At 39.2% G+C, this 72,089-nt stretch overlaps 1 pseudogene; it reads right to left on the bottom strand.

The window, feature by feature from the left end:
• Positions 1-64,076: 64,076 nt before the first annotated feature.
• LOC123001655 (centromere protein K-like) lies at positions 64,077-66,001 on the bottom strand (annotated as a pseudogene).
• Between the last annotated feature and the right edge of the window lie 6,088 nt (positions 66,002-72,089).

Genomic DNA, 72,089 nt, shown 5'->3' with positions numbered 1-72,089 from the left:
ATTTAAGCCAATAATCTGAGAAAACTGTCATTTTAATGGAGAAAAAAGAAATTCCAATCTTATACAAGTGTACTTCTGATCTTAAAACCCATTCATTCCAACAAGATATATATATCTATATGTAGATATATATATTATGCAGTCTCTCCTTATCCCCTCCCTGTTATGTCCCATGTTGATATATACTTACTGAAATGAGCACCAGGTGTTATATGGAAGTGTTGAATCACTATACTGTACACCTGAAACTAGTATTACACGGTATGTTAACTAATTGGAATTTAAATAAAAACTTTAAAAAATACTGAGGCAAGGATATCCAGGTCACTGCATGGATAGGAGTTCCTATGGTGGATGACACAATGTGCTGATTATAATCTCCATCGAAATAAAGGACTCTCAGCTGAAGGAATGTTACCAAGAGTTCTCAACTCTCAGACACCATCAGGGATTATCTTGACTGAAGACAGCTGCTTTGCCAAGGTCATGCCCTTTTCCCACATTGAGTGACTGTCAGAAAAGTCCAGGCATTTGCCTCAATTTAAAATGCTCCCAAAGGGTAACCAACTTTTAGAATTCCTCAGAGAATCAGCTAAGCCTTCTGTTGATATTGTATCACTGCACAACTTCTGCCTGATCTTGCTCTCTTATTCTCCCATCTCTTCCCCAGATGTTGATTGCCCCCTAATAAACTTTACACACTAATCTCCATAATCTTAGTCACAACCACGTACAAAATTCCTTTTCAAATATTCTTTTCTTACAAAACTTCTACAACTTTCCTTTCTACATTTATTCTGATTTTTCCTACATTTTCCCTCTTAATTAATTAATTAATTAATTTAGATTTATTCATTTGAGAGAGAGCGAGAGAGTGCACAGGTGGAGGGGCAGAGGGAGGGGGAGAGAGAGAATCTCAAACAGACTCCCTGCTGAGCATGGAGCTGATGGGAGGCTTGATCATAACCCTGAACTCATGACATGAGCAGAAATCAAGAGTTGGACACTTAACCTACTGCACCACTGTTGCTCCATTTTCCCTCTTTAAGTAACTGATATCAATTCCCTTGCACACAGAAATGTTTCCCCTATAATTTACAGTAGTCTTAATTACAATTATTAAAATTTAAATTTCTTTATTTGTTCTTACATTACCAATAAAACTTCATGAGACCTTAAAGTTCTTATGCTTTATTTTTCCTTTTTTCTGAAAAATTTTACAATGGAGAGGACATGAACTTTTTGCCTTTCAGTAAACACAAGCAGAATAAAAGTTTTACATTTAATGCTATTAATTCTAAAGACAAATCTACTTAATTAAACCAACAACCCTAAATTAGCTTTAGTATTGAATATTTTCCAAGATCATGTAAACTTGTAAAACATTTGGATTTCTATTTGAGCTTTAGAATGTCCAATTCTTATAAGAACTTACCTTTAAACCAACTAAATAGAGCTCTTTTATGAATTAATTTTAGCAATACCATCTGGAGTTGGAGAAAATATACAAACATTTACAATGTACATGGACACACATTCAAATACACAAACAAGGGGGGAGGAGTTAAGATGGCGGAGGAGTAGGAGACACCTTTTTCAGCCGGTCCCCCCAGTCGAGCTGGATAGGTACCAGAACAGCCTAAACAACCACGAAACCAGCCTGAGACGCAGGAAGATACATCTGGATCTCTACAAATGAACATCTCCAGCGCTGAGTATTGAGGTACGAAGCGGGGAGCCATGAAACCGTGCACAGATATCGGAAGATAAACGGAAGGGGGAGGGAGCCACCATGTTCGGGCGCCGAGAAGCGGTAGCCACCTGCACGGGGGAGCCGGCGGGCTCGTGGACAGCACCCACGAGAGAGCGGACTGAGACCGGTGAGCCGGGAGCACGCGCCACCAGGCATCTTGTGGAACACCAGAATCCCGGTGTGCTCACGGGATCCAGACTGAGACCGGGAGCTCCTGGAGCACTCGGGGCAGCTGGCGGGCCACCTGCACGGGGGAGCGGGCGGACTCGGGGTCGGCACCCGTGAAACAGCAGCCTGAGACCCTGAACCAGGTGTGCACCACCAGGCTTCTCACAGAACTCCGGAATCCCGGTGTGCTCACCGGGCATAGACTGAGACCTGGAGATCCGGGAGCGTGCGCGCGGGGCGGCAGGCGGCTGGCAGCATTAGAAACACAAAGGACGAAGACCCGCCGGCCATGGAAGTGAGGGCTGGGACGCCGGGTGGGGGCGCACATCCCGGGACATTGCAGGGTTGAGCAGCACCAACAGTAACAGAGTTAAAGTGGCCAGAATATTAATAGAGAATGAGCCGCAATCCCTCCGTTCTGTGACAGAGGCTGAAATTCTGCCGCTGCTGCTCTGACTCTCAGAAGAGGCACAGCAAACCGCAAGGGAAAGCCGCCAGAGAACAAAAGCCTGGAAATACCGGCTCAGAGAGTGCCCATCCATATCCCCCCTCGCAGGGGACACTGAGACTCTACCCAAACAGGGTTGCCTGAGTATCGGCACGGCAGGCCCCTCCCCCAGAACACAGAAGGCAGGCTGAAAAATCAAGAAGCCCACAACCCAGGCGCCTGGGTGGCACAGTCATTGAGCGCCTGTCTTCGGCTTAGGGCGTGATCCCAGCGTTCCGGAAAGGAGTCCCTCACTGGGCTCCTCCACTGGGAGCCTGCTTCTTCCTCTCCCACTGCCCTGCTTCTGTTCCCTCTCTCGCTGGTTGGCTGCCACATAAATAAATAAATAAAATCTTTAAAGAAGAAGCCCACATCCCTAAGATCCCTATAAAACAAGGGGCACGGCCTGGGACCCAGTCAATAATTTGGGCTCTGGACAACCCCGCAACCTCTCCTCATCAGAATGACAAGAAGGAGAAGCCCCCCACCGACCCCAGCAAAGAAAAGACAGTGAGTCTGTGGCCTCTGCCACAGAAATAATGGATATGGATGTAACCAAAGTATCAGAAATGGAATTCAGAGTAACGATGGTCAAAATGAGGAGTAGAATTGAAAAAAAACTATTAATGAAAGGGTTACTGAGAATATAGAATCCCTAAGGACAGAAATGAGAGTGAATCTGACAGAAATTAAAAATTCTATGAGCCAAAAGCAGGCAAAACTAGAGGCTCTGACGGCCAGGGTCACCGAAGCAGAGGAGCGGGTTAATGAATTGGAAGATGGGTTAATAGAGGAAAAAACGAAAATAGAAGCTGGTCTTAAAAAAATCCAAGCCCACGAATGTAGGTTACGTGAGATTACTGACTCAATGAAACGATCCAATGTTAGAATCATCAGCATCCCCAAGGGGGTGGAGAAAAACGGAGGTCTAGAAGAGATATTTGAACAAATTGTAGCTGAAAACTTCCCTAATCTAGCAAGGGAAACAAACATCCGTGTCAAAGAGGCGGAGAGAACCCCTCCCAAGCTCAACCACGACAAACCTACGCCACGTCACGTCATAGTGCATTTTGCAAATATTAGATCCAAGGATACAGTATTGAAAGCGGCCAGGGCAAAGAAATTTCTCACGTACCAAGGCAAAGGCATCAGAATTACGTCAGACCTGTTTACACAGACCTGGAATGAGAGAAAGGGTTGGGGGGCATTCTTAAAGCTCTTTCAGAGAAAAACATGCAGCCAAGGATCCTTTATCCAGCAAGGCTGTCATTCAGAATTGATGGAGAAATAAAGACATTCCAGAATCGCCAGTCATTAACCAATTTCGTAACCACGAAACCAGCCCTACAGGAGATATTAAGGGGGGTTCTATAAAGGTAAAAAGGCCCCAAGAGTGATACAGAACAGAAAGTCACAACCGATACAAACAAAGACTTTACTGGCAACATGGCATCATTAATATTCTATCTCTCAGTTCTTAGTGTCAATGTAAATGGTTTAAACGCTCCCATAAACACCACAGGGTTGCAGATTGGATCAAAAGAAATGACCCATCCATTTGCTGTCTACAAGAGACTCATTTTGAACCCAAAGATGCATTCAGACTGAGAGTAAGGGGATGGAGTACCATCTTTCATGCAAATGGACCTCAAAAGAAAGCTGGGGTAGCAATTCTCATATCAGATAGATTGGATTTTAAATTAGAGACTATAGTTAGAGATGCAGAAGGACACTATATTTTTCTTAAGGGAAGTATTCAACAAGTGGATATGACAATTATAAATATATATGCCCCTAACAGGGCAGCAGCAAGATACACAAGCCAACTCTTAACCAGAATAAAGAGACATATAGATAAAAATACATTAATAGTAGGGGACCTCAACACTCCACTCTCAGAAATAGACAGAACACCTTGGCAAAGACTAAGCAAAGAATCAAAGGCTATGAATGCCATACTCGACGAGCTGGACCTCATAGATATATATAGAACACTACACCTCAGAACCAAAGAAGACTCATTCTATTCTAATGCCCATGGAACATTCTCAAGAACAGACCATGTTCTGGGACACAAAACAGGTCTCAACCGATACCAAAAGATTGAAATTATCCCCTGCATATTCTCAGACCACAACGCTCTCAAATTGGAACTCAACCACAAGGAAAAATTTGGAAGAAACTCAAACACTTGGAGACTAAGAGCCATCCTGCTCAGGAATGACTAGATAAACCAGGAAATCAAAAATCAACTTAAACAATTTATGGAGACCAACGAGAATGAAAACACAACGGTCCAACACCTATGGGATACTGCAAAGGCAGTCCTAAGGGGGAAATACATAGCCATCCAAGCTTCACTCAAAAGAATAGAAAAATCTGAAATGCAGTTTTTATATCCTCACCTCAAGAAGCTGGAACAGCAACAGAGGGACAGGCCTAATCCACTCACGAGGAAGCAGTTGACCAAGATGAGAGTAGAAATCAATGAATTAGAAACCAGAAGCACAGTAGAGCAAATCAACAGGACTAGAAGCTGGTTCTTTGAGAGAATCAATAAAATTGACAGACCACTGGCAAAACTTATCCAAGAGAAAAGAGAAAGGACCCAGATTATTAAAATTATGAGTGAAGAAGGAGAGGTCATGACCTACACTAATGAAATTGGAAGGATTATTAGAAACTATTATCAACAGCTATGTGCCAAAAAACTAAGCAATCTGAAAGAGATGGAGGCCTTCCTGGAAACCTATAAACTACCAAGACTGAAACAGGAAGAAATTGATTTCTTAAACAGGCCAATTAATTATGAAGAGATTGAGTCAGTGATAAACAACCTTCCAAATAACAAAACTCCAGGCGCGGATGGTTTTCCTGGGGAATTCTACCAAACATTCAAAGAAGAAATAATACCTATTCTCCTAAAGCTATTTCAAAATATAGAAACAGAAGGAAAGCTACCTAACTCATTCTATGAGGCCCATATTACCTTGATCCCCAAGCCAGGCAAAGACCCCATCAAAAAGGAGAATTACAGACCAATTTCCCCAATGAATATGATGCCAAAATCCTCAACAAGATCCTTGTTAATAGAATCCAACAGTACATTAAAAGGATTATCCATCATGACCAAGTGGGATTCATACCTGGGATGCAGGGGTGGTTCAACATTCGCAAATCGATCAGCGTGATACATCATATCTACAAGAAAAGACTCAGGAACCATATGATCCTCTCAATTGATGCAGAAAAAGCATTTGACAAAATACAGCATCCTTTCCTGATTAAAACCCTTCAGAGTGTAGGAATAGAGGGTACATTTCTCAAGATTATAAAAGCCATCTATGAAAAGCCTACAGCAAATATTATTCTCAATGGGGAAAAGCTGGAAGCCTTTCCCTTAAGATCAGGAGCACGACAAGGATGCCCACTCTCACCACTATTATTCAACATAGTACTAGAAGTCCTTGAAACAGCAATCAGACAACAAAAAGGGATCAAAGGTACCCAAATCAGCAGAGAAGAAGTCAAAATGTCTCTCTTCGCAGATGACATGATACTCTATATGGAAAACCCAAAAGAATCCACTCCCAAACTATTAGAAGTTATACAGCAATTCAGTAATATGGCAGGATACAAAATCAATACTCAGAAATCAGTTGCATTTCTATACACGAATAACGAGACTGAAGAAAGAGAAATTACGGAATCCATCCCATTTACAATAGCACCAAAAACCATACGTTACCTTGGAATTAACTTAACCAGAGACGTAAAGGACCTATATTCTAGAAACTATAAATCACTCTTGAAAGACATTGAGGAAGACATAAAAAGATGGAAAAATATTCCATGCTCATGGATCGGAAGAATTAACATAGTTAAAATGTCCATGCTACCCAGAGCAATCTACACTTTCAATGCTATCCCGATCAAAATACCTATGACATTTTTCAAAGAACTGGAACAAATAGTCCTTAAATTTGTATGGAAACAGAAAAGGCCCCGAATCTCCAAGGAACTGTTGAAAAGGAAAAACAAAACTGGGGGCATCACAATGCCGGATTTCGAGCTGTACTACAAAGCTATGATCACAAAGACAGCATGGTACTGGCAAAAAAAAAGACACATAGACCAATGGAACAGAATAGAGAACCCAGAAATGGACCCTCAGCTCTTTGGGCAACTAATATTTCATAAAGCAGGAAAAAAACATCCTGTGGGAAAAAGACAGTCTTTTCAATAAATGGTGCTGGGAAAGTTGGACAGCTACATGCAAAAGAATGAAACTTGACGACTCTCTCACACCATACACAAAAATAAACTCCAAATGGATGAAAGACCTCGATGTGAGACAGGAATCCATCAAAATTCTAGAGGAGAGCATAGGCAGCAACCTCTATGACATCGGCCACAGCAAACTTTTTCATGACACGTCCCCAAAGGCAAGAGAAACAAAAGATAAAATGAACTTATGGGACTTCATCAAGATAAAAAGCTTCTGCACAGCCAAGGAAATAGTCAAAAAAACTAAGAGGAAGCCCACAGAATGGGAGAATATATTTGCAAATGACACTACAGATAAAGGACTGGTATCCAAGATCTACAAAGAACTTCTCAAACTCAATACACGAGAAACAAATAAACAAATCATAAAATGGGCAGAAGATATGAACAGACACTTTTCCAATGAAGACATACAAATGGCTAACGGACACATGAAAAAATGTTCAAAATCATTAGCCATCAGGGAAATTCAAATCAAAACCACACTGAGATACCACCTTATGCCAGTTAGAATGGCAAAAATAGACAAGGCAAGAAACAACGATTGTTGGAGAGGATGTGGAGAAAGGGGATCCCTCCTACATTGTTGGTGGGAATGCAAGTTGGTATAGCCACTCTGGAAAACAGTGTGGAGGTCCCTTAAAAAGTTAAAAATTGAGCTACCCTATGATCCAGCCATTGCACTACTGGGTGTTTACTCCAAAGATACAGATGTAGTGAAGAGAAGGGCCATATGCACCCCAATGTTCATAGCAGCAATGTCCACAATAGCTAAATCTTGGAAGGAGCTGAGATACCCTTCAACAGATGACTGGATTAAGGAGTTGTGGTCCATATATACAATGGAATATTACTCAGCTATCAGAAAGAATGAATTCTCAACATTTGCTGCAACATGGACGGCACTGGAGGAGATAATGCTAAGTGAAATAAGTCAAGCAGAGAAAGACAACTATCATATGATTTCTCTCATCTATGGAACATAAGAACTAGGAAGATCGGTAGGGGAAGAAAGGGATAAAGAAAGGGTTGGTAATCAGAAGGGGGAATGAAACATGAGAGACTATGGACTATGAGAAACAAACTGAGGGCCTCAGAGGGGAGGGGGTGGGGGAATGGGATAGACCGGTGATGAGTAGTAAGAGGGCACGTATTGCATGGTGCACTGGGTGTTATACACAACTAATGAATCATCGAGCTTTACCTTGGAAACCGGGGATGTACTGTATGGTGACTAACGTAATGTAATAAAAAATCATTAATTAAAAAAAAATACACAAACAAGATGGAAATAAAATCTCAAAGGCTCAATTTCCAAATATCTCCATTTTACAAAACAAATCTAATTGCAAGATGGTATTATAATTTATCGATCGATTAATTGGCCATATTTTCTCAGGAGTCTAATGTATTTTTTGCAGTGTTGCAGAAAAAAGATTGCCCAGTTTTGGAGACTATAGCCCAAAGGGTTGCATGCAGTGATAAATTGTCATTTCTGATTTTCAATTATAACAGGGCTATTTTATTCAAATCTACCAAATACTGCAACAACAAACCAAATGAATCCCGTAGTACATCTGTGAGCATTGGTTCCTCCCCCAAAAGTTGACGTTTCGCCAACTGAACCAAATGGCTTCCTAGTTTCTAGTTTCTCACTAAAAGTCAAAATTTCACTGACTAAACCAAATGGCTTCCCGGTGTGCCTTTTCTTAAACAAGAAAAGGAGGCTAAGAGAGGCAACCAAATGGGCAGAAGAAATCTAAGCCAAACCAAATGGGAGAGAGATATAAGCTCACACCATCACACATGAAATACCAAGAGACATCTATCCAAACCAAAACAACAAAAACAAAAAAAAAAACACATTTATTTGCCACAAGAGTTAAGCAGCAAAGGCTGGCAACACATGCTTGCTATGCAAAAAGAAAATCTGTTTATTTTAAAAAATGATAAAAATGAAATCTTGCCATTTACAACTATGTGGATGGAGCTAGAGAGTATATGCTAAGCGAAATAAGTCAGTCAGAAAAAGACAAATACCATATGATTTCACTCATGTGTGGAATTTAAGAAACAAAACAAGGGGCACCTGGGTGGCTCCGTTGGCTAAGCAGCTGACTTTGGCTCAGGTCATAATCTCAGGGTCCTGGAATCAAGCCCCGTGTCAGGGCTCTGTGCTCAACTAGGAGTCTGCTGGTCCCTCTCCCTTTGCCTCCCCCCCTACTCATGCTGTCCCTCTTTCTCTCTCTCTCTCTCAAATAAATAAGTATAATTTTTTAAAAAGAAATAAAGAGAGGCGCTTGTGTGACTCAGTCTGTTGGGCATCTGCCTTTGGCTCAGGTCATGATCCCAGAGTCCTGGGATCGAGCCCTGCATTGGGCTCCTTGTTCAGTGGGGAGCCTGCTTCTCCCTTTCCTGTTCCCCGTGCTTGGCTCTGTCTTTCTCTCTCTGTCAAATAAATAAATAAAATTTAAAAAAAAGAAAAAAAGAGAAACAAAATAAGCATAGGGGATAAAAAGAGAGAGGCAAACCAAGAATCAATTCTTAACCATAGAGAACAAACAAATGGTTACCAGAGGGGAGATGGATGGGGGGTTCGATTAAGTAGGTGAGGGGGATTCAGGAGTGCAATTGTTGTGATGAGCACCTGGTGTCGTATATAAGTGTTGAATCACTAAATTGTGCAACTGAAACTAATCTTACACTATGTTAACTAACAGGAATTTAAATTTTAAAAAATGGTCATTTAATCTTTATCAGGACAACATGAAATCCTTTAGAGAGGCAGACGAGGGCTGGAATGGTAGATCAACCATGCCAACAAGGACCCAAACTCCATCTAGGTTCCATTTTCTCCATACTTAATGTGTAGCCCTTCATCCTGGTATTGTTTCATGGGTAGTAAATTGGACTTGGCTTTCATGCTGTCAGGGATAAGTACAATGCATTAAGACAATACAGCAAATGACATTTTATTCAGCTTTGCCATTTTCTATGCAAAAGCTTCCTAAGGAGTGTCTGCTTTCTTTTTCACATTTACACAACTGGAATTGGTTCTTCACTTAAAAGGAACTGGGCATTTTCTGAGCACATCATTCAGGGAGATAAATTCTGTTTCTCTTTTTTTTTTTCAATTATGCTTTGTTGTGTGAAACATAACATCTATCTGAGTTATCGTTTTTTTTAAAGATTTTATTTATGTATTCGACAGAGATAGAGACAGCCAGCGAGAGAGGGAACACAAGCAGGGGGAGTGGGAGAGGAAGAAGCAGGCTCATAGCGGAGGAGCCTGATGTGGGGCTCGATCCCATAACGCCAGGATCACGCCCTGAGCCGAAGGCAGAGGCTTAACCGCTGTGCCACCCAGGCGCCCCCTATCTGAGTTATCTTAACATGGAGTGGATTCATCAGTCACATGCAACAAGCAATCCTAGGAGAAACAGGAAAGGACTGAAATGGTGGCTCAGCAATAGTATCAAGGACTCATTGTCAGATTCCATTCCTTCAGTCTCAATGTCTAGTTCTTCATACTTGGTCTTCTTGAGTCACATTGTAAGATGGTAGTGGTAAGTAGAGACCTCCATACTTTTGCACTCTGGAACAAAATGACAGTGCAAAGGACAAACAACAAAAACTTTCTCCCTATGCAGTTTTACCTTCTTCTGGAAGGAAAACCTTCCAAAGAGACTTTCATCTACTTCCAAAATCTCATTGGAACAATTTTTTTACTGCTGTCTTATTGTCTTCCTGCCCACAGGAAGGTGGTATTACCAGTACTTTCCTTTCCTAACACTATGCGTGGACTACGGCCTCCCATAAGTCAACTAACTTACTATAGTAGTGTCCCTTCCTGCTTCTGTAGGGAGACGTTGGCAATGCCTTAACTCCGGTGCTGCTTTAGTTGTAATTATAATGTGCCTGCTGTTGAAACTGTGGAGGTAAATACACCCATTTAGTTCATTGTAAGGTTTTCCTGGATCCGCACTTACTAGAGCTAAGAATACTTATTTAATTTTGTCTCACTACTAATGCTTCATTTCCTTATCTGTTGCATGTCAATAATAAAAATGATCAATTCATTGAATCTTTTGAGAATCAAATATAGTAAGAAATCTAAAGAATTAACATTTCCTGGAACATTAGTAAGTAAAAACACTATGAAAATATATTGCCTTTACAATGTACTCTCTCTGTATTACTCTTTGCATCATCTTCCTGTCCTATAGCAATTTATGCTTTGGGCACAACACTGAAGTATTTTGCATTACTCTTGGCACTACCTGAATATCCCCGCTCTAGTACAGTCACAAGCCAAGACCAGGAATAGCAAAAGACAAACTCTATATTTTAAGAACCCCGATATAGTCACAGAGATGCCAGTGGAAAGGAAAATATGAGTATCATGTTTTTCAAAGCCAAAGATGGAATATGTTGTTACTAAAGACTTTTTTTTATTCTCACATATAACCTCAATAATTAATGATAATGGCAATATTAATAATAATAATAATAAATTCAGCTATAAAATGTTCATGTTTCGTTCTACTTATATTAGGAAGCTGCTAAGTACATGATAAAGGCAGACAGAATGCATAAGCTCTTTCTAGGAATATACTTAGCAGAACAAAGTCATAACCTATGTTGGAACAGGGAAAACCTGATAGAGCATGAAATCACCAGCTGGTCTGATGAGAGAACTGGTGTGCACTTGCAGTGCAGCAGATGGTTCCTGAAGTGTGGTGCCTATGTGGGAAACACTTTAGAGTGACTCCCAATTAGTCACACGTTAATGCAATCTCATTCTCTTGAATGTAGGTGGAAACTTCCAATAGAATATGGTAAAGGATATCACTACTATGATTATGTTATGTTATATGACAAAAGGGAAGAGATACTGCAGACATAATTAAGGTCCCTCATGTTGGGTAACATGTTCAAAAAAGACATGACTGAGGGAGGAGTTAAGATGGTGGAGGAGAAGGGGTCCCCTTTTTTCAGCTGGTCCCCTGAGTCGAACTGGATAGGTACAAGACGATCCTGAACACCCATGGAATCATCCTGAGATGCAGAAAGATACATCTGGATCTCTGTGAATGAACATCTCCAGCACTGAGTATTGAGGTACGAAGTGGGGAGCTGTGAATCCGCGCACAGATATTGGAAGATAAATGGAAGGGGGAGGGAACCTCCATGCTCGGCCGCCGGGAAGCAGTAGCCACCTGCACTGGGGAGTGGGCTGACTTGCAGACAGGCACCCATGAGAGAGCAGACTGAGACGTGAGCCTGGGAACGCAGGCGACCTATCTGAAAACCGGAGCTCTGGAGTTCACGTGAACCACACTGAAACAGCTCCAGAGCGTGCGGGGGTGGCTGCCAGCTGGCGGTGTTAGAAACACAAAGAATAGAGACATGCTGGCCCTGAAAGTGAGGGCTGGGATGACGGCTGTGGGGCGCACATCCTGGGATGCTGTAGGGTTTAGCAGCACCAAGAGAAACAGAGTTAAAGTGGCCAGATGAGCTCAGTGGAGAACAGACTGTGATCTCTCTGTTCTGAGACAGAGGTTGGGAATCGGCCACTGCTGCTCTGACACTCAGAAGGGCAGAGCAAACCGCCAGGGAAAGCCGCCAGAGACCAAAAGCCTCGAACAACCGGCTCACAGTCTGCCCATCCCCATCCCCCCTCACAAGGGACAGGGAGACTCTACCCAAACAGGGTGGCCTGAGAATCAGCATGGCAGGCCCCTCCCCCAGAAGGCGGGCTGAAAAATCAAGAAGCCCATATCCCTAAGGTCCCTATAAAACAAGTACACACTGCATGGGTCCTAGTCAATAATTTGGGCTCTGTTCATCCCCGCAACATCTCCTCATCACAATGATGAGAAGGAGAAATCCCCCCCAGCAAAGAAAAGACAATGAGTCTGTGGCCTCTGCCACAGAACCGATGGATATGGATATAACCAAATTATCAGAAATGGAGTTCAGAGTAACAATGGTCAAGATGATGTGTAGACTTGAAAAAAGTATTAACGAAAATGTTAATGAGAATATAGAATCTCTAAAGGCGGAAATGAGAGCAAATCCGGCAGAAACTAAAAATGCTTTGATTCAAATGCAGTCAAAACTAGATGCTCTGACGGCCAGGGTAAATGAGGCAGAAGAATGAATCAGTGAATTGGAGGATGGGTTGGTAGAAGAGAAAGCTAAAACAGAAACTTGGCTCAAAAAAATCCAATCTCAGAATCAGAGTTAAGATGACGGAGGAGTAGGGGACCCCTTTTTGAGCTGGTCCCCTGGGTCGAGTTGGAGAGGTACCAGACCAGCCTGAACATCTGCAGAATCAGCCTGAGACACAGGAAGATACATCTGGATCTCTACAAATGAACATCTCCAGCGCTGAGTATTGAGGTATGAAGTGGGGAGCCGTGAAACCATGCACAGATATCGGAAGATAAACGGAAGGGGGAGGGAGCCGCCGGGTTCGGGCGCTGGGAAGTGGTAGCCGATTGCATGGGGGAGCGGGTGGACTCATGGACCAGCACACGCGAGAGAGCAGACTGAAACCGTGAGCCAGGGAATGCGTGCCACCAGACTGAAACGGAGCTCCGGTGTGCTCACTGGATCCAGACTGAGACCAGTATCTCAGGGAACGCGTGGGAGCGACTGGCGGCTGGCGGCTGGTGGTGTTAGAAACACAAAGGACAGAGACACGACGGCCCTGGAAATGAGGGCTGGGACACTGGGTGTGGGGAGCACATCCCGGGACAGTGCAGGGTTGAGCAACACCAACAGTAACAGAGTTAAAGTGGCCAGAACATCAGTGGAGAACGGTCCACGATCCCTCTGTTCTGAGACAGAGGCTGAGATTCGGCCACTTCTGCTCTGACTCTCAGAAGAGGCACAGCAAACCGTCAGAGAAAGCTTCCAGAGAACAAAAGCCTGGAAATACCGGCTCACAGTGTGCCCATCCCCATTCGCCCTTGCAGAGGACACAGAGACTCAACCCAAAGAGGGTCGCCTAAGTATCGGCGTGGCAGGCCCCTCCCCCAGAAGGCAGGCTGAAAAATCAAGAAGCCCACATTCATAAGATCCCTATAAAACAAGGGTGCACGGCCTGGGTCCCAGTCAATAATTTGGGCTCTGGACAACCCCACAACCACTCCTCATCAGAATGAGAAGAAGGAGAAATCCCCCCCAGCAAAGAAAAGACAATGAGTCTGTTGTCTTTGCCACAGAAATAATGGATATGGATATAACCAAATTATCAGAAATGGAATTCAGAGTAACAATGGTCAAGATGATGTGTAGACTTGAAAAAAGTATTAACGAAAATGTTAATGAGAATATACAATCTCTACGGGCAGAAATGAGAGCGAATCTGGTGGAAATGAGAGTGAATCTGGCAGAAATTAATAATTCTATGAGCCAAATGCAGTCAAAACTAGAGGCTCTGACAGCCAGGGTGAATGATGCAGAACATATCAGCAAATTGGAGGATGGGTAGTAGAAGAAAAAGCTAAAATAGAATCTGGACTCAAAAAAATCCATGCTCAGGAATGTAGGTTATGGGAGATTACTGACTCAATGAAATGTTCGAATGTCAGAATCATTGGCATCATCGAGGAGGTGGAAAAAAACAGAGGTCTAGAAGAGATATTTGAACAAATTGTAGCTGAAAACTTCCCTAAAGTAGCAAAGGAAACAAACATTCATGTCCAACAGGCAGAGAGGACCCCTTCCAAACTCAACCATGACAAACCTACACCACATCACGTCATAGTGAATTTCGCAAATATTAGATCCAAGGATACAGTATTGAAAGCGGCCAGGGCAAAGAAATTTCTCACGTACCAAGGCAAAGATATCAGAATTAAGTCAGACCTGTCTACACAGACCTGGAATGAGAGAAAGGGTTGGGGGGGGGCATTTTTAAAGCTCTTTCAAAGAAAAACATGCAGCCAAGGATCCTTCATCCAGCAAGGCTGTCATTCAGAATTGATGGAGACATAAAGACCTTCCAGAATCGCCAGTAATTGACCAGTTTTGTAACCACAAAACAAGCACTACATGAGATATTAAGGGGGGTTCTAAAAAAAGTAAAAAGGCCCAAAGAGTAATACAGAAGAGAAAGTCACAATCTATAGAAACAAAGACTTTACAGGCAACATGGCATCATTAAAATCATATCTCTCAATAATCAGTCTCAATGTAAATGGCCTAAATGCTCCCATAATATGCCACAGGGTTGCAGATTGGATAAAAAGACATGAGCCACCCATTTGCTGTCTACAAGAGACTCATTCTGAACCTAAAGATACATTCAGACTGAAAGTAAAGGGATGGAATATCATCTTTCATGCCAATGGACCTCAAAAGAAAGCTGGGGTAGCAATTCTCATATTAGACTGGATTTTAAAATAAAGACTATAGTTAGAGACACAGAAGGGCACTATATTATTCTTAAAGGATGTATCCAACAAGTGGATATGACTATTATAAATATATATGCCCCCAACAGGGGAGCAACAAGATACAAAAGCCAACTCTTAACCACAATAAAGAGACATATAGATAAAAATACACTAAGAGTAGGAGACCTCAACACTCCACTATCAGCAATAGACAGATCACCTAAGCAAGAATCAGCAAAGAAACAAGAGCTTTGAATATAGAAAACTACACACCAGAACCAAAGAATACTCATTCTATTCTAATGCCCATGGAACATTCTCAAGAATAGACCATGTTCTGGGTCACAAAACAGGTCTCAACCGATACCAAAAGATTGAAATTATTCCCTGCATATTCTCAGACCATAACACATTGAAATTGGAACTCAACCACAAGGAAAAATTTGGAAGAAACTCAAACACTTGGAGACTAAGAAGCATCCTGCTCAAGAATGATTTGATAAACCAAGAAATCAAAAATCAATTTAAACAATTTATGTAGACCAATGAGAATGAAAACACAATGGTCCAAAACCTATGGGATACTGCAAAGGCAGTCCTAAGGGGGACATACATAGCCATCCAAGGCCTCACTCAAAAGAATAGAAAAATCTAAAATGCAGTTTTATATTCTCACCGCAAGAAGCTGGAACAGCAATAGAGGGACAAGCCTAATCCACGCACGAGGAAGCAGTTGACCAAGATTAGAGCAGAAATCAATGAATTAGAAACCAGGAGTACAGTAGAGCAGATCAACAGAACTAGAAGCTGGTTCTTTGAGAGAATCAATAAAATTGACAGACCACTGGCAAGACTTATCCAAAAGAATAGAGAAAGGACCAAATTAATAAAATTATGAATGAACAAGGAGAGGTCACAACCAACAGCAAGGAAATTGGAAGGATTATTAGAAACTTTTATCAACAGCTTTATGCCAATAAATTAGGCAATCTGGAAGAGATGGAGGCCTTTCTGGAAACCTATAAACTACCAAGACAGAAACAGGAAAAAAATTGATTTTTTAAACAGGCTAATTAATTATGAAGAGATTGAATTAGTGATAAACAAACTTCCAAATAACAAACTCCAGTCCCGGAGGGTTTTCCTAGGGAATTCTACCAAACATTCAAAGAAGAAATAATACTTATTCTCCTAAAGCTATTTCAAAAAATAGAAACAGAGGGAGGAGTTAAGATGGCGGAGGAGTAGGGGACCCCTTTTTCAGCCAGTCCCCTGAGTCGAGCTGGATAGGTAACAGACCAGCCTAATTAACCACGGAATCAGCCTGAGATGCAGGAAGATACATCTGGATCTCTACAAATGAACATCTCCAGCGCTGAGTATTGAGGTACCAAGAGGGGAGACGTAAAACCGCGCACAGATATCGGAAGATAAATGGAAGGGGGAGGGAGCCGCCGCATTTGGGCGCGGGGAAGTGGCAGCCACCTGCACGGGGGAGCAGGCTGACCCATGGTGGGCACCCACGAGAGAGCAGACTGAGACCGGTGAGCCATGAACGCACGCCAGCAGGCATCTCGCGGAACACCGGAATCCCGGTGTGCTCACGGGATCCAGACTGAGACCGGGAGCTCCCGGAGCGTGCACAGGGCGGCTGGCGGCTGACGGGCCACCTGCACGGGGGAGCGGGCGGACTCGCGGTCGGCACCTGCGAAACAGCAGACTGAGACCCTGAACCGCCACCAGGCTTCTCACGGAACTCCGGAATCGCGGTGTGCTCACCGGGCATAGACTGAGACCGGGAGACACGGGAGAGCGCGGGGCGGCCGGTGGCTGGCGGCATTAGAAACACAAAGGACAGAGACGCGCCGGCCCTGGAAGTGAGGGCAGGGACACCGGGTGTGGGGCGCACATCCCGGGACGCTGCAGGGCTGAGCAGCACCAACAGTAACAGAGTTAAAGTGGCCAAAACATCAGTGGAGAACGGGCTGCAATCCCTCTGTTCTGTGACAATGCAGCCTCTGCTGCTCTGACTCTCAGAAGAGGCATAGCAGACCGCCAGGGAAAGCCGCCAGAGAACAAAAGCCTGGAAATACCGGCTCAGAGAGTGCCCATCCATATCCCCCCTCGCAAAGGACACTGAGACTCTACACAAACAGGGTTGCCTGAGTATCGGCGCGACAGGCCCCTTCCCCAGAACACAGAAGGCAGGCTGAAAAATCAAGAAGCCCACAACCCGGGGCACCTGGGTGGCACAGTCATTGAGTGCCTGTCTTCGGCTTAGGGCGTGATCCCAGCGTTCCGGAAAGGAGTCCCTCATCGGGCTCCTCCGCTTGGAGCCTGCTTCTTCATCTCCCACTCCCCTGCTTCTGTTCCCGTTCTTGCTGACTGTCTCCCTCTCTCAGATAAATAAATAAATAAAATCTTTAAAGAAGAAGCCCACATCTCTAAGATCCCTATAAAACAAGGGGCACGGCCTGGGATCCAGCCACTAATTTGGGCTCTGGACAACCCCGCAACCTCTCCTCATCAGAATGACAAGAAGGAGAAGCCCCCCCAGCAAAGAAAAGACAGTGAGTCTGTGGCCTCTGCCACAGAAATAATGGGTATGGATATGGATGTAACCAAATTATCAGAAATGGAATTCAGAGTAACGATGGTCAAAATGATGAGCAAAATTGAGAAAAGTATTAACGAAAAGGTTTCTGAGAATATAGAATCCCTAAGGTCAGAAATGAGAGCGAATTTGACAGAAATTAAAAATTATATGAGCAAAATGCAGGCAAAACTAGAGGCTCTGACGGCCAGGGTCACCGAAGCAGAAGAAAGGGTTAGTGAATTGGAGGATGGGTTAATAGAGGAAAAAATGAAAATAGAAGATGCTTTTAAAAAAATCCACTCCCACAAATGCTGGCTACGGAAGATTACTGACTCAATGAAACGATCCAATGTTAGAATCATCGGCATCCCTGCGGGGGTGGAGAAAAACAGAGGTCTAGAAGAGATATTTGAACAAATTGTAGCTGAAAACTTCCCTAATCTAGCAAGGGAAACAAACATTTGTGTCCAAGAGGCAGAGAGGACCCCTCCCAAGCTCAACCACGACAAACCTACGCCACGTCACATCATAGTGCATTTCGCAAATATTAGATCCAAGGATACAGTATTGAAAGCGGCCAGGGCAAAGAAATTTCTCACGTACCAAGGCAAAGGCATCAGAATTATGTCAGACCTGTCTACACAGACCTGGAATGAGAGAAAGGGTTGGGGGAGCATTTTTAAAGCTCTTTCAGAGAAAAACATGCAGCCAAGGATCCTTTATCCAGCAAGGCTGTCATCAGACTTGATGGAGAAATAAAGACATTTCAGAATCGCCAGTCACTAACCAATTTCGTAACCACGAAACCAGCCCTACAGGAGATATTACGGGGGGTTCTATAAAAGTAAAAAGGCCCCAAGAGTGATAAAGAACAGAAAGTCACAGCCCATACAAACAAAGACTTTACTGGCAACATGGCATCATTAAAATCATATCTCTCAGTACTCAGTCTTAATATTAATGGCTTAAATTCTCCCTTAAAATTGCCACAGGGTTGCAGATTGGATCAAAAGAAATGACCCATCCATTTGCTGTCTACAAGAGACTCATTTTGAACCCAATGATGCATTCAGACTGAGAGTAAGGGGATGGAGTACCATCTTTCACGCAAATGGACCTCAAAAGAAAGCTGGGGTAGCATCTCATATCAGATAAATTGGATTTTAAACTACAGACTATAGTTAGAGACGCAGAAGGGCACTATATTATTCTTAAAGGAAGTATTAAACAAGTGGATATGACGATTATAAATATATATGCCCCCAACAGGGGAGCAGCAAGATACACAAGCCAACTCTTAACCAGAATAAAGAGACATATAAATAAAAAATACATTAATAGTAGGGGACCTCAACACTCCACTCTCAGAAATAGACAGAACACCCTGGCAAAAACTAAGCAAAGAATCAAAGGCTTTGAATGCCATACTCGACGAGTTGGACCTCATAGATATATATAGAACACTACACCCCAGAACCAAAGAATACTCATTCTATTCTAATACCCATGGAACATTCTCAAGAATAGACGATGTTCTGGGACACAAAACAGGTCTCAGCTGATACCAAAAGATTGAAATTATCCCCTGCATATTCTCAGACCACAACACTCTGAAATTGGAACTCAACCACAAGGAAAAATTTGGAAGAAACTCAAACACTTGGAGACTAAGAACAATCCTGCTCAGGACTGACTCGATAAATCAGGAAATAAAAAATCAAATTAAACAATTTATGGAGACCAATGAGAATGAAACTACAACAGTCCAAAACCTATGGGATACTGCAAAGGCAGTCCTAAGGGGGAAATACATAGCACCCAAGCCTTACTCAAAAGAATAGAAAAATCTAAAATGCAGTTTTTATATTCTCACCTCAAGAAGCTGGAACAGCAACAGAGGGACAGGCCTAATCCACACACGAGGAAACAGTTGACCAAAATTAGAGCTGAAATTAATCAAGCAGAAACCAGAAGTACAGTAGAGCAGATCAATAGGACTAGAAGCTCGTTCTTTGAGAGAATCAATAAAATTGACAGACCACTGGCAAGACTTATCCAAAAGAAAAGAGAAAGGACCCAGATTATTAAAATTATGAAAGAAAAAGGAGAGATCACGATGAACACCATTGAAATTGGAAGGACTATTAGAAATTTTTATCAACAGCTATATGCCAATAAACTAAGCAATCTGGAAGAGATGGAATCCTTCCTGGAAACCTATAAACTACCAAGATTGAAACCAGAAGAAATTGATTTCTTAAACAGGCCAATTAATTATGAAGAAATTGAGTCAGTGATAAACAACCTTCCAAATAACAAAACTACAGGTGCGGACGGTTTTCCTGGGGAATTCTACCAAACATTCAAAGAAGAAATAATACCTATTCTCCTAAAGCTATTTCAAAAAATAGAAACAGAAGGAAAGCTACCAAACTCATTCTATGAGGCCAATATTACCTTGATCCCCAAACCAGGCAAAGACCCCCTCAAAAAGGAGAATTACAGACAAATTTCCCTAATGAATATGGACGCCAAAAATCTCAACAAGATACTTGCTAATAGAATCCAACAGTACATTAAAAGGATTATCCATCACGATCAAGTGGGATTCATACCTGGGATGCCAGCGTGGTTCAATATTCGCAAATCAATCAGCGTGATACATCATATCAACAAGAAAAGACTCAGGAACCATATGATCCTCTCAATCGATGCCGAAAAAGCATTTGACAAAATACAGCATCCTTTCCTGATTAAAACCCTTCAGAGTGTAGGAATAGAAGGTACATTTCTCAATCTCATAAAAGCCATCTATGAAAAGCCTACTGCAAATGTTATTCACAATGGGGAAAAGCTGGAAGCCTTTCCCTTAAGATCAGGAACACGACAAGGATGCCCACTATCGCCACTATTATTCAACACAGTACTAGAAGTCCTTGCAACAGCAATCAGATGACAAAAAGGGATCAAAGGTATTCAAATCGGCAAAGAAGAAGTCAAAATGTCTCTCTTCGCAGATGACATGATACTGTATATGGAAAACCCAAAAGAAGCCACTCCCAAACTATTAGAAGTTATAGAGCAATTCAGTAACATGGCGGGATACAAAATCAATGCTCAGAAATCAGTTGCATTTCTGTACACGAATAACGAGACTGAAGAAAGAGAAATTACGGAATCCATCCCATTTACAATAGCACCAAAAACCATACGTTACCTTGGAATTAACTTAACCAGAGATGTAAAGGACCTATATTCTAGAAACTATAAATCACTCTTGAAAGACATTGAGGAAGACATAAAAAGATGGAAAGATATTCCATGCTCATGGATCGGAAGAATTAACATAGTTAAAATGTCCATGCTACCCAGAGCAATCTACACTTTCAATGCTATCCTGATCAAAATACCGAGGACATTTTTCAAAGAACTGGAACAAATAGTCCTTAAATTTGTATGGAAACAGAAAAGGCCCCGAATCTCCAAGGAACTGTTGAAAAGGAAAAACAAAGCTGGGGGCATCACAATGCCAGATTTCGAGCTGTACTACAAAGCTGTGATCACAAAGACAGCATGGTACTGGCACAAAAACAGACACATAGACCAATGGAACAGAATAGAGAGCCCAGAAATGGACCCTCGGCTCTTTGGGCAACTAATCTTTGATAAAGCAGGAAAAAACAAGCGGTGGGAAAAAGACAGTCTCTTCAATTAATGGTGCTGGGAAAATTGGACAGCTACATGGAAAAGAATGAAACTTGACCACTCACTCACACCATACACAAAAATAAACTCCAAATGGATGAAAGACCTCAATGTGAGACAGGAATCCATCAAAATTCTAGAGGAGAACACAGGCAGCAACTCTACGACATCGGCCAAAGCAAGCTTTTTCATGACACATCCCCAAAGGCAAGAGAAACAAAAGATAAAATGAATTTATGGGACTTCATCAAGATTAAAAGTTTCTGCACAGCCAAGGAAACAGTCAGAAAAACTAAGAGGCAGCCCACGAAATGGGAGAAGATATTTGCAAATGACACTACAGATAAAGGACTGGTATCCAAGCTCTACAAAGAACTTCTCAAACTCAATACTCGAGAAACAAATAAACAAATCATAAAATGGGCAGAAGATATGAACAGACACTTTTCCAATGAAGACATACAAATGGCCAACAGACACATGAAAAAATATTCAAAATCATTAGCCATCAAGGAAATTCAAATCAAAACCACACTGAGATACCACCTTACGCCAGTTAGAATGGCAAAAATAGACAAGGCAAGAATCAACAATTGTTGGAGAGGAAGTGGAGAAAGGGGATCCCTCCCACATTGTTGGTGGGAATGCAAGTTGGTACAGCCACTCTGGAAAACAGTGTGGAAGTCCCTTAAAACTTAAAAATTGAGCTACCCTATGATCCAGCCATTGCACTACTGGGTGTTTACCCCAAAGATACAGACGTAGTAAAGAGAAGAGCCATATGCACACCAATGTTCATAGCAGCAATGTCCACAATAGCTAAATCGTGGAAGGAGCCAAGATGCCCTTCAACAGAAGACTGGATTAAGAAGTTGTGGTCCATATATACAATGGAATATTACTCAGCTATCAGAAAGAACGAGTTCTCAACATTTGCTACAACATGGACGGCACTGGAGGAGATAATGCTAAGTGAAATAAGTCAAGCAGAGAAAGACAACTATCATATGATTTCTCTCATATATGGAACATAAGAACTAGAATGATCAGTAGGGGAAGAAAGAGATAAAGAAAGGGGGGTAATCAGAAGGGGGAATGAAACATGAGACACTATGGACTATGAGAAACAAACTGAGGGCTACAGAGGGGAGGGGGTGGGGGAATGGGATAGACCGGTGATGGGTAGTAAGGAGGGCACGTATTGCATGGTGCACTGGGTGTTATACACAACTAATGAATCATCGAGCCTTACATCGGAAACGGGGATGTACTGTATGGTGACTAACATAATATAATAAAAAATCATTATAAAAAAATAGAAGCAGAAGGAAAGCTACCAAACTCATTCTATGAGGCCAATATTACCTTGATCCCCAAACCAAGCAAAGACCCCATCAAAAAGTAGAATTACAGACTGATTTCCCTAATGAATATGGACGCCAAAATCCTCAACAAGATCCTGGCTAATAGAATCCAGCAGCACATTAAAAGGATTATCCATCATGACCAAGTGATATTCATCCCTGGGATGCAAGCGTGGTTCAACATTCACAAATCGATTAGTGTGATACATCATATCAAAAAGAAAAGACCCAGGAACCATATGATCCTCTCAATTGATGCAGAAAAAGCATTTGACAAAATACAGCATTCTTTCCTGATTAAAACCCTTCAGAGTGTAGGGATAGAGGGTACATTCCTCAATCTCATAAAAACTATCTATGAAAAGCCTACAGCAAATATCACTCTCAACGGGGAAAAGCTGGAAGCCTTTCCCTTAAGATCAGGAACACGACAAGGATATTCACTCTTGCCATTATTTTTCAACATAGTACTAGAAGTCCTTGCAACAGCAATCAGACAACAAAAAGGGATAAAAGGTATCCAAATCGGCAAAGAAGAAGTCAAACTGTCTCTCTTCACAGATGACATGATACTCTATATGGAAAACCCAAAAGAATCCACTCCAAAGCTATTAGAAGTTATAGAGCAATTCAGTAATATGGCAGGATACAAAATCAATGCTCAGAAATCAGTTGCATTTCTATACACGAATAATGAGACTGAAGAAAGAGAAATTAGGGAATCCATCCCATTTACAATAGCACCAAAAACCATATGTTACCTTGGAATTAACTTAACCAGAGACGTACAGGATCTATATTCTAGAAACTATAAATCACTCTTGAAAGACATTGAGGAAGAACCAAAAAGATAGAAAAATATTCCATGCGCATGGATCAGAAGAATTAACATAGGGGCACCTGGGTGGCACAGCGGTTAAGCGTCTGCCTTCGGCTCAGGGCGTGATTCCGGTGTTATGGGATCGAGCCCCACATCAGGCTCCTCTGCTATGAGCCTGCTTCTTCCTCTCCCACTCCTCTTGCTTGTGTTCCCTCTCGCTGGCTGACTCTATCTCTGTCGAATAAATAAATAAATTCTTTTAAAAAAAAAGAAGAATTAACTAGTTAAACTGTCCATGCTACCCAGAACAACCTACACTTTCAATGCTATCCCGTCAAAATACCGATGACATTTTTCAAAGAACTGGAACAAATAGTCCTTAAATTTCTATGGAACCAGAAAAGGCACCGAATCGCCAAGGAACTGTTGAAAAGGAAAATCAAAGCTGGGGCATCACAATGCCGGACTTCGAGCTGCACTACAAAGCTGTGATCACAAAGAGAGCATGGTACTGGCAGAAAAACAGACACATAGACCCATGGAACAGAATAGAGAACCCAGAAATGGACCCTCGGCTCTTTGGGCAACTTATCTTTGGTAAAGCAGGAAGAAACAACCGGTAGAAAAAAAGACAGTCTCTTCAATAAATGGTGCTGGGAAAATCGGACAGCTACATGCAAAAGAATGAAACCTGACCACTCTCTCACATCATACAAAAAGATAAACTCCAAATGGATGAAAGACCTCGACTGAGACAGGAATCCATCAAAATCCTAGAGGAGAACATAGGCAGCAACCTATACGACATCAGCCACAGCAACTTTTTCATGACACATCTCCGAAGGCAAGAGAAACAAAAGATAAAATGAACTTGTGGGACTTAATCAAGATAAAAAGTTTCAGGGGCGCCTGGGTGGCACAGTCAGTAAGTGTCTGCCTTCGGCTCAGGGCGTGATCCCAGCATTCTGGGATCGAGCCCCACATCAGGCTCCTCTGCTAGGAGCCTGCTTCTTCCTCTCACACTCCCCCTGCTGTGTTCCCTCTCTCACTGGCTGTGTCTCTGTCAAATAAATAAATAAAATCTTTAAAAAAAAAGATAAAAAGTTTCAGCAGAGCCAAGGAAACAATAAAAAAAACTAAGAGGCAGCCCGCGGAATGGGAGAAGATATTTGCAAATGACGTTACATGTAAAAGACTGGATTCCAAGATCTACAAAGAACTTCTCAAACTCAATACGCAAGAAACAAATAAACAAATCATAAAATTGGCACAAAATATGAACAGACATTTTCCAATGAAGACATACAAATGGCTAACAGACACATAAAAAATGTTCAATATCATTAGCCATCAGGGAAATTCAAATCAAAACCACACTAAGATACCATCTTACACCAGTTAGAATGGCAAAAATTGACAAGGCAAGAAACAACAATTGCTGGAGAGGATGTGGAGAAAGGGGATCCCTCCTACATTGTTGATGGGAATGCAAGTTGGTACAGCCACTCTGAAAAACAGTGTGGAGGTCCCTTAAAAAGTTAAAAATTGAGCTACCCTATGATCCAGCCATTGCACTACTGGATATTTACCCCAAAGATACAGACGTAGTGAAGAGAAGGGCCATATGCAGCCCAATGTTCATAGCAGCATTGTCCACAATAGCTAAATTGTGGAAGGAGCCGAGATGCCCTTCAACAGATGACTGGATTAAGAAGTTGTGGTCCATATATACAATGGAATATTACTCAGCTATCAGAAGGAACGAGTTCTCAACATTTGCTGCAACATGGACGGCACTGGAGGAGATAATGCTAAGTGAAATAGGTCAAGCAGAGAAAGACAATTATCATATTATTTCAGTCATCTATGGAACATGAGAACTAAGAAGATCGGTAGGGGAAGAAAGGAATAATGAAAGGGGAGTAATCAGAAAGGGGATGAAGCATGAGAGATTATGGACTCTGGGAAACAAACTGAGGGCTTCAGAGGGGAGGGAGGTGAGGGAATGGGATAGACTGGTGATGGATAGTAAGGAGGGCACGTATTGCATGGTACACCGGGTGTTATACACAACTAATGAATCATCGAACTTTACATCAGAAACCATGGATGTACTGTATGGTGACTAACACAATATAATAAAAAAACATTAAATAAAAAAAAATCCAATCTCAAGAATGTAAGTTAGGGGAGATTACTGACTCAATGAAACATTCCAATGACAGAATCATCGGCATCCCCAAGGGGGTGGAAAAACAGAGGTCTGGAAGAGATATTTGAACAAATTGTAGCTGAAAACTTCCCTAATCTAGCAAAGGAAACAAACATTCATGTCCAAGAGGCAGAGAGGACCCCTCCCAAGCTCAACCATGACAAACCTAAGCCACGTCATGTCATAGTGCAATTTGCAATATTAGATCCAAGGATCTATATGTTTTTATCTATATGTCTTTTTATTTTGGTTAAGAGTTGATTTGTGTATCTTGCTGCTACCCTGTTGGGGGCATAGATATTTATAATTGTCATATCCACTTGTTGGATACATCCTTTAAGAATAATATAGTGCCCTTCTGTATCTCTAACTATAGTCTTTAGTTCAAAATCCAGTCTGTCTGATATGGAAATGCTACCCCAGCTTTCTTTTGAGGTCCATTGGCATAAAGGATGGTTTTCCATCCATTTACGTCCAGTCTGGATGTATCTTTAGGTTCAAAATGAGTCTCTTGTAGACAGCAAATGGATGGGTCATGTCTTTTTATTCAATCTGCAACCCTGTGGTGTTTTACGGGAGCATTTAGGCCATTCACATTGAGAGTGATTATTGAGAGAGATGATTTTAATGATGTTATGTTGCCAGTAAAGTCTTTGTTTCTATCGATTGTAACTTTCTGTTCTGTATCACTCTTGGGGCCTTTTTACTTTTTTAGAACCCTCCTTAATATCACCTGTAGGTCTGGTTTCATGGTTAAAAAAATTCGTCAGTTACTGGTGATTCTTGAAGGTCCTTATCTCTCCATCAATTCTCAATGACAGCCTTGCTGGATAAAGGATCCTTGGCTGCATGTTTTTCTCTGAAAGAGCTTTAAAAATGCCCCCCAACCCTTTCTCTCATTCCAGGTCTGTGTAGAGAGGTCTGATGTAATTGTCATACCTTTGCCTTGGTACATTAGAACTTTCTTTACCCTGGCCACTTTCAATACTGTTTTGGAAAACCGTGTGGAGGTCCCTTAAAAAGTTAAAAATTGAGCTACCCTATGACCCAGCCATTGCACTACTGGATGTTTACCCCATAGATACAGACGTAGTGAAGAGAAGGGCCATATGCAGCCCAATGTTCATAGCAGCATTGCCCACAATAGCTAAATCGTGGAAGGAGCCGAGATGCCCTTCAACAGACCAATGGATAAAGAAGCTCTGGTCCATATATACAATGGAATATTACTCAGCTATCAAAATGAACGATTTCCCAACATTTGCTGCAACATGGACGGCACTGGATGAGATCATGCTAAGTGAAATAAGTCAAGCAGGGGTGCCTGGGTGGCGCAGTAGTTAAGCGTCTGCCTTTGGCTCAGGGCGTGATCCCAGGTGTTATGGGATCGAGCCCCACATCAGGCTCCTCCACTATGAGCCTGCTTCTTCCTCTCCCACTCCACCTGCTTGTGTTCCCTCTCTCACTGGCTGTCTCTATCTCTGTCAAATAAATAAATAAATCTTTAAAAAAAAAAGAAATAAGTCAAGCAGAGAAAGACAATTATCATATGGTTGTACTCATCCATGGAACATAAGAAATAGGAAGATTAGTAGGAGAAGAGAGGGATAAAGAAAGGGGGGGTAATCAGAAGGGGGAATGAAGCATGAGAGACTATGGACTCTGAGAAACAAACCGAGGGCTTCAGAGGGGACGGGGGTGGGGAAATGGGATAGGCTGGTGATGAGTAGTAAGGAGGGCACGTATTACATGGTGCACTGGGTGTTATAAACAACTAATGAATCATGGAACTTTACATCAAAAACCAGGGATGTACTGTATGGTGATTAGCATGATATAATAAAAAAAATATAATTAAAAAAAGAAGATGTGGGGCGCCTGGGTGGCTCAGTCGTTAAGCGTCTGCCTTCAGCTCAGGGCACAATCCCAGGGTCCTGGGATCAAGCCCCACATCAGGCTCCTCTGCTATGAGCCTGCTTCTTCCTCTCCCACTCCCCCTGCTTGTGTTCCCTCTCGCGCTGGCTGTCTCTCTCTGTCAAGTAAATATATAAAATCTTAAAAAAAAAAAAAGAAGAAGATGTGATGTATACAATGGAATATTATTCAGTTATAAAAAAGAATGAAATCTTGCAATTTGCAAAATATATATGGAAACAGAGAGTATAATGGTGAGCAAAATAAATCAAATCAGAGAAAGACAATACCATATGATATCTCTCATAATTGGAATTTAAGAAACAAAACAAATGAGCAATGTTAAGAGAGAGAGAGAAAGCAAGAAACAGACTCTTGACTACTAGAGAACAAACTGATGGTTGCCAAAGGCAAGGTGGGTAGGGGAATGGGTAAAATAGGTGATGGAGATAAAGAAAACACTTACCAGGATGAGCACTGAGCAATGTAAAGAATTGTTGAATCACTCTATTGTACACCTACAACTGATATAACACTATATGTTAACTATACTGGAATTAAAATTTAAAAAACTTAAAAAAAAAACAGAAAAAAAAAGACATGACCACTGATTGACCTGTGAGTTGGACCCAGACACTCAAGTCTTCTCCCCATCCTTCTCCTCCTGTCCCTGAATGTGAGTTCCACTTGCATTTCCCACTCCTAGGGGCTGCTCCAAGGACATAGCCTCAAGGTGATGATGTGATGTTGAATTACCTGCACAGTGTATGTGATGGAGCCGTCAGGGCCTCTTTAGAAACTTTTAAGATTTGGGTGGGTGTGGGGATCCATTTATCTTGCTATAACCCAAGACAAGCCTCATATGTAAGTTTCTTTTGAGATTATTAAAGCTGCCACCTACCAATTTGGAGTGGCCTGCCTCTTTCTTCAGTCTCTCCCTGCCCTCTGCATATGGGGTCCAGTTTCAGATTACACCAGAAACACTCCTGAGAGGGTTGTGAACCTACAATTGGTGAGCCAACCAACAGACCAAAGTAATAGGCCTTGGGGAAGAGGTATCCATGGGACAAATCCTGAGTTCACTATTGACCTCTGTGTGGGGAGAGGTGGTGCATATGTCAGATACTTGTAGACTGCTGCATAAGTACAGGGACACCTAGACAATGCCAGACAGTCTAATGTGCTTGTTGGAGGAACTGCAAATTGCACACTGCAGCAAGGAAGGAAAACACATGGTAGCTGCAATCAGCTGGCCTCTACTATGGGCAGTTCAGCGGGTCACCAATACCAGGCTGGAGGCTGAAGCTCATGTCTAGATATTAATAAATGAGCTAAAATTAGAAAAGGACATGAGAGTCCCAACTAGCCTGATGCCTTTGGGGCTGGCAGACAAGATGGCAGAGTAGGATAAAAATTTAAAGATCCTACTGTGCTGTTTCGCAAAGCTAGGAGGGCTCGAGATGCCATAGATAAGATCAGGGCAGTTGTGACAAATCCTAATTAGGATGCTAGGTGGTGGAATCTCTGAAAAGTGATAAAAATAATATGTCTATATATATAGATGTGTGTGTGTGTGTATATATATATATATATATATATATATATATATATATATATTGTGGGGGTGTTTGTCTGGCTCAGTCCATAGAGCACTCAACTCGTGACCTCAGGGTCATAAGTTCAAACCTCATGTTGGTTGTAGAGCAAGTAATGAGAAAACAAAATGTCCCATGCCTTCTGACCCTTAATACAAAGAAAATTTTTTAGTAGCAATTACCCCCAAAACTCTTTGGAGAGAAAAGTTGCATTCTTTCTCTGTTCCTTAAATTATAAATCCTATCATGTCTTTGAAATAAACAACTCAGGAAATTACCAAAACATTGCCCACAGAGACTGAAGGAAAAAAAATAATGGGGAAGGGGGAAAATGATAGGAGTGGGCTATTAAAAATGCAGACCGCTGGGTGCCTGGGTGGCTCAGTTGGTGGAGCATGCAATTCTTGATCTTGGGGCTGTGAGTTCAAGACCCACATTGGGTGTAGAGATTACTTAAAAATAAAATCTTGGGGCATCTGGATAGCTCAGTTGGTTGAGCATCTGTCTTTGGCTCAGGTCATGATCCCAGATTCCTGGGATGGAACCCCACGTTGGGTTCCCTGCTCAGCAGGCAGCTTGCTTCTCCCTCTCCCCAGTGCTCATGCTCTCTCTCTCTCTCTCACTATCTCTCTCTCTAATAAATAAATAAAACCTTTAAAAAATCTTATAATCTTAAAATAAAATGCAGACAGCTAGAAATAATAAGGAAAGGCGCTCTGTATGTAGGAAAGTAGGAGATATGTAAGAAAGATATGAGGAATTAGAATACATGTTTGTTGAGGGGAAAAGAAAGCAACTTTGTCCTGAAATGAGACTAGTTGTTTACAGAGGGAAAACTTAGTACAGAATCTGAATGAAAAACAAAGTTGTACAAGGTTTGTGAAGAGGAATCTTTGGAACAGAATTTCATTCACAGTCAGGACTGACTGAGATTGGAATAAATATATAATAAAAGTATACTAGTGGGGTGCCTGGGTGGCTCAGTTGGTTAAGAGTCTGCCTTTGGCTTAGATCATGATCCCAGAGGCCTGGAATCCCAGAGGATCCAGGGCCACATTGGGCTCCCTGCTCTGCAGGGAGTCTGCTTCTTTCTCTCCCTCTACCTGTCACTACCCCTGCTCTTGCTCTTGCATGTGTGTGTTCTCTCTCTCTCTTTCTCAAATAAATATGTAAAAATCTTTTTTAAAATTATACCGGTATAAGATTGAATTCTCTTTCTCTCTCTCTCTCTCTCTGTTAAAAAGACAAAATTTTCGGGGCACCTGGTTGGCTCAGTCAGTTAAGCATCTGCCTTCAGTTCAGGTCATGATCCCAGGGACCTGGGATCAAGCCCCACTTTGGGCTCCCTGCTCAGTGGAGAGTCTGCTTCTCCCTCTCCCTCTGCTGTTCCACCTGCTTGTTCTCTCTCACTCTCTCTCTCTTTCTGTCAAATAAATAAATAAAATATTTAAAAAGAAAAAAGTCAAACTTTTCTTGGATTGTTGGTCTGCTCTTGATAAGAAATTATAACCAAAGTTGTTTTTTTTTAAATCTCCCCAGAAAAATTAAGTTTCTGTTTTACTTACCAGGTTTATAAGAAACTCTCACCATATCTTTAACCATGGCCATTTTTAAGTCTTTTGTCACTTAAAGAGTTTTGTTTTACTCCGATGCTTTGGCAAAAGTGTTTCATATTCCAGAAGATTCATGGGAAAGACTGATAAGTACAAGTTATAAATGATAAGTAAGACCAATTTGCCTTCATGTGGAAGGAACAATGATGAACCTTTAAGTGCTCCCCCAAAGTTATCTGCATAGCCCTACAATATGTCATGGGATGGTAGCCTGAGATCTCTCCTTGTTCTCCTTCCCTACATCAATGATATGAACCCATTACATTGGTAATATAATGTTAACATGTAAAGAATTGCCTCTGCTGTAGCATCTTGCAGACTTTTCTGGAGCATCTTCCAGAAAGAGAATTGTAAATGAACCCACAGGGGCGCCTGGGTGGCTCAGTCGTTAAGCGTCTGCCTTCGGCTCAGGGCGTGATCCCGGCGTTATGGGATCGAGCCCCACATCAGGCTCCTCCGCTATGAGCCTGCTTCTCCCTCTCCCACTCTCCCTGCTTGTGTTCCCTCTCTCACTGGCTGTCTCTCTCTCTCTGTCAAATAAATAAATAAAATCTTAAAAAAAAAGAAATGAACCCACAGAAAATTCAGATACAGATACTGCTGTAAGATTTTGGGTGTTGTCTTGTTGGATAAGACTCATGTTGTCCCCAAAATTGTGGTTGATGAGCTGCAAGCCTATCCAACCCCTAAGAATGTGAAAGAGATGCAAACCTTTGCAGGGATATTAGAGTATTGAAGGACTTTTATTCCCCACCTGGCACAATACCTCCATCCCTTATGCTACCTGCTAAAGAAAGGGTAAAGGGGTTCAGGACAGGACCCACCAGAACATGCCACTTTGGCATGTGAATTATTTTGGGCTGAAGACACTTCATATCTTGTGGGCTTGAGAGGAACTTTTGTCTCTCCCTTAATCACACAGAATAATCTAAATTGAGGGTCTCTCCCAGAACAGAGATATATTTTATCTGAATGAGCCATCTGTATAATAGAGAAAACATCTTATTGCCAAATGCATGCTTACTTTCCTGTGAAGTGTGTATTTTCCTCTGAAATCCTAGATCTCTACCCCCTTCTCCTTAGTTCAGAATGACATATACACCGTATTTTGCCTGATTATCTTTGGAATTTCCATGTCTGTGTGGATTCCCCATACATATGCCTATTAAATTCTATTTTCTCCTATTAATCTGTCTCACGTCAATTTGATTCTTAGACCACCTAGAAAGACCTTTGTGGGGACAGGAGTTGTTACTCCCTGACAGTTGGTATAGTCAGCAGGATACTTTACCTTGCTGGACACCACTTGAGAGATACTGCTGCAGCTGAGATATCCTGGGACATCTGACATATGGCTGACAGAAGGTAAGATTTCTTACCATGTCAGTCTCCTTTAATCTCTATCTGCAGAGAGAGTCTGATGGAACAAGAATGGTGAGAGTCCTTTTTCTCTCTTTCTAAATTTCGATTAGCAGGAGAAAATATGTGTGAAACTAGATCCTTGGGCCTGGTAACTCTGGTTAAATTTAGTAGCATAGTCTTTGATTACTGATCCATTTCCTCCAACAGATAGTTTTTGTTTTCCTTTGCTGTGTCTTTTATGTTGTTTGTCATTGATTGCTAAGAAACATCTTGGAAACCAAAGCTACAAAGCTGCATGGGTCAAACTCTTAAAATCTTTTAGAGCACTTGCCACCTCAAGAAGACTCTAGTCTTCTAAGTTGGTAATGGAATAGTTTAGGTAAGTTGGTCATGGAATAGTTTAGATTCATACTAGTTCCACCAACCTCAAGAAAATTTCTGTGCATTGAGGTACACTGGAAAATAACACACGGTCCCTAACTCGTAGTGTATCCTTTCTAAGTGTGGCTCCAAGAGACCCAAGGCTTAGATAAAACTGAGATTTTTTCCATTTATCTTGTTCTATGTAGTAAGAGCTTCACTTTGTGACCAGTGAGAACATTCTCTTTGGTCTCCACCAGGTTACACCTTGGTGGACAATCAAACAGACTGAGGATCTGAGTTTCTCTGTCTAGCTATGCTGGCCTTAAAGGTGTTCGTCATGAGATGAACCTGAGGAGCCTTTGTCATCTCAACCTTTGTTGCTTGTTAGTGTTGGGAAGTCCATTACAGAACTGCCTGCCCAGTGTCACAGATTAGCAGGCTTGTGGCTGGAAGCATGCCACATTTTCATGGAAGACTGGGGACACCATTTTTACTATGCCATCTATTTTTTTAATAATATTTTTGTATTATGTTATGTTAGTCACCATATAGTACATCTCTAGTTTTTGATGTAATGTTCCATGATTCATTATTTGTGTATAACACCCAGTGCACCATGCAATACATTCCATCCTTAATACCCATCACCAGCCTATCCCAATCCCCCAGCCCCCTCCCCTCTGAAGACCTCAGTTTGTTTCCCAGAGTCCATAGTCTCTCATGGTTCATTCCCCTTTCTGTTTACCACCCCTTCATTCTTCCCTTTCTTCTCCTACTGATTTTCCTATTTCTTATGTTCCATAAATGAGTGAAACCATATGATAATTGTCTTTCTCTTCTCGACTTATTTCACTTAGCATTATCTCCTCCAGTCCTGTCCATGTTGCTGCAAATGTTGTGAAATCGTTCTTTTTGATGGCTGAGTAATATTCCATTGTATATATGGACCACATCTTCTTAATCCAGTTCACTATGCCATCTTGACCACCTATACAACAACGGTTCTTGCTTTCTGAGACTAATCTCAGGAATAAACTTTGGGATCGTAGGGGCCGTATTATTTATGTGATCCCTGGTTACCTCTTACATCTTTGGTTAAGCCATTAAAAGTCTTATTGGTTTGAATCTCTATTAAGAGATTCTACTTGTCAATAGCCAGATGATTAATCCTTTAAACTGGCTATATTAAAATATACATATTAAAGATTTCTCAATTGTCCTATTGGTATAACAGCTAGTCTTAGGGACTCCTTTGACAAGATAAAAGAACAGAATTTATTTATTTATTAGAGGTTTTATTTATTTGACAGAGAGAGAGAGGGAATAAGCAGGAAGAACAGCAGGTAGAGGGAGAGGGAGAAGCAGCCTCCTGCTGAGCACAGACCCTGATTCAGGACTTGGTCCCAGGACGCTGGGATCATGACCTGAGCCAAAGGCAGACTCTTAACTGACTGAGCCACCCAGGTGCCCCAAAAGAACAGAATTTAAACATAAGATAAAAAGAAATGCCCATAGCCAATGTAAATTCCCCTTCCTAAAATCTGACCCCATCAGCCAGATTTTACTCTCCTTTCTCTACAAGATTTGCAAAACTCACATTGGCCAAATCTCTAGGTTCGAAGTATACAGGTTGCTCGTGTAAGATAATGCTGAAGCCATAGAACAGTTTAACAAAAGCACCCAAGACTGCCAATAAGGCTTGCTTTGCTCCTACCTTCCAGGCCTCTGTAATCAGGCTCTGTCTAGCCTCAGGCATTCCTATGCATGTCCTTTGCAGTAGTATCCTAGACCCACACAATGAAAAAAAAAATTGTATCCTCTGGGTAATAGTAGAGCTTTTAAATTATAAAGACCCCTTACCTCTACTTTCAGAAAGTCTAACTGAATTTAGAGAATAATTAGAAAGATTACTTGGCTACATTCACAACCTTCCCTTCTGAGGAAATAGATGACCAAAATTTCTCCTAGGCCCTTGTTCAAATGATTTGCAAACTCAATGATAAATGGGAAAATGATTATCAAAGCACTGACCCAAAATGTTCATTAGCTTTTTGCACAATATCTGATCACTGGATAAATTCCATACTCCATTGATTTTATCATATACATGTTCTTGGGGTAATAATCTTAGTTTCTCATTTTCAATTAGTGCACTTCTCAATTTAAAATCATGATATATTTTAGAAGGTTCATACACTCTGTAAAAAAAAAAAAGAAGGGGGTAATCAGAAGGGGGAATGAAGCATGAGAGACTATGGACTCTGAGAAACAAACTGAGGGCTTCAATGGGATAGACTGGTGATGGGTAGTAAGGAGGGCACGTATTGCATGGTGCACTGGGTGTTATACGCAACTAATGAAACATCTAACTTTACATCAGAAACCAGGGATGTACTGTATGGTGACTAACACAATATAATAAAAAAATTTAAAAAAAATAAATAATAAATAAAAATAAAAAACCCCTAATTCTAAACTCTGAAAAAGTATATTTATGAATGTGATTTTAACTATAGAGAAACTAACTATACCAAGGAGAAGCTATTTATTTAGTTGATGACAGAATGTTAACATAAACCAGTGACATGCATCATGTGAGAAACTATTAAAATTAGATCAATTAAAGCCAATGCCTTGAAGGAATAATGGAATGCAAATGAAAATATTTTTAATAAAAACATTATAAGAGAAGCTCAATGTAATTACTTTTAAAAATATTTTGAACATTGATTTTTTTAAAAAAATTAAAGTATTTATATATTGTGAGGAAAAAAGACTAATTAGTGGTTGATTCCTAAGGAAGAATAAAATCTATTAAAAAAAAAAAGAACAAAGACAAACCCACACTGAAAATGCAGTTTTCCTAGGTTATGTTTAGTTATCTACCAAAATATACAGTTATTAATACTTACATATATCACTCGAATAATTATCATAATAAATTTAAAAATTTGCCTTTCGAAAAGAAAAAAAAAGGCCAATATCCATGGGCTAATAGACACCAAGGTTAAATTGTGTACCCAGAAAAAAGGCTTTTGATTAAATGTTTAATACAGACTTACTAAGCCATAAATTCTTTAGATACCATTTTATTTAAAATTCTCTCTGATTTAAAAAATCAAATTTAGTTAAAAATATGGGTCAGTCTCTTGATATTCAGGCTATAATCCAGGTCTTTAGGGTATTAGGAACAAGTTAAAGCTAATCTGTTTTTGCCAATCTCCAAACTTCACCTATTCTTCTTAAAATGTTTGTAGATATTATTTTAAAAATCAGGATACTATCGCAAAATTGTTCTGTACTAAAAAAAAATAGTAAATTTTAAATAGCAATTACCCTGAAACTCTAGAAAAACTTTCTTACTTTTTTCCTTTTTCCTTTTTTATCATTTTATTTTATTTTTTATCATAATAAATGTACTTTTTAATCCCCATCCCCGTACCAACCCACCTCTCCTCTGGAAACCATCAGTTTGTTTTCTGTAGTTAAGAGTTTGTTTCTTGGTTTTTCACTCTCTCTCTCACTTTTTCCCTTTGCACATTTGTTTTGTTTCTTGGATTCTACATATAAGTGAAACCATATGGTGTTTCTCTTTCTCGAACAGATTTATTTCACTTAGCATTATACTCTAGCTCCATCCATACCATTGCAAATAGCAAGATTTCATTCTTTTTTATAGGTGAATAATATTCCATTATATATATATACACACACATACACACACATATATATACATATATATACACACACACATATACATATACATATACATATATATATGCACACACATATAATGTATATTTCACATTCCTTTATCCATTCATCAATCAATGGACACATGGGCTTCTTCCATAATTTGGCTTTTGTAAATAATGCTGCAATAAACAAGGGTGCATGTATCCATTTGAATTTGTGTTCTTGTATTTTAGGGGTAAATACTGAGTATTGTAATTCTTGGCTCATAGGATAGTTCTATTTTTAATTTTTTGAGGAACTTCCATACTGTTTTCCCAAGTGGTTGTACCAGTTTGCATTCCCACTAACAGTGTAGGAGGATTCCTTTTCTCCCTCTTTGCCAACACTTGTTTCTTGTGTTGTTGATTTTAGCCATTATGACAGGCATGAGGTGATATCTCATCGTAGTTTTGATTTATATTCTCCAGATGATGAATGATGTTCAGCATCTTTTTATGTGTCTATTTGTCATGAGGATGTCTTCTTTGGAGAAGTGTCTGTTCATGTGTTCTGCCCATTTTTAAATTGGATTATTTAGGTTTTGCGTATTGAGTTGAATCAGTTCTTTATATTTTTTGGATACCCTTCATCAAGTATATCATTTACAAATATCTTCTCCCATTCTGTAGGTTGCCTTTTCATTTTGTTGGTTGTTTCCTTCACTGTACAAAAGCTTTTTAGTTTGATGTAGTCCCAATAGCTTATTGTTGCTTTTATTTTCCTTGCCTCAGAGACCCTGTCTAGAAAATGTTGCTACAGTTGATGTCAGAGACGTTACTGCCTTTGTTCTCTCTTAGGATTTTCATAGCTTCAGGTCTCACATTTAGGTCTTTAAAGAACTTTGAGTTTATTTTTATGTATGGTAAAAGAAAATGGTCCAGTTTCATTCCTTTGCATGATGCTTTTCAGTTTTTCCAATACCATTTGTTGAAGAGCCTTTTTCCCATTGGATATTCATTCCTCCTTTGTTAAAGATTAATTGACCATATACTAGTGGGTTTATATCTAGTTTTCTGTTCTATTTTTGTGGCCAGTATGATACTGTTTTGATTACTAAAATTGTGTAATATAACTTGAAGTCCGGAACTGTGATACCTCCAGTTTTGTTTTTCTTTTTCAAAATTACTTTGACAATTTGAAATATTTAGAAAAAATTCTTTACATTCTTTTTCTAACCCTTGAAATTATCAATTTTATCTTGCATTTGAAATGTAAAAACAGCTCACAAGCTCCTGAGATAGAAAGAAAGAAAGAAAGAAAGAAAGAAAGAAAGAAAGAAAGAAAGAAAAAGAAAGAAAGAAAAAAGAGGAGAAGGTAGAAGGAAGCCTTTTTAAAATATGAACTGTTGGAGTGCCTGGGTGTTTCAGTTGGTTAAGGGTCTGCCTTTGGCTCAGGTCATGATCCCAGGGTCCTGGGATCGAGTCCCACATTGAGCTCCCTACTCAGCAGGGGACCTGCTTCTCTCTCTCCCTCTGCTTGTGTGCTCTCTCTCTTTCTTACTCTCTCTCAAATAAATAAAATCTTAAAAAATAAATAAATAGAATAAAATATGAACTGTTAAAGGGCTTTTAGTCAAGAATCTAGCACCTCTGATAGCAGGAAGATATGCTACAAATATCTACCTTGAGAAAAACTTAGATAATCTCACTCTGCCTTTGATATAAATTTTCTACTCCTGTTTTCTCTAGAACCTAAGTGCCAATCTTTGTCATACAAACTTAAGAAAAAAAGGTGTTTTTTCATGAAATGAATAAATAAATTTTAAAATTGGATCTATAATATCCTCTCCACAAACATTAGTGGAAACAAAATTAAGATTTGTTTACATCTATTGTGTGTCTGTGTATGTGTGTGCATGTGTTTCCATGTATGCTGTAAATGTTAGATATTTTCCCTACCTCTGTATGATACTGCAAAAAATATGTAAAAGAGCTTTATTTAGTTGTTTTGAAGGCAAATGTTTGTAAGGATTGGACATTCTGAAACTCACAGACAGAAACTAACCCAAATGTTTTTCAAGTTCATATATCTGGATAATATCTGGTATTAAAGCTAATTTAAGGTTGTTGATTTAATCAAAATAGATATGTATTTAGAGTTATCAGCATTAAGTATAAAACTTTTATTATTGCTTGCTCAAATAAATAACCTAACCTAACATCTAAAGAAGCTAGAAAATGAACAACAAACAAAGCTCAAAACCAGAAGAAGGAAAGAAATAATAAAGGTTACAGCAGAAATAAATGATGTAGAATCTTAATAAACAATAAAATATATCAATGAAACCAGGAGCTAATCCTTTGAAAAAGTCTATAAAATTGATTTAATCTCTAGTCAGACTTATCAAGAAAAAAGAGAAAGTACTCAAATAAAATTACAAATGAAAGAAGAGAAATAACAACTAACACCACAGAAATACAAACAAATTATAAGAGAACATTATGAAAAAATATATACCAACAAATTGGACAACCCAGAAGTGGATAAATTTCTAGGATTATACATACAACCAAAACTGGAACAGGAAGAAATAGAAATTTGAACAGACCAATTACCAGCAAACAAATTGAATCAGTAACCAAAAACCTCCCAACAAACAAAAGTCCATGACCAAATGACTTCACAGGTGAATTCCAACATTTAAAGGAGAATATATGCCTATTCTTCTCAAACTGTTCCAAAAAATAGAAATGGAAGGAAAACTTACAAATTCATTCTATGAGGTCAGCATTACCTTGATACCAAAACAAGATTAAGACACCACAAAAAGAGAAAATTACAGGCCAATATCTTTGATGAACATAGGTGCAAAAATCCTCAAAAAAAATTACTAGCAAACTGAATCCAACAATATATTCAAAAAATCATTCACCACTATCAGTAGGATTTATTCCTGGGTTGCAAAAGAAGTTCAATATTTACAAATCAATCAACATGATACACCACACCCTTAAAAAAAGAAAGGATAAGAACCATATGATCCTTCCAATAGATGAAGAAAAAACATTGGACAAGGCACAACATTCATTCATGATAAAAAACCTGCAACAAAGTAGACTTAGAGAGAACTTATCTCAACATATTAAAGGTTATAATATGGAAAATGCACATCTAACATCATATTCAATGGGAACAACAGAGAGCTTCCCTCTAAGGTCAGGAACAAGCAAGGATTTGTCTACTCTCATCACTTTTATTCAACATAGTACTGGAAGTCTTAGCCACAGCAATCAGAAAACAAAAATAAATAAAAGGCATCCAGAATGATATGGAAGAAGGAAAAATTTCACTATTTGCAGATGACATAATACCATATATAGAAAACTCAAAAGACTCCACCAAGAAACTGCTAGAACTGACCAACAAGTTCAGTGAAGTCACAGGATACAAAATCAATATACAGAAATCTGTTTCATTTCTGTACACCAGTAAAGCAGCAGAAAGAGAAATTACCAAAACAATCCCATTTATAATTGCACCAAAATAATAAGATACTTAGAAATAAACCTAATTAAAGAGGTAAAATTTCTGTACTCTGAAAACTATAAAACACTGACAAAATTGAAGAGGACACAAAGAAATGGAAAGACATTCCATACTCATGGATTGGAAGAACAAATACTATTAAAATGTCTATACTCCTCAAAGCAATATACACATTCAATGTAATCCTTATCAAAGTACCAATAGCATTTTTCACAGAACTAGAACAAAGAATCCTAAAATTTGTATGGAACCACAAAAGATGCCGAGTAGCCAAAGCAATGTTGAAAAAGAAAGGAAAAGCTAAAGACATCACAATTCAAGTTATATTAAACGCTATAATAATGAAAATAGTATGGAACTGGTACAAAAATACACACAGATAAATGAAACTAAATAGAAAACCCAGAAATGACTATATGGTCAATTAATCTTTAACAAAGTAGGAAAGAATACCCAAAGGGAAAAAGATAGACTCTTCAACAAATGGTGTTGGCAAACAGCAACACAGAAAAGAATGACACTGGACCACTTTCTTACTCCATACACAAAAATAAACACAAAATGGATTAAAGACCTATGTGTGTGAAAATCCTAGAAGCGAGCTCAGTTAGTAACTTTTCTGACATTAGCCATAGCCATAAGCAACATTTTTCTAGAAAGGGCCTCTAAAGCAAGGGAAACAAAAGTTAAACTACTGGGGATATCTCAAAACAAAAAGCTTCTGAACAATCAAGATGAAAATGGCAACCTACAGAATGGAAGAAGATATTTGCAAATGACATATCAGATAAAGCATTAGTATCCAAAATATATAAAGAACTTATAAACTCAACACCCAATGGATAAATAATCCAATTTAAAAATGGGCGGAAGACATGAACAGACACTTCTCTAAAGAACACACCCAGAGAGCCAAAACACATGTAAAAAGATGCTCAACATCACTCATCATCAGGGAAATATAAATAAAAACTACAATGAGATATCACCTCGTGGCTGTCCAAAGCTAAAATCAACAACGTAGGAAACAAGAAGTGATAGTGAAGATGTGGAGAAAAAGGAACCCTCTTGCACTATTGGTGGAGTGCAAACTGGTGCAGCTACTGTGGAAAACAGGATGAAGGTATCTCAAAAAATGAAAAATAGACCTACCCCATGATCCAGCAATTGCACTGCTAGGTATTTACCCAAAGAATACAAAAACACTAATTCAAGGGGTTACATGTACCCCTGTATTTATAGCAGCATTATCTACAATAGCCAAGATATGGAAGCAGCCCAAGTGTCCATCCATAGATGCATGGATAAAGATGTTTCTATAATATATATATATATATATATATATATATATATATATATATATATATATATATATATATAATTAAAGATGTTATATAAAATTTCCATGATAGATAGATAGATAGATAGATAGATAGATAGATAGATAAACATTATATGTTGGATTCCAACATGAAAAATAATGAAACCTGCCATTTGCAATGACATTAATGAAGTGAGAGAGTATAATGCTACGTGAAATAAGTCAGTTAGGGAAAGACAAATGTGAAATGATTTCACTCATTTGTGGAATTTCAGAAACTAAACAAATGAGCAAAGGATGAGAGAGAGAAAGAGAGAGATAAACCAAGAAACAGACTCTTAACTATAAAGAACAAACTAATTGTTACTAGAGGGGAGGTGGGTGGGATGGGTTAAATAAGTGATGGGGATTGAGGAGTGCACTTCTCATGAAGAATACCAGGTGTCGTATGGAATTGTGATATCAGTATATTGTATACCTCAAACTAATATAACACTGCAAGTAACTAGAATTTAAAAAAAAAAACTTTTTAAAAAACCTTGTTTCTGTTTCTGTTTATCAGAAGTAAATAAGTGTATGATATTTCTGTTTCAACATTGGTCAATAAAATCTTAGGATATTGTTTACTTTGTCTATATGCCTCATGAAGAATTGTGTGTAGTCTAAGCATAAGTGTTAAGAACAAGTAAATTAAATAGATGTAAATAAAATAAAAATATTTGTAGGTAAACTTTTATAAAGCTTCCTACATCTTTGCTAACCTACAATTTTAAAGTTTTGCTAAGTTAAAGGATGAGTAAAATTATGTTTTTGATAATCTAGACTTTTTTCTAAACAAGATAAGGTAATAAAACATTAAGTACTGGGCAGAAAGGGAGCCCAAAAAGTAACACAGACCAGAAAGGAACAGCAAATTTACAGGAATAGCAAATTTACAAGTAATACATAGCCCTAAATTCATATCTTTCAATAATTACTCTGAACGTAAATGGACTAAATGCTCCAATTAAAAGACATAAGTTATTAGAATGGGGGGGGGACCCATTGATATGCTGCTTACAAGAGACTCATTTTAGACCAAAAGACACCTCCAGATTGAAAGTGAAGAACCATTTATCATGCTAATGGACATCCAAAGAAAGCTAGAGTAGCAATACTTATACCTTATATTAGACACACTAGATTTTGAATGAAAGACTGTAATAAAAGCTGAAGTTTTATTTTTGAATAAAAGGGTCTATCCAACAAGAAGATCTAATAATTGTAAATATTTATGCCCCTCTCTAACTTGGGAGAAGCCAAACATTTAAACCAATTAAACAAACATAAAGAAACTCATTGATAATAATACAATAATAGTAGGGGACTTTTACACCCCACTGACAGCAATGGACAGATCATCTAAGCAGAAGATCAACAAGGAAACAAGGTTTTGAAAGACACACTGGACCAGATGGACTTAACAGATATATTCAGAGGATTTCATCCTAAAGCAGCAGAATAAACATTCTTCTTGAGTTCACTTGGAACATTGAGTTCACATTCTCCAGGATAGATCATATACTGAGTCACAAATGTGGTTTCAACCAGTACAAAAGATTGAGATCATACCATGCACATTTTCAGACCACAGTGCTATGAAACTTGAAGTCAACCACAAGAAAAAATTGGAAGGACCACAAACACATGGAGGTTAAAGAACATCCTACTAAAGAATGAATGGGTCAACCAGGAAATTAAAGAAGAATTTAAAAAAAACACATAGAGGCAAATGAAAATGAAAGCACAACAGTTCAAAACTTTTGGGATGCAGCAAAGACAGTCATAAGAGGAAAGTATACACAAGACAGACTTTCCTCAAGAAAGAAGAAAACTCTCAAATATACAACCTAACCTTACACCTAAGAACATAAAATAAAGCCTAAATCCAGCAGAAGAAGGAAAATAATAAATATTGGAGCAGAAATCAATGAAATAGAAATCAAAATAACAGTAAAACAGATCAATGAAACTAGGAGTTGATTCTTTGAAAGAATTAATAAGATTGATAAACCCCTGGCCAGACTTAACAAAAAGAAAAGAGAAAGGTCCCAAATGAATAAAATCATGAATGAAAGAGGAGAGATTACAACCAACACCACAGAAATACAAACAATTATGAGAGACTATTATGAGCAATTATATGGCAACAAATTAGGCAATCTGGAAGAAATGGATGCAATCCTAGAAACATATAAACTACCAAAACCAAAACAGGACAAAATAGAAAACCTGAACAAACCCATACCAGCAAAGAAATTGAAGAAGTAATTAAAAATTTCCCAACAAACAGGGGAATTCTACCAAACATTTAAAGAAGAATTAATACCTATTCTTCTGAAACTGTTCCAAAAAAAGAAATGGAGAGAAAACTTCCAATATCATTCTATGAGGCCAGCATTACATTAATCCCAAAACCAGACAAAGACCCCCCTAAAAAGGAGAGTTACAGACCAATATCCTTGATGAACATGGACATAGAAAGTCTCACCAAGATTCTAGCTAATAGGATTCAGCAGTGCATTAAAAGGATTATTCACCATGACCAAGTGAGATGTATTTCTACTCTCTAGGGGTGGTTCAACACCTGTAATTCAATTAACGTGATACACCACATTAATTAAAGAAAGGACAAGAACCATATGATCCTCTCAATAGATGCAGAAAAAGCATTTGACAAAATACAGCATCTTTTTTAGACAAAAACCCTCTTCAGTGTAGGGATAGAGGAAATATACCTTAATATAAAATCCATATACAAAAAACCCACGGTTAGTATCATCCTTAATGGGGAAAAACTGAGAGCTTTTCCCCTAAGCTCAGGAACACAAAAGTGATGCCCACTTTCACTGCTGTTGTTCAACACAGTTCTAGAAACTGCAGCCTCAGCAATCAGACAACAAAAAGATAAAAAAGGCATACCAAAACAGAAAAGAAGAAGTCAAACTTTCACTCTTCACAGACGACATGACACTCTATGTAGAAAACCCAAAGACTTCACCGAAAAATTGCTGGAATTGATACAGGAATTCAGCAAAGTTGCAAGATATAAAATCAATGCACAGAAGTCAATTACATTTCTATACACTAACCATGAAACAGAAGAAAGAGAAATCAAGAAATCGATCCCATTTACAATTGGACCAAAAACCATGATACCTAGGAATAAACTTAAAAAGGTAAAAGATCTGTATTCTGAAAACTATAGAAAACATGAAAGAAATTGAGGAAAAACACAAAGAAATGGAAAAACATTCCATGCTCATGGATTAGAATAAAAATATTGTCAAAATGTCTATGCTAACCAAAGCAATCTACACATTCAATGCAATCCCTTTCAAAATACAACCGACATTTTTCACAGACCTGGAATACACAATCCTAAAATTTTAATGGAACCAGAAAAGACTCTAAATAGCCATATTAATGCTGAAAAATAAAACCAAAGCTGGAGGCACCACAATTCCACATTTCAAGCTGTATTACAAAGCTGTAATCATCAAGACGATATGGTACTGGTACTGGCACAGAAACAGACATGTAGATCAATAGAACAGAGTAGAGAACCCAGAAATGGACCCTCAATACTATGGTCAACTAGCCTTTAATGAGGCAGGAAAGAATATCCAATGGGAAAAAGAAATTTAAAAAAAACTTTGGTAAAGCAAAAATGAATATCTAATTGAAGAATATCTTTAACAAATGGTGTTGGGAAAATTGGAGAGCCACATGTAGAAGAATGAAACCGGACCATTTTCTTACACCATACACAAAAATAAACTCAAAATGGATGAAAGACCTAAAAGTGAGACAGGAATCCATCAAAATCCTAGAGGAGAAAACAGGCAGCACTTCTTTTACCTTGGCTGCAGCAACTTCTTGTTAGACACATCTCCAAAGGCAAGGGAAACAAAAGCAAAAATTAACTATTGGGATTTCATCAGGATAAAAAGCTTTTGCACAGCAAAGGAAACAAAGTGAAAAAAAAAGTACAAGGCAATCTATGGAATGAGAGAAGATATTTGCAAATGACTAATCAGATGAAGAGCTACTACAAAAACCTATGAAGAACTAATCAAACTCAATGCCCCAAAAACAAAAAATCTAGACAGGAAATGGTTAGAAGACATTCTCAAAAGCAGACATTTCTCCAAAGAAGACATATAAAGGTTGACAGACACATGAAAAAAAATGCTTAACATCACTTGGCATCAGGGAAATTCAAATAAAAACCACAACGAGATACACCTTATACCAGTCAGAACAGCTAAAATTAATAACTTAGGAAATAACAGATGTTGGCGAGGATGTGGGGGAAGGGGAAACCTCTTACACTCTTGGTGGGAATGCAAACTGATGCAATCATTCTGGAAAACGGTATGGAGGTTCCTCAAAAAGTTAAAAATAGGACTACTGGACAACCCAGCAATTGCAATACCATGTATTTATCCAAAGGATACAAACATAGTGATTCAAAGGGGCACATGCACCCCAATATTTATGGCAGCAATGTCCACAATAGCCAAACTATGGAAAGAGCCCAGATGTCCATCGACATTTGAATGGATAAAGAAGTTGTGGTATATATATACAGTGGAATATTACTCATCCATCAAAAAGAATGAAATCTTGCCATTCACAGTGATGTGGATGGAACTAGAGGGTATTATGCTAAGCAAAATTAGTCATATAGAGAAAGAGAAATACCATGTGAATGGTATGTGGAATTTAAGAAATAAAACAGATGAACACAGGGGAAGGAAAGGAAAAATAAAATAAGATGAAAACAGAGAGGCAAATCATAAGAGACTCTTAACTATAGGAAACAAACCAGGGGTTGCTGGAAGGGAGCTAAGTGGAGGGATGAGGTAATTGGGTGATGGGCATTAAGGAGGGTATTTGACGTAGAGAGCCCTGGGTGTTACATGCAACTGATGAATCACCAAAATCTACCCCTGAAACTAATAATATAGTATATGTTAACTAAATTGAATTTAAATGAAAAACTAAAATAAATAAAATAAAATAACACAATTTGGTCAGGTAGATTACAGTACTGTCCCAAACTTATTTAAATAATCAACGAGTAGGGCCTGTTGACCCATATCCCAGTATGGGGACCTCTGCCATGTTACCCAACAAGGAAAAGGTGCAGAAGTCATAGGAAACAGCATTGCTCCAACTCTCACTGTGGATCAGAATGCTATGCTGCTGAGAACTCCAAGCCCCATCACACTTCATAAAGGCATTATTTGCTGGAATTTGCAATGGGACATCTCACCAAGTTTGATAAGTTACTTTACCAAGTTTCTGTGTGAAGGAAAACTACTCAATCTGTACTGGGATCCCACTGTCCTGCTGCAAAGCTGAAATTGTGGAAATGCACTATGCCTGAGATGGAACGTCCACCTTAAAAGAAGGGAGAGAAAGAACGAGTTCTCAACATTTGCTACAACATGGACGGCACTGGAGGAGATAATGCTAAGTGAAATAAGTCAAGCAGAGAAAGACAACTATCATATGATTTCTCTCATCTATAGAACATAAGAACTAGAATGATCAGTAGGGGAAGAAAGGGATAAAGAAAGGGGGGGTAATCAGAAGGGGGAATGAAACATGAGAGACTATGGACTATGAGAAACAAACTGAGGGCTACAGAGGGGAGGGGGGTGGGGGAATGGGATAGACCGGTGATGGGTAGTAAGGAGGGCACATATTGCATGGTACACTGGGTGTTATACACAACTAATGAATCATCGAGCCTTACATCGAAAACCGGGGATGTACTGTATGATGACTAACATAATATAATAAAAAATCATTATTAAAAAAAAATAATAATAAATAAATAAATAAATAAATAAATATTTTAGTTCCTTAAAAAAAAAAAAAAAGAAGAAGGGAGAAGTTGGGTGTCCTGCTGTGGCATAGCCCATCCCCAGTTCATCGTCTCATGCCTGACAATGCTTCCTCCCTTGGCTACTATGTATGGTATTACAACCAAGTCAAGTTTTTAAGCTGCCATCTCCCTCTCCTCACGGCCATGTAGACATTGTTTTTCAATGGTGTTGTCATTTGGTCACTGCCTTTGTTCCCTCCATAGGCCTAGGAGATGTCATTGCACACATAAGCCCTTACCAAATTCACTCAGCGATCCCTGCATGATAACCAACAAAGCCTGGTCCTACTAACCACTGAACTGACTCTAATGTCCTTCTAAATAGGATTACCTTAGACATTATTACCACCTCACAAGAAGGCACCTGTACCATTATCCAAACAGAATGATGTATGTTAATACCTAATGAGCCTGCTAATGTATCATTTTTATTAAATCACATGAGGACACAAGTAAATGCCCTGAGTGACCCAACCTCTAGCCTAGGAGATTTAACAAATTAATGGTTTGGATCTTGGGCTCTTGGTAGAAAAAGATTTTACTAATTTTAAAAATTATTGTCTTTATCTGTATTTTCTCTTGCCTGTGCCTATATTATTGCTGTGATATCTGTCTCCAATGCAGCCAGATAGCCACCAGAAGAGCCACCTCCATGCAAATGAAACCCCTTGCTGACCACTTGAGCCCATTGCAGAAAAGAGAGACACATGAGGGGCACCTGGGTGGCTCAGTCCATTAAGCATCTGCCTTTGGCTCAGGTCATGGTGCTAGGGTCCTGGGATCAAGCCCGGCATCAGGCTCCCTGCTTAGCGGGGAGCCTGCTTCTCCCTCTCCTGCTGCTCCCCCTGCTTGTGCTCTCTCTCTGTCAAATAAATAAAATCTTTAAAAAAAGAGGGGGACATGATATTGTAAGAGCCAGTCACAAGGGGTAGAATGTTGGGGAATGTGATCAAAAAGGATATGACTACTGATTGAACCATGAGCTGGACCCAGGAACTTGGAAGCTTCTCCCCACCCCTCTCCCCCATCCTCAGAACTTGCCTTTTTTGCTCCAGGGGCTGCACCAAGAACATGAGCCTTGAGTTGGTGATATAAATTTGAAAACACCTTCACCTTAAAAGTGACTGAGCCCAAACAGACACATGAAAAGGGTACTAAACAACACTCATCATCAGGGAAATATAAATCAAAACCATGATAAGATACCACCTCACACCTGTCAGAAAGGCTAAAATCAAGAGAAAATGCAGAGAAATGTAACCCTCTTGCAATGTTGGTGGAAATGCAAACTGGTGTAGTCACTCTAAAGAACAGTTTGGAGGTTCCTCAAAAAGTTAAAAATAGAACTACCCTATGATCTAGCAATTGCAATACAAGGTATTTACCCAAAGAATACAAAAATACATATTCAAAGGGGTACATGCACCCCGATGTTTATAGCACCATTGTCAACAATAGCCAAACTATGGAGACAGCCCAAATGTCCACCGACTGATGAATGGATAAAGAAAATGTGGTATACACACACACACACTGGAATATTACTCAGCCATCAAAAAAGTGAAATCTTGCTATTTGCAACATGGTAGATGGAGCTAGAGTGTATTATGCTAAGTAAAATAAGTCAGTCAGAGAAAGACAAATACCACATCTCCTTCATATGTGGAATTTAAGATAGAAAACAAATGAACATATGGGAAGGGGAAAAGAAAAAAAGGAGAGGGGGAAACAAAATATAAAAGATCTTAACAATAGAGAACAAACTGAGTTTGATGGAGGGAAGAAAGTCAGTGATGGGCTAGATGGGGGGTGGGTATTAAAGAGGGCACTTGTTGTGATGAGCACCAGGTTTTATATGCAGGTGATGAATCACTGGATTCTACTCCAGAAACCAACATTGCACTCTATGTTAACTAACTAAAATTTAAATTTAAAAAAAAGAGTGACTAAGCCCAGTTAGGGCCTTTTTTGTAAACTTTTAAGATTTGGTGAGTGGGTGTGATTATAATAATAATATTACCATTATTATTATTGTTAAAATTCCTATTGAACAAAGAAATAAAATAGAATAAATAAAATCACCACCTACCAACCTGGAGTGGCCTGCCTCTTCAGTCTTTCCCTGCTCTATGCTGAACATAGATACCAGGAAAACTCCTGAGAGGGTTTCGAATCCACACTTCATCATTGACTTTTAACTAATTAAAATGGAGATTATCCTTTGTGAGCATCACCTGATCAGAAGAACCCTTTAAAAGGGATACTAGGCCATCTCTGAAACTACTGCATGCTTGGAAGTAGAGTCTAAGGTTGTCATACTAAGGAGGGAAAAATGTAGCATGTGACTGGTTTGAGTTCATGATATCAGCGTAATTACCAAGGATTCAAATTTTATCACGTTGTCTTATGCAACTGTTGAAGCCTTGAACAGTTTGCGCTTGTGAGAGCTTAACTGCCAGAGGCATGGTGTATGATTTACCATAAAGTGGGGATCTACCAGTAATCAGAATGTTTTAGCACATGGGGATCTCTGATAGTAGCTACCTGATCAGAGGGTCCCTAGAACTAGATAGGAAACTTACTGGAGTATTGTTTGATCTGTATAAGAGGAAAAGCCAAAAGTGCAACAGATTTCTACCTAGCTTCCAAACCTAAGTCAATCACAGATTCAGAGTGGCATTAAATACACCACGAAAAGAACACTTTTTTTTTTTTAAGTATCCAAGCTGAAATAAAAAGTCAAATCACCCTCTTCAATCTTAGTTGAGAACATGCTCTCAAAGAATGACTCAAATTTTTCCTCACTCTTCCCTTGTCAGCAAATGACCCTGAAAGTGCCACAAATATTGGTTTTGGTAAGAAAATTTTAGTAAGTAGATTTGCAAATACTGGATCCATAAATAATGAGGATCAAATTGCACCTTAAAATAACATGAGATGTGAACATTGGTTTCTGGAGTAAAATAATGAGGGAGTTCATTCTTAGAGGATGAATACAGATTTCAAGTGTACAGAACTTAGAAAGAAAAGGACACACAAGCAGAAAGGAAAGTTTGCAAGTGTAAGGAGGCAAGAAGAAGCATGGCACACTGACAAATTATAAAAAAAAAACCATAATGACCTGTTCCTAGAGTTGTAAATGGAGCTTTGGAGAAAGAGGTGAGACAGAACAGGCAGGGAGGACTGATGTCATTTTTACCTCTGTGCAATTAGAAGAAACCGAGAAACTGTCATGTGGGAAAAGCTCTAATAATATTTTGGGACTTTAGGGTGGTACTATTTACGTGCTAAATTGTGCTTAATCTGGGGAAAGATAGATGGATATAAGGAAACTGCTGCATGTATGCAAACAAATTTTGAGTGGCAACCACATGCCATCTACTTTGTTACCTGTAGTGGATGAACAGGTGAATGAAAAACATAGATTTCCTTGGGCATTTAACATCGATGGAGTGGGAATTCAGATAATTAGTAGGCAATTAAGTTGTGAATAGTGACAGGGCTGGAGATACGGCCCCAAAATATGGCTCCTTGGCATATTATTTTAAGTTGAAGGAATTTGAGAGAGTTACTGAAAGGACTTGCTAACCTTCTTCCCTGAAGCAAGTGTTAAGACACTTCTGTGAGAGGTGCCCTCCCCAAGGTTGGAGGAAAGGAGGAAAGGAGCATCCTTATCTCCTAAGACAGAGAGACACCAAGAGGAATCTTAGGCCTTGTTAAATTTCCTCCGGCTTACTATACTTAGCCCTTACCCTTTTCTCCTATCACATTTTTCTATGACTTTCTGCTCTTATCAAACCTTTGTAAAAACATTCAGGTTTAATGTTCCTGTGAGTCCTCTCATTTCATAATGAAGGCTCCCATATCATGTAAAACTTAAATAAATGTGTACATTTTTCTCTTGTTAATCTGGCTTTTGTTACAGTCCCAGTGGAGAATCTAGAACAATAAAAAGAAAAGCCTTCCCCCCCCCGCCGCCCTCCTATAGCAGAAAAGCTGTAATTTGGGTTGTGCCCAGTACTGGAAGATTTCAGAGGATATGTGAGCCTGTAGTTTAGATTTAAGCGGTCAGGGAGGGAGCAAATGATGACTAAAGACATAAAGGGTAGGTAGTAGAAACTCAAGGAAAATAGAACAGGGAAGACAAAAATAGGATTTCTGTTCCAGGCAGGAAATAGGTTATGAACAGATGACAAAATACTTGAGGCAGAAAATATTTCATCTACCCGAATCAAGTGGGACATACATGCAGGGGCTAAATTTTGAAATTGTTTAATGACACCTTAGTTACTTGATTGTATGCTGTTATATTCATTAGCTACATTTGACATCTTCTCAAAAAGAATGTTACCGATGTGCCTATAAATTGAAAATTTTGGTATCTTGTTCTCTGAAAATTTACTAATTCAAACCCTTGGTTTTAGAGAGAGTCTGTGCAGGCAAAAGAATAAAGGGTTTGGCAGAAAGAGAAAAAAAAATCCTTCAGTTCAAGGAGAAGCTCACGAGGAACAACGGTTTATGACTCGCACCACTGTCTTCATCCACTTAGACTTTCCTGTGTGAGATCCCAAATCAGTCTGTGAATATTCCATGCACAAGTTATTTGCATGCCTTTATTGCTCATGTCTCAGGAATAGAAACTTTAATTCATGTAAAGGATACAGGATTGCAGCGCCATCTGGCAACAAGAAAAGGAGAGGCCAAAGTCAGTCTCATTGAAAGGCTCACAGTATGTTGTTATTAGCAGAGGCTGGGGATAATGCAGAGTTGTGATGGGAGGGAACAAGTCTCAGAAGGCTGAAAGGAGAAAAAGTCATAACTAGGAAAAGATGGGTCCAAGAACCAAAGATAACTGCATTCATTTGAGTAGAAATCTGTTTTTTTAAATCCTTATTTCAAAACTGAAACATAATGGTATGTTTTGCCTCCAGGGAAAAAACACAACTCAGAATTATTTACAGTAAAAACACATGGAAGCCTGGCTCCATATATCTACTTTTTAACGCCACTTTCTTTAGTTAACTATTGTTCTGGTTGGTGTGAAGCCCTGGTAGGGTGATGGATTTCATTACAAACATGGACTACAGGAGTTTCCATGGACACACATATGTAGTTCGTGTTTTATTATAAAACCTGTTCACAATTGTGTTTATCCTGTGTCAAACTCATCCTTCCATAAATGCGTGTGTGCGTGATTTTCCTCAACAACTGAAGGGTGGTTCATGAGATAAATGTAATTTCACAGCCTAAATCCTTGGTAGGTTGTTTTTTTTTTTTTTTTAAGTATTCCAATACGTTTGAGAAAAAATTATCACTTTACATACACCTTGTTGGAGTTTCTCTAAGTGAATCATAGTCTCGCTTTCCTTGATTTGTTAATTTTTTCATTTGAAGGAATCCAGTTACTAATTTTGAATTTTTCTGTTCTTCTAACAACTAAAGTTTTGTTAGCATTTTTTTCCCGAGGTACCTGATGCCTTTAACTTTATCCATTTGTTTTCTATAGTTCTTTGAAATCATTGTCATATAGTCAAAATTATATAACAATATAATTGTTAACTTACAGAACATTTGAAATTTGAAAACAGGATAAAACTGTCTTGAAATCTGTGGTTTCCTGATAGCATGTTGGTACATACTGAGTTTTGGTTTATAATACTTTAATGGAAGATTGAATTTTATGTTACATCAATTTTGAATCTTCTGCATTAATCTGAAAATTTTACTTTTGGACCATCTGCAGGGTAGCGGGAAACCAGAAACAATGCAGCCATTGTCCCAAAGCCTAGAAGCTGGTAGTTTACCGCTCCAGGTCCCATCATTGCGCCAGGCCTGGCACCAAGTCCAACAGAAAACGCATAACTTCTGCCCTGCTGGGTCTCCCAGGTGCACTAGGGAAGGTCAAGTGAATGGCAGGGAGGACAATGGCCCAGATGGGATGATCTGGTGAGCTCCTGCAATGCATGGGGGTGCGGCGCCCCATGTGACTTCCTTCCGGCTCCTGGCCTCTGTCTTCCTGACTTCTGTGGGATTCTTCCATTAGGGAAATTTCCATCAGTAGTTTGCTCCATGAAGAAAAAGACCACCTAGGAAGGTGGGGGAAAGGAAGGGGATATTCTTGTGCTTTGCTTTTAGAATTTATGCATATAGAGTAATTAGCATTTACTCAGAAAAATAACGTGGTGTTTTGTGTCCATAGACTTTTTGTTTTATAATTATTGTCTGTAAAACATCACATAATCATTTATAATGTTTTTATTTCTCTTTAATCTCATTGGTCTGAATTTTCAAATACTTTAAAAATTATATGGAAGCTATTATGCTTCATCCGTTTATGTAAATGGAATTCCATTTTAATAAAGAGACATTTTCGGTTTTGTCTTGCATTCTTTTGGCACTTTCCTAAAAAAAAAAAAAATCAAATCAACTGAAGAACATTTGTTCGACTAGGACAAAATTTCACCCAAGTTTCAAGATTTATGTTAAAAATAACAAAATTTTTACTTTTAAAAATGTTCTTTGACAATTTTTTGTGTTCTGCAAAGTTTTGAAATAAATAACTCTCAAAATTATCTTTGTTTATTTTCACCCCTACTACATGCATCATTGCTCCCTTTACTTCCTCTCACCAGCTTGCACTGGGACTCACTTTTCTGCCTCAACTTTATTATCCAATGGACCCATTTCCCCAGTGCTGGTCTCCACTTTCTGGTTTTAGTGTATAACAAAAATATAGCATAAACTTTTATCTGTTGCATTCCATGTTTTAACAAGTCAATACTCCAAACTACTCCAAAAAATAGGATTCCTTACTCCTTTGTTCTTAATTATTTGGAAGTTGACTTATAATTTTTAAAATTCTATTATTTTATTATGTATTTTTAATGTAATGATAATAAATATTAGGACTATAGAAAAGCAAAAGGGAGGCAGAGAATAATTCCAACATGATAAAACTCAACTATGTCCAGTCTTTTTTTTTAATGATCAATTTTTATTAAATATTTTAAAAATAATATATATACATATATAATTCACCATTTTGACTTTTTTTAAATGAAGAATGTGTGCTAACGTAATTGAAAGAGTAATCAGTTCAAAAATTAGTAAATAAAAGTCCACCTCAGCCTTCTGAGTTGTGCGGTTACACAACATTGCATTTTGGTTTTTTTGTATTCAGATATCCACTTAAGAAATACCACCATTATATGCTTCTATACGTGTTCCGTTGTATACGTGTATATGTAGTACATAGATCATGTTAATATTAAATTTAGCCAGTACCAGCATGTATTTGTTCAGTATGTAATATGTGCCAAGTTTGAAATTTTAATTAAGAACGAATTTTTGAAGGTCACAAATTTCTAAATGGGAAATAACGAAATAAAGGAAAACTCCCTTTGGAATAATATGCTGTCCTATTTTTTTTCAATGATTCAATTCCTCTGAATCAAACACTTTTTAAACGCACATGTTTTATCGCGCGGTTGTCCTGATTATTTAAAATTCGTACTTATGGAGCATCCCGAAGGAACGAACTTAAGTAGTAATTCTGAAGTATTTTTTTTCAGACCAATGTTGCCTATCTTGAAAACTAAAATCATTTAAAAACTATAATTATTACATTATAAGATAACACGAAGTTTCTCTAGAGGTTCCGCGCCTACGAAGCCCTTGCCACGCGCGTGCGCTGCTTTCCGCAAACCATCCCAGGACCGTATCGCGAAGGCAATGAGCCATGCCCATCAGCCCGGCTCCACCCCGATCCCGCGGCACTGCGGGAAGGGACTTAGCTGACAGAGGCCCGCAGGGGCCAATCCTGCTTGCTTCGGCGCTGTTTCCCTGCAAGTTTTCGTTTCCGCGTCCCTGGAAAATCTACCTGTTTCATATTTGAGTTTCTCGGTACTTTCGTTATGTTTAGGATTTAGGTTTTTAAAACATGAATTTGCAGCTACAGTCTTAGAAATGTACATTATGTAATACACACTTTAAATGATCTGATTTTCCCCACTTATCTTTTGCCTTCTTCCTTTAGTTCTGGCTTTACAAATGTGTCCTGAAGAGAGCTTTGGATTTTATACAAAATCTGAAAATATTTTGCATTAATTCTGTGGCTACAGAAATCTTCTGTGAGCAAATTTCCTTATGTGCCTTCCTTTCAAAACAATTATTTTGTGTTGTTTTTAACATATTGTCAAATGTTTGAGCTATTTTTGAGTAATGGTAGAGTTAATTTTGTTTTTATTTTAATGAGACTCCTATTATAAAAAATATTCAGAGTTTTCATTTAATTCCATCACTATCACTTTTCTCTGAAGTCCGTGTGCTCACATAAGGCAGAGACAAGGGCTTCTTCGAGCAAATTTGCCACAGTGCCACTTACTTAACCTAAACAAGTATGTGGGTTTTGTACAATGTATCAATATAGGTTGTTTATTTCTGGTGTGTGTGTGCGCGCGCCCATGCAGGAAATCAAGTGTGGTGGTGGTGGTAGTTAATAATCTCTACACCCAACATGAGGCTTAATTTCACAGCCCAAGATCAAGAGCTGCACGCTCTAGGCAGCCAGCCGGGCACCCTGAAAATCAAGTTTTTTATAAAATGTTCCCTCTCTCCTATCTGTATCTCCCCTTTCCAAGAGACACAAAGCATTTTATTGCATTATTTTTGATTGATATACTTGTATTTTGAACAATGTGATACAGCTTTTCTCTTTGTAATTCTCGACTTCAGGGTATGTGAAGCTGTTTTAGAATTTTCTGCCCCTTTAGCTAGTCACCGAAGGTGCTTTCTCTTACGTGAGTAGAAATCTTAATATATCTCTCGTGTCTCACTCCTTACCCTCTACTTGCATGTATGCCCTGTCAAGTTCACCACCTCCTCTATCTGTTAGAATTGCTTAGAAAATTTTTCTTAACTTAATATCAGAAACATTTTCAGGGCTCCTGGGTGGCATGGTCGGTTAAACGGCCAACGTTTGGTTTTGGCTCATGTTGTGATCTCACGGTCGTGAGTTTGAGCCCCATGTGGGGCTCCGCAATCAGTATGGAGTCAGTTTCTCTCTCCTCCCTCTGCTCCTCCCACTCATGCTCTCTCTCTCTCAAATAAATAAATGAACCTCTAAAAAAAACCATTTTTCATGTCAACAAAGCAATTATTTCAATTATAATATTGTGCAATCATAAATATAATGTTTGGATATTTTATTTTTTCCAGTGGTTCTGCTTGACTACTATATCCCTCTGGCAAAGGCAATTGTTCTCCCACTTGAGTATGTATCAGCATAATCTGAAGGCTCATTAAGACACAGAGTAACCCCCCCCCCCCCCACGGGTTTCTAATTCACTAGGTCTGGTTTGGGGCCTGAGAATTTGTTTTTGACAAGTGCCCGGGTTGAGCTGAGGACCACATTCTGAGATAAGTACTAGCGCAACCAGTGAATGAGACTGGAGTTCACTAACAGGGATAGAAAATACACTGAAGTGTACCAAGTCTGAGAGTGCAGAACTGAAGCTTAGTTTAATATGTAAGTGAATGCTTTACATACTCAAACTCCATCAAGGCAGATGCGGGAGGGGGGGTACCCATAAATGCAACTCTGGAGGGAAAGGACTTTCCTTTCCCTCAGATCCCACAGCTGTTTAGTTAAAATTAGGATTCTATCTAGATATGTCTCCCTGACAAGTACAACCTTAAGCAGGATGCAAAATCTTTGTTACTCTAAGTGAGGATTGTGAACAAGCACCATTGGCATCAGCTGGAGTCTTGTTAGAAATGCAAATCTCAGTTCTCACCCCAGACCTACTGAATCAGAATCCATATGGTCTCCATTGATTCCAAAGCTCCTTATTCTTTGAAAAGCACTGGACTAGGCTCTCCTCCAAATCTCAAATCCCTGAAGCAGAGCTCAGCTCAGAGAGCATTTAGATAGCTACTGCTCTGTGGTTATGTTGTAAGTCAGTTGTCAGATTTGTTTGGGAGAATTACCCAGGTGTGGCACCCTTCCAAGTAGGGATTTAATGAGCATGCCCTAGAGGTATACTATCAACCTTTCCATCTTAGAGCGGCTTCTAACTGACAGAGCAGAGATATCCACAAGTTTCCTGGTGGCGACACTCACAAATTCTGGGATTAGCGTAGATTCAAAGACAGTTAAAATATTCCAACTGTAATGCTCTTCTGACGGGATTGACTTAGTGCAAGACTGGATGTGATCCAAAGACAATGGAACTGGAATTACAAGTTCAGCTTTGTGAAGGTTTCTGATGCAGCTGTGATTAAGAAGATTGACATTAGCAGGTGAACAGGTGAACAGAGTTTGCTCCAGGGTTTATTTGGGGAATTAATAGGGAAGCAGGTGCATGCTTTTATATGCCTGAAAAACATGGATCCTGGAGGAGTTGTAACCACTCCCAGAACGCATTGATGCAGAGTAAGCTGGGAATCATGTCTATTTGCACTCAAGAATGTGTCTTCTGTTAGTCTAAGGAGATCCCAACTAGTTTTCCAGGTAAGGGAGTGGAAGTAACAGTGATGTAGAGTCTTTTTTTTTTTTAATCTATTTTTTTTTATTTTGAGGAAACATCTAGGACTAATAAGTAAAAGCTAAGGAAACAAAACATTGGAATTAACCTTAATAAGAATGTTCTTTTAGTGAATGGTTTCAGAATATTATAAATAATTTAAAAACTTGCAGTAGTGTGTATACTTCGATTTCAGCTATTTAAGTTGACAGGGTAAGATTATCTGGTATGTTAGAGATAGTCCTTAGGAGGTTTGGGAGGATGACATAGAGGAGATTCAAGCAGATCTCACTTTATAAACTCTTCCTAATTTTGAATCATCATTCCCTAAGTTAACTGACCAACCTTACTTATTTACCTAAATCGTAAATACTATGGAAGCACGAAATAGTTCAATTTTTGTGTCATCAAACTAAAATGAAATTGATTAGAAAATATATACAGAAAATATACATAGTAAATCCGTAATATAACATGAGTTCTTTTGCTTGCACCTAGAGAAATATTCTGAAAGCTTCTACAAGGTGCCTTAGGACAGCTTGGAGGAGTGATCAGTTGATCGCTCTCTCAATCAGAACCATTGTCCTCAGTTTGCTTTCAGGAAATCACGTACAGACGGTCCCCAACTTATAATGGCTTAACTTAGAATTTTTGGACTTTATGATGCTGCAGAAGCTATACGCATGCAGTAGAAACCATACTTTGAATTTTGATCTTTCCCCTTTTTCCCAGGCCGGTGATAGGCTGCACAATACTCTCTCCTGATGCTGGCAGCGAGCTGCAGCTGCCAGGTCATCTGTGTGATCTCCAGGGTTAACAATCAATACACTGACGACCATTCTGCACCCATATGGTAATTCTGTTTTTCACTTCCAGTACCGTATTCAATAAATTACATCAGATACCCAGCACTTTATTAGTATAAGTAGGCTTTGTGTTAGATGATTTTGTTTAACTGTAGGCTAATGAAAAGTGTTCTGAGCATATCTAAGGTAGGCTGGGCTAGCCTATGATGTTTGGCGGGTTGGGTGTATTAAATGCATTATTGATTTATGATATTTTCAGTTTAGCATGGGTCTATCAGGACATAAGCCCATCATAAATCCAGAAGATCTGTACCCTGGATTATTTTTTACCTCACCATCTGCTCCATTTTGTGTCTTTTGCTGGGAACTTTTCCTCTTCTAGAAATCTATACTGTGGCTTGCCCCAGAACTCAGTCCCCTTTATATGTCTCTTTACTCTAATCTGCAGTGACCTCCTCTACTCAGTGATGTAGAGTCTTAAGGAAGATCCCTGGCTTTTTCATAACCATTGGGTATCCCTTCTCAATCTTTTGGTTTTTTGCAGGGTGAGGAGGAGCAGTTATAGCATTTATTGAAGATCTTCATACACTATTAAACAGAAAAAAACAAAACAAAACAATGAAATAAATGCAAAGCAAGATTTTCAGCAAAACGTCTCTGATAGTTCTTATTTTGAGGACTGAAAAATTTTCAAGCGTACTTAGGACACATTTGTTTAAATATTAACAACTGTGATGCAGGGAGGGAAATTTTTCCCCCCGTGAAGAGATTTATCACCTTCTTTCTCCATCCCTTCCCAATCTTGATGTCCTCTTCCAATGGGGATGAATCTGCCATGTGGTCTTCACAGTTTTATCCCTTGAGATTACATATTTAAGTTATAGAGTTTATAGACTTTGCTTGGTCTTAACTGTATATTTTGTTTTTGCTTTTCCCACTTACTATAGGCATCCCTCATTTTATTGTGCTTCACAGACATTGCATTTTTTTAAGTTTATTTTTTATTTCTTTTAGTAATCTGTACACCAAATGTGGGGCTCGAACTCACAACCCCAAGATCAAGAGTATCATGCTCTTCTCACTGAGCCAGCCAGCAGCCCCAAACATTGCATTTACAATATGAATATTTGTGACAACCCTACATCAAGCAACTGTACCTGTGCCATTTTTTCCAACAGCGCTTGCTTACTCCATGTCTCTGTGTCACATCCATAAAATTTAAAACTTTAAATGTATTTGTTGTGATGATCTATGATAGTGATTATGACTCACCAAAAGCTAAGATGATAGCATTTTTTAGCAATATTTTTAAATTAAGGTACGTACTTTTTTCTTTAGACATTATGCTATTGCACACTTAAACTACAGTATAGTGTAAATATAACTTTTATATGTACTGGAAAACCAAAACATTCATTTGACTCACTTTATTGTGATGGTCACTTTGTTGCAGTAGTCTGGAACTAAACCCCCACAATATCTCCAAAGTAAGGCTGTTTTGTTTTCAATATTTATCAATGTTGTATGTAGATCCAGTTGTTCATTTTTATCTCTAGATAGTATTCTATCATTATATCTATCACCACTATATATCTAATACCAATAATTATGCATATCTGTGTATATCGTGATATTAATATATCTATATATGTATGAATGATACCATTTTATATGATATATAAATAAATTCCAAAGTAAATGGGGCCCTTCTGTACCTGATGATCGTTAGGGTCCTGTGTAGTGTACGATTATCACCAACGCTGCTGCCATGAACTTCTAAGTGTGTGTATCCTTTGACCCTTACACTTGAAAGTAAGACTAGACGAGACACTTACACTCTGCAGTGTGAAAACTGATAAATGACTATTGTCAATAGATATGTGCATGTCTAGCAGGAGGTTTGGGTGCAGACTGAGGGACAGAGACCTGTGGTTTAGTTGTAGTTATTTTCTTACTATTTAAATTCAAATTTCATTAACTAGTTCTAATTCTTTCTTGGACCGTGAACACAATAAGGGCAAAATCCATGTGATTATTTTTCTTCGTTGCCTTAAATAGAATTGTGTATGAAGGCTTGTACTGAAGTTATTCAGGGTTGAGGCTGGAAAAGCTAAAGTTTCTCTTTTTTTTTTTTCTTTTTTTTTGCCTATGCCACCTAGTGCACGGTACATGTGTTATTAAGTTTATAAAGGGCTCCTGGGAGAAAGGACATTTTCAGTGTTTTATATCAATCACACAAGTAAAGCATCTATATACCTACTGATTGTGTAATTCTTTGATTCTCAAAATTAGGATTACAAGGCCTCCTTATGCACCCCCCACTCTCTACTGCCTCAGCACTCCCCTTTCTCTGTTATCATTTCTGCCAGTGTTCTACTCCATGAAGTTTTCAGTATTATCCTCTTGGAGTCTTCCTTTGTGTATTACTTTCCCCAAATTATTTAGAAGGAGGGCTGAGAGAGGGAGGGGGCTGGAAACTGCAGTCCAGGTGAAAGTGATGGCGGCTTAAAACATGACAAACCAAATGTGGCAAAATATTTAGAATTAGTGAGTAAAGGGTAAATGTGAATTCTTTTTAATATTCTTGTAATTTCTATATATGTAAGTTTGCTTCAAAATAAAGTTTAAAATAACATGGATATACCCATTTCTTTAAAATAAAAAAAATAAGAATAAAAACAAAACAGGGACACCTGGGTGGCTCAGTGGGTTAAGCATCTGCCTTCGGCTCTGGTCATGGTCCCAGAGTCCTGGGATGGAGTCCCACATCGGGCTCCTTTCTCAGCAGGGAGTCTGCTTCTCAGTCTGGTGGTAGGAGGCATGATACTCTCATGATGCAGGACAGTGGCTGGGAGCCACAGCTACCAGTCAGCCATCCAGTCTGGACCCATGCAACCATTCTGTTATCTATCTATACAGTACCCAATAAATTACATGGGATATTCAAAACTTTGTTGTAAAATAGGCTTTGCATTAGGTGATTTTGCCCTCCTGTAGGCTAATATAAGTGTTCTGAACATATTTAAGGTAGGCTAGGTTAAGCTATGATGTTTGGTAGATTAGGTGTCTTAAACATTACAATATTTTCAACTCAGTTTATCAGGACATAACCCCAATATAAGTTGAGGAAGATCTGTGTATATGTATATAGATACATAAAACTGTGTGTGTGCATGTATTTTTCCATGTATTTATAATGATACTTTCAATCCCAATCTAGCCACACAGGTGTTGGTTTGCCTTCCTCCATTCCCTATTTACATTACCTTTTTTCCACACAGAGAGCTTTCTTTCCCAGAGTCTTCTTCCCTGTTTTGACTTCTCTCCTCCTCTCTTTTCCTCTCCCTTTTCATCTCCTGTTCTCCTTCCTTTCCACTGGTTGACAGACCAGAGGAGCACAATGCAGGCATCATTGGTTTAATATCAAACTTTAAAAAATGTCACAGAAAATGCAAGCAGTTTTCTGGAAAGTGAAAGGGGTTTGGTCTAGGGGAATGTGGAATACTTGCAAGCACCCAGGACCTGAAGGGACCTTGGCTCAGGGAAGCTTCAGAGACCCTGTCAGGTGGGTGTCCCCTCATGAGGGTAGCAGCTTGTCTGTCTGAGCATTGGGTGACAGAAGAAGCCCAGAGCCCTGTGCCAAGGCCCAGACAACCTTCCATGGGGCTGCCACACAATTTCCTACAAAAGGCATATGTACATTTTTTCCAAGCTGGGTCCAACATTTTTTTTTCCTGTGGAATAGTGAACATGACATGGTCAGGGTCCATGTGATATTTTTTTATGTCAGCAACCAGTCTCTGCAACAGGAGAGAAATACATGTTTTTCAAGTAAATGACTAAAGGAGATAATAAATTGTTATATTGTTTAAGAGGGCAAAGGATATTTTATAAATAGATATTTTTCTTTTATTCTGCCTGTGTCCATAATTTAAATTCTCAGAAGATAGATCACCATCTCCAGAAGTTTCTGAGTTCTTGTCCTGTTCCACCTATGCATTATCATAAATGAAGTTTTTTTTTTAATATTTTTTTAAGATTTTATTTGAGAGAGAGAGTGAGCACAAGCACAGTGTGGGGGAGGGGCAGAGGGAAAGGGAGAAGCAGACTCACCTCTGAACAAGGAGCTAGAAGGACGTGGGGCTTGATCCCGGGACCCCAAGATCATGACCTGAGCAGAAGGCAGCCACTTAACTGACTGAGCCACCCAGGAGCCCCAGAAAAGTTTTTTTTTTAAAAAGATTTATTTATTTTGAGAGCGAGAGAGAGATCACAAGCAGGAGGGGCAGAAGGAGAAGGAGAGGGAATCCTAAGTACTGAGTATAGAGCCTGACACGGGGCTCCATCTCATGACCCTTAGATCAGGACCTGAGCTGAAACCAAGAGTTGGACGCCTAACCAATTGTGCCACCCAGGTGCTCCAGAAATGAAGTTTTTTTTTTTATTTAAATTTCAGTTACACAGTGTAATATTAGTTTTAGGCGTACAGTATAGTGATTCAATGCTTCCAAACAACACCTAGTGCTCATTACAACAAGGGGGTGCATGTATCCCTTTGAATTAGTATTTTTGTATCCTTTGGATAAATACCTAGTTGTGCAATTGCTAGATCATAGGGTAGATCTATTTTTAGCTTTTCGAGGAATCACCGTACTGTTTTCCAGAGTGGCTGTACCAACTTGCATTCCCACCAACAGTGTAAGAGGGTTCCCCTTTCTCCACATCCTCGCCAACATCTGTTATTTCTTGTGTTTTTTATTTTAACCATTCCAACAGGTGTGAGGTGATATCTCATAAGTTTTGATGTGCCTTTTCCTCATGATGATTGATGTTGAGCATCTTCTCATCTGTTGGAGATATATATATATAAAATATAATTCCTAAATATAAAAAATGTTGAACACTAAATGGAACTTAAGTCCATTAAAACCTGTTGAAATTTAAATGGAAAATATTACATTAGCAACACCGTAAATTAAAGAATTTTCCAAAGAATATTGCATGAAGTAAGGTACATTATTTTATAATGATTAAGCCTAGAATATTTTAACTTGCATTCCTGTCCATATAGTTTAAAACTCTAAAGCACTGACTGAATGAGGACCATTTTAAAATAATTTTAAAAAATAATAGATTGTGGCATATGCCTTTTATTTAATATTTTATTTATTTATTTATTTATTTTTTAGATTCTATTTATTTGTTTATTTGACAGGGAGTGCACACAAGAACAGGGGGAGAAGCAGAGGGAGAGGAAGAAGCAGGTTCTCTGCTGAGGAGGGACCCCATTGCAGGGCTCAATCCCAGGATCCGGGACCAGGACCCAAGCTGAACGCAGACAATGAACCAACTAAGCCATCCAGGTACCCCTAAGATTTCATTTTTATGTAAAATGTCTACACCAAACATGGAGCTTGAATTTACAAGGCAGAGATAAGAGTCACATGGTCTACTGACTCAGCTAGCCAGATGCCCCCGTGGCACATCATTTTAATGATAAAAGGAAGTTGCGTATTGCTTTGATTTGCAAATATGTTCTTTGTCCAAGTAGTCCTCTGCGCTTCCGTTATCCTTGAATGACAAGATTCTTTATGTACTTTGTGAAAAAGAGACCATCCTTTCACGGTTGGAATGTTTTCGATCTTATCTGGGTTGGATCTTCTGGATGTCTCCAGGCAATTCCATTAAGTAACAGCATCTCAATATAAGGTGGCTAAAAGGAACCAGTAGTTTTGGGCGCGTGGGTGGTTCAGTCCTTAGGCGGCTACCTTTGGTGCATGGCATGATCCCAGGGTCCTGGGTTTGAGCCCCCGCATTAGCTTCCCCCCACACACTCAGTGGGACTCGTGCTTCTCCCTCTCCCACTACCCCTGCTTGTGTCCCCTCTTTTGCTGTCTCTCTCTCTGAGTCAAATAAATAAATAAAATCTTTTTAAAAAAAGGAGTCACTAATTTTGACATGATCATATGGAACATCTAATCTATTTATATGAATCTGTAATATTTCACGCAGTGCTGTCAGCTATGCAGTTGATTTTTTTTTAAAGTTTATTTTTTAGTAATCTCCACGCCCACCATGGGACTCGAACCCCTGACCCCAAAATCAAGAGTTGCACACTCTTCCATTTGAGCTAGCCGGGTGCTCCTATTCAGTTGATTCTTGAACTTTTTTTTTCTTTTTAACATTACTGTCAGTTGGAGGAAAATGGTCTCTAGGTACCCAAGGTAATCAAGCGTTTCTCCTATTCTTTTAATCATTTTTTTTAAAGTAGGCTGTATACCCAAAATGTGGCTTGAACTCATGACCCTGAAATTAAGAGTAACGTGTTCTAAGCCAGCCAGACACCCCTCTTTAAAATATTTTTACTTTCAGCTTATTGAAAGTTCTCAATTCAGAAAATGTCATTATGTGATGCTTCCATTTACTTACAGTGTAGTACATTAAGAGATTGCAGTAGCTGTTGCTATTTATCCGACCCTTTGTTCTCTTTTTTTCATTTAATTTTTTTTATTTTTCATTCTTTGACTAAATGGTGGACAGTACCATTTCAAGATCATGTTTCAATTTTTGGAATTCTTCCTTATGTTACCAGATCGTCTTCATTCAGTGGAATTATTTCGGGAGTTTCTGTCACTAACTGAGTTCAGTGGTCAGACATTTCACCTGCATAACTAATAACAACGACTGAGCCTTTGAATCAGTGATTCTCTCTATAAACAAGTGATAATTTATTCTAACATTCCTTCCTATCATTCCATGTTCTTTCATATTCCTTTTTATTTTTTTTTTTTAAGTATCTCTACACCCAACATGGAACTCTAACTTACAACCCTGCGATCAAGAGTCATGTGCTCCACCAGCTGAGCCAGCCAGGCGCCCCTCTTCACATTCCTTAGTAAGTTTTTCTTAAGCATCTTAACATCTTCCACATCTGTAGTACTGTCTGGACCTAAATCTCGCCGATTCACTGGCCTGTGCTTCAGATTTTCTTAGCCTTAGGATAATAATAGGGGAAAAAAAGGTGTGGGAACATGGGCAATCACTTACATTGCCTGTGTGTCAGTTTCCTTACTCTCTTCAGAGAATGTGCTAGAAAATAAGCTCAGACAAAAAAACACGTTTGAAGTACTTGAAGGGAAGCCCACAAGTTAACCAGTTCTTTCAGTTTCCCACCCCTTTGTCTTCATCCCCTAACCAGTGGGGTTCTGAAGCTGGTGTTGGTGTGGGAGCTAGAGGAGAGTGGTACTCATGCTGGCTGAACATTGGGTATTAATTCTCACCACTCAATTCCAATGAGTGGGGAGTTTTTCCCCCACACCATCAAGCAACTCTAAGATACCAGCTGGATGACCTATAATTCAACTCCATTCTGACACCACCTATCCAGAGATAGCATCAGATTTTACAGGTTGAGGATTCAGATCCTCAAGACTGCCCCCAATTCATATGCCAATTGCCAACTCCAGGGTTGTCACCTGTGCTTCTTACCAACTGGCTATGCCTCAGAGATTCCCATGACGTCCTCCTTGGGTTGGATGGATTCATTTGGTAGATTGACTCACAGGACGCAAGAAACCAGTTTATTCGCTAGATGGACAGTTTATTACAAAGGATATAATAGAGAATAGGAATCAACAGCCAGATGAAAAGATACATATGGCTAGGTCCCAAACAAAGGAACTTGTTTATCCATGAGTTTGCGCCTGGCACAATGGCACATGAAAGCATTGTTTCAACAGCCTGGAGGCTCTCCTAACCCTATCCTTGTGGGGTTTTATGGAGGTTTTATTACATAGGGGTGCTTGATTAAATCATTGGCTATTGGAAATTGATTCCATCAGCCTGTCTCCCCTCCCCCAACATTAGGGAGCTGGGACTGAAAATTCCAACCTTTTTTTTTTTTTTAAATGATTTTTTATTATATTATGTTAGTCACCATACAGTACATCCCCGGTTTCCGATGTAAGGCTCGATGATTCATTAGTTGCGTATAACACCCAGTGCACCATGCAATACGTGCCTTCCTTACTACCCATCACCGGCCTATCCCATTCACCCACCTCCCTCCCCTCTGAGGCCCTCAGTTTGTTTCTCATAGTCCATCGTCTCTCATGTTTCATTCCCCCTTCTGATTACCAACCCTTTCTTTATCCCTTTCTTCCCCTACTGATCATCCTAGTTCTTATGTTCCATAGATGAGAGAAATCACATGATAGTTGTCTTTCTCTGCTTGACTTATTTCACTTAGCATTATCTCCTCCAGTGCCGTCCATGTTGCAGCAAATGTTGAGAACTCGTTCTTTCTGATAGCTGAGTAATATTCCATTATATATATGGACCACAACTTCTTAATCCAGTCATCTGTTGAGGGGCATCTCGGCTCCTTCCACGATTTAGCTATTGTGAACATTGCTGCTATGAACATTGGGGTGCATATGGCCCTTCTCTTCACTACGTCTGTATCTTTGGGGTAAACACCCAGTAGTGCAATGGCTGGATCATAAGGTAGCTCAATTTTTAACTTTTTAAGGGACTTCCACACTGTTTTCCAGAGTAGCTGTACCAACTTGCATTCCCACCAACAATGTAGGAGGGATCCCCTTTCTCCACATCCTCTCCAGCAATTGTTGTTTCTTGCCTTGTCAATTTTTGCCTTTCTAAGTGGCGTAACATGGTATCTTAGTGTGGTTTTGATTCGAATTTCCCTGATGACTAATGATTTTGAACATTTTTTCATGTGTCCGTTAGCCATTTGTACGTCTTCACTGGAAAAGTGTCTGTTCATATCTTGTGCCCATTTTATGATTTGTTTATTGTTTCTCGCGTATTGAGTTTGAGAAGTTCTTTGTAGATCTTGGATACCAGTCTTTTATCTGTAGCATCATTTGCAAATATATTCTCCCATTCCGTGGGCTTCCGCTTAGTTATTTTGATTGTTTCCTTGGATGTGCAGAAGCTTTTTATCTTGATGTAGTCCCACATGTTCATTTTATCTTTTGTTTCTCTTGCCTTTGGAGATGTGTCATGAAAAAGGTTGCTTTGGCCGATGTCGTAGAGGTTGCTGCCTATGTTCTCCTCTAGGATTCCGATGGATTCCTGTCTCACATCAAGGTCTTTCATCCATTTGGAGTTTACCTTTGTGTATGGTGTGAGAGAGTGGTCAAGTTTCATTCTTTTCCATGTAGCTGTCCAATTTTCCCAGTACCATTTATTGAAGAGACTGTCTTTTTTCCACCGGATATTTTTTCCTGCTTTATCAAAGATTAGTTGCCCAAAGAGCCGAGGGTCCATTTCTGGGCTCTCTATTCTGTTCCACTGGTCTATGTGTCTGTTTTTGTGCCAGTACCATGCTGTCTTTGTGATCACAGCTTTGTAGTACAGCTCGAAATCCGGCATTGTGATGCCCCCAGCTTTGTTTTTCCTTTTCAACACATCCTTGGCGATTCGGGGCCATTTCTGGTTCCATACAAATTTAAGGACTACTTGTTCCAGTTCCATGAAAAATGTCATCAGTATTTTGATCGGGATAGCATTGAAAGTGTAGATTGCTCTGGGTAGCGTGGACATTTTAACTATGTTAATTCTTCCGATCCATGAGCATGGAATATTTTTCCATCTTTTTGTGTCTTCCTCAATGTCTTTCAAGAGTGATTTATAGTTTCTAGAATATAGATCTTTTACGTCTCTGGTTAAGTTCATTCGAAGGTAACGTATGGTTTTTGGTGCTATTGTAAATGGGATGGATTCCCTAATTTCTCTTTCTTCAGTCTCATTATTCGTGTATAGAAATGCAACTGATTTCTGAGCATTGATTTTGTATCCTGCCACATTACTGAATTGCTCTATAACTTCTAATAGTTTGGGAGTGGATTCTTTTGGCTTTTCATATAGAGTATCATGTCATCTGCGAAGAGTGACAGTTTGACTTCTTCTTTGCCGATTTGGATACCTTTTGTCCCTTTTTGTTGTCTGATTGCTGTTGCAAGGACTTCTAGTACTATGTTGAATAATAGTGGTGAGAGTGGGCCTCCTTGTCGTGTTCCTGATCTTAAGGGAAAGGCTTCCAGCTTTTCCCCATTGAGAATAATATTTGCTGTAGGCTTTTCATAGATGGCTTTTATGAGATTGAGAAATGTACCCTCTATTCCTACACTCTGAAGGGTTTTAATCAGGAAAGGATGCAGTATTTTGTCAAATGCTTTTTCTGTATCTATTGAGAGAATCATATGATTTCTGAATTTTTGTTTCTGGATAAAATCTAAGACACCAATAGATTTGTGAATGTTATACCACCCCTGCATCCCAGGGATGAATCCCACTTGGTCATGATGGATAATCCTTTTAATGTACATTTCTAACAGCAAAGCACAAGGGTTCTAATTTATTTATATCATTGCCAATACTTGTTATTCTGTTTTTTTATTGTTGTTTAATATAATAGCCACTCTAATGGGTGTAAAGTGGTATCTCATCATATACTGATTTTTTACTGATTGGTTTATGTTCTTTGGAAAAATGTTTATTCCAATCCTTTGCCCACTTCTTTTTTTTATTTCTTTTTTTAATTATTATTAACATATAATGTATTATTTGTTTCAGGGTACAGGTCTGTGATTCATCAGTCTTACACAATACACAGCGCTCACCACAACACATACCCTCCCCAATGTCCATCACCCAGTTACCCCATCCCTTCCACCCCCCCTCCACTAAAGCAACCCTTAGTTTGTTTCCTGAGATTAACAGTCTCTTATGGTTTGTCTCCCTCTCTGGTTTCTTCTTGTTCCATTTTTTCCTCTCTTCCCCTGTGATCCTTTGCCTTGTTTCTCAAATTCCACATATCAGTGAGATCATATGGGAATTCTTTCTCGGATTGACTTATTTTGCTTAGCATAATACCCTCTAGTTCCATCCATGTCATTGCAGATGGTAAGATTTCATTCTTTTTTGTTGGCTGCATCAAAAAAGAAGACCACATCTTCTTTATCCATTCATCTGTCAATGGACATCTGGACTTTTTCTATAGGTTGGCTATTGTGGACATTGCTGCTATAAACCCTGGAGTTCAGGTGCCCCTTCGGATTACTACGTTTCTATCTTTGGGGTAAATACCCAGTAGTGCAATTGCTGGGTCATAGGGTAGCTCTATTTTCAACTTTTTGAGGAACCTCCATACTGTTTTCCAGAGTGGCTGCACCAGCTTGCATTTCCACCAACAGTGTACAAGGGTTCCCCTTTCTCTGCATCCTCGCCAACTTCTGTCATTTCCTGACTTGTTAATTTTAGCCATTCTGACTGATGTGCGGTGGTATCTCATTGTGGTTTTGATTTGTATTTCCCTGATGCCGAGTGATGTTGAGTACTTTTTCATGTGTCTGTTGGCCATTTGTATGTCTTCTTTGCAGAAATGTCTGTTCATATCATCTGCCCATTTCTTGATTGGATTATTTGTTCTTTGGATGTTGAGTTTGATAAGTTCTTTATAGATTTTGGGTAATAACCCTTTATCTGATATGTCATTTGCAAATATCTTCTCCCATTCTGTCGGTTGTCTTTTGGTTTTGTTGACTTTTTCCTTTCCTGTGCAAAAGCTTTTTATCTTGATAAAGTCCCAATAGTTAATTTTTGCTTTTGTTTCCCTTGCCTTTGGAGATGTGTCTAGCAAGAAGTTGCTACAGCTGAGGTCAAAGAAGTGCTGCCTGTTTTCTCCTCTAGGATTTTGATGGATTCCTGTCTCACATTCAGGTCTTTCATCCATTTTGAGCCTATTTTTGTGTATGGTGTAAGGAAATGGTCAAATTTCATTCTTCTGCATGTGGCTATCCAATTTTCCCAACATCATTTATTGAAGAAACTGTCTTTTTTCCATTAGATATTCTTGCCTGCTTTGTTGAAGATTAGTTGACCATAGAGTCGAGAGTCCATTTCTGAGTTCTCTGTTCTGCTCCATTGATCTATGTGTCTGCTGTACCATACTGTCTTGATGATTACAGCTTTGTAATAGAGCTTAAAGTCCAGCTTTGGTTTTCTTTTTCAACATTCCTCTGGCTATTCGGGGTCTTTTTTGGTTCCTACAAATTTTATTTGTTCCATTTCTGTGAAAAAAAGTTGACAGTATTTTGATAGGGATTGTCCTTTGCCCATTTCTTAACCAGGTATTTTGGTGGTGGTTGTTGTTAAGTTGTAGGAAGTCTTATATATTGTGGATATTAACCACTTATCAGATATATGATTTGCAAATATTTTCTCCCATTCTGCAGCTCATTTTTTTTTCCACACTACTGATACACAGAGGTTTTAAATTTTGGTGTGGTCCCATTTAATCTATTTTTTGTTTGTTTCCTGTGCTTTTTGGTGTCATCGAAGAAATCATTGACAAATCTAATGTCATGAAGCATTTCTCTATGAGATTTATAATTTTAGCTCTTAAGCTTAGGTCTTTGATCCAAATTCATTGTTTTGCATGTGGATATTCAATTTTCCCAGCACTGTGTGTTGAACAAACTGTCTTTTCCCCCATTGAATGGACTTTGTATTCTTGTTAAAAATCATTTGACCTATAGGCAAAAATTTATTTCTGGGCTCTATTCCATTGGTCTATGTGTTTTCCATTAAAAATAATGTTTTTTTAGGCTTTACATTTCAAAGTTAGCATTCCTAGTAGAGCTTATAAGAATAAATACAGTGAGGAAAATTTTAAATCATACTATTCTGACTAGGAATCCCTGACAACTTTTGTGATATAGGCCATATTACTAGGATACAGATCAGCAAACCTTTTTTCTAAAGGGTCAGTTTATTAGGGACAGAGAGATTTACTTTTAGAAATTGACTCATGTGATTATGGAGGCTGAAAAGTCCAAAATATGCAGGGTAGGCTGACAGACTGGCGACACAGAAGAGTTGCATACTTTAATCCAAAACCAGGCTGGAGACAAAATTTCCTCTTTCTTAGGAAATCTCAATTTGTTCTCTCTCAAAACCTTCAACTAATTGGGTAAGACCCACCCACATTAAGAGGGTTAATCCACTTTACTAAAGGTGTATTTAGGTGTTGATCTCCTCCAAAAAATACCTTCACAATTGCATCCAGACTGGTGTTTGACCAAATATATGGTCAAGTTGACACATAAAATTACCATCATAAGTCCATCTCTTGTCAACTTGGCACTCATATATATTTCCTTAAACCATACTAATCTCCAGGGGCACCTGGGTGGCTCAGTCAGTTAAGTGTCTGCTTTTGGCTCAGGTCATGATCCCAGGGTCATGGGATTGGGTCCCCTCTTGGGGGGCTCCCTGCTCAGCAGGGATTCTGCTTCTCTCTGTCCCTCTACCCATCCCCTTGACCTGTGTTCTCACTCTTGCACACACTTTCTCTCTCTCAAATGAATAATCTTGGGGCACCTGGGTGGCTCAGTCAGTTAAGCGTCTGTCTTCGGCTCAGGTCATGATCTCAGGGTTATGGGATCAAGCTCCACATTGGGCTCCCTGCTCAGCAGGGAGTCTGCTTCTTTATCTCCCTCTGCCTCTCTGCTCTGTTGTTGCTCTCTCTCACTCTATCTCAAATAAATAAATAAAATAGTTAAAAAAATAAATCTTAAAAAAAGCATTCTCTCTCTCCCCCTGCCCC

Source organism: Ursus arctos, unplaced genomic scaffold (genome assembly GCF_023065955.2).
Source record: "Ursus arctos isolate Adak ecotype North America unplaced genomic scaffold, UrsArc2.0 scaffold_28, whole genome shotgun sequence".
In the NCBI taxonomy this organism is placed as follows: domain Eukaryota; kingdom Metazoa; phylum Chordata; class Mammalia; order Carnivora; family Ursidae; genus Ursus; species Ursus arctos.
The sequence above is the reverse complement of the archived record's forward strand: the minus strand, read 5'-3'. Positions and strand labels throughout refer to the sequence as shown.